Raw genomic sequence first — 72,089 nt, 5'->3', positions numbered from 1 at the left:
CCGCTCCAGTCTGTAACCATTCACCGGTCTCCTCCTCCATAATCCATCTCCTTCAATAAACTGCTGAGACTGAAGCTCTGTGTGTGGCTGAACTCGGGTTCTACAAATCAGTTTCATGACAGTTAGGACCACAAACTTACATGTGTTTTACTTTAAAAAAAAAATGTTTTCAAAAATGTACTTTTAATTAAGCCTCTTAGAAATGCATATTCTAATTTATTGAAAATGATTGTATGTGTTCTGTGTGGCCTGAGAGTACCTTTGGATCCCTCAGATTGAGTTGGAGGTAGGGCTGGACGATATTTGAATAACAACAAATATCGCTTTATAGACGTGTATCGGTGATAGGAAAAAAGGCACAATAAAAAAATTAATAGAATAACAATTTTCCTTCCATTTGCATTCTAGCCATGTAGGTTAATAATATATTACATACTCCCAACCAATCACAAATGCAGACCAAAGAAAAGCTCCGCCCCCTTTTTAAGAGTATAGAGATCACTTTTTTTTTTCTTTTTTAAAAACTTGCAGTTTTGGTAAAAAAGTTTGTTGAATAAAGGGTCGAGTTTGAACTCAGTGTTTTATGTGTTCTATGTCTAAAAATAGGTCGCTAAGCAACAGCATAAAAGGGTCAGGGCTGCACTTAAAATATATGTTTTGAATTTCCTGATAATTATCGATATCAACATTATTTCTATTTTATTGATATGCTTTTTTTTCTCTATATCGTCCAGCCCTAGCTGGAGGACGTAGTGAGGTTGCTCTCTGGACCTCTTGCTCCTGTAACACGATCTCAGATGGGTGGATAGACGGAGGGATAGATAATTGAACAGATAAATCATTTGGGGCCTAACTGCAATTCTGTGGATGGTGGCAAGATATACGTATTCTTGTCCTGCCTGGTGGCTAAAAGAAATGGCCCTTTGTGTCACATCATATTTTTGCCCCATGGAAAAAAAAGGGAAGTCAAGGGTTACCTATTTGAAGCTTTTAGATATTCCTTTACAAATTAAAGGGTACGAACAAAATAAAAAATAAATGTTTCAATTGTATTTGTTTCATAGCAAATACGACCGGTGCTAATAAGTGTGGTGGGCTCTGTATGACATTTAGCATTAATAATTATATCTTCTCCTCCTCTCTCAAGACACTATTCTACATATTTGCTTGACCTTTTGTCGGCTTTGGCTCATGTCTTTGTTGGCCTCTTATGCTGGACAACAAAATGCTTTTCCACCAGCAGGGCTAAGATGACGATTTATTTTTAAAGTGGTTTTTATATCCCACAATGCTCTTGCAGCCCAGGAGCAAAAACTGTCCAGATTCTGAAAGCTTGCTTTAATTTTAGTGGCTTAGGATGTCATCACATACTTAGGGAGAATATTAACAACACTTCACGGTGGATCAAGGACTTCTTCAAACAATTTTGAACATCAGAAGGGTTTTTGTAGCACCTTCTGGAGTTCAAAAGATCAAACGAGCTCAAGGGAGGTTGAGTCATAACTGAAAGCATATTTCTTCCTTTGTTTTTCATCTTTCCCCCCCCCAAAAAAAAGACTGCACGAGCAGCTTTTGCGTTGTTACTGCCTAAAACAGAAAAAGGTTTGTATGTTGGTTTTAGGTCTGTCATAATATCAAAGGGTGGAAATGCACTCATTATGGTTTTATATACAATATACGTACAAGACTAACACAAAGGATCCAAAAGTCTTCTTTTAAACATGAGGAGGAATGTAGCCGTTATTTGTTTGAAGGGCTCGCGTAGTAGTCATAGGAGTCAAACTGTATAAAAATATGTATATTTTATTTTCTCACAGTCATTACATCAGACTAATGTTGTCTAGCTTGTTTTACTTGGGTAAGATTGCCAGAGTTATACCTATTTGCTAAATGCACGAATAATCAAAAAGGCAATTTTTTTTTTACTTTATGTATAGTCAGATGTACATACCAAATTCTTAACGTTTGGCAATGTTGCTTTAAAACTTCAGAACTCTAGTCCAATTTATTATCCGTCCATAATCTTCTTAAATTGATTTGCTTGAATCCCATTCATCCTGACAGGAACTGATTCTGGATTTTTTTCTGTCCTTGCTGGGAAACCTTATGGGGACTAAGGTCAGGGCTTTTTCATGGCTTCTCCAAAACATTGACTTAATTGTCCTTAAACCACTTCTTAACTAATTTGATCATATAATTAGGATCTTTGTCCAGTTGTGATACCCATGTGTGCCCAAGCCTTAACTTCCTGGTTGATGTTTGCAAACGTTGCTTCGGGTTTGCTCCGCTGGTCTACGCCATAACTCTCGTACCTCAAAGCTGTGAAAGTGTTCTCATACCTACAAGTTTTTTAATTTTTTTCCTTCAAATATGATGATGACCAAACACAAAATAAATAGGTCTGAAATTTCTTATTTCAGACCATGGGACATGTCTCCAGAAAAATCTTGTCTCCGTTCTTGTGTGCATTTGTTAACTTTAATTCTGTGGTTGTTTTTGAAAAAGTGGACAACTAATATCAACATCTTCCTATTGACCAATTTCAAATTGATACTTGTATTAACAAATAGAAATACGTTTGGTAACCGTGACTGACCTAAAACAAAACATTCTGACTGAATGGCCATGAAGAAGCGAGAAAGAAAATAGCGTGTCCTTTAGTGTGTTTGTAAATGTCAGGTTTCAGCCATATATCACTGTATTCTGATTTTTATGACCACAACTTGACATTTTAAGTATAACTCACCCAACAAATTTTGAAAAATGCCACCAAAGTGGGCAGTGCCAGGAGACCCTGAGGGGTGGGGCTAAGTGTGGTGATGAGCAGTGGGGGTTAAGTGGGGCTGTGGTCCGGACGAGGGAAAGTGACATGTTGAAACATGTCACATGTTGAAAAGTGAGCAGGGCGACACTGGTGGTTTTGACACTGCCCAGCGGGTCAGAGCCTTATCATTTTGAGCCGCTGCCTCAAGGTGCTGACTCATTGAAACCACAAAGCCGGTGCTGCCGAGGCAGTGGAGGACAGAATGGGTGCAGTTTCTGAGTGGTAAAGTGATGCTAGCAGCATCACTCCTTTGGATATCATTCAAAGCAGCAATAAATGCTGGACACCGTCAAGCAATGCTCCCAAAGCTCTCGATTCCCACCCCTTAGTCAACTGCAATAGCCACCATTCAACCCTAAGAGGGCAGCACTAAGACAAAAAAACAAGTTCAGTTTATCTGTAAAAAAAAAAAAAAAAAAAAAAAAAAAAAAAAAAAGTTGATTTTGTTACACTTTAAATTACAAGGCAGATCCACAACGATGTGACTGAATCATTTTTATTATCTCAAAGGCACACAACTCAGCACCTGTTAATTTGGCCAAAGGATATTGTCACATATTGATTATGTTTTCTTTTTATCCAAATTAAAAGGTGACGCTTCCCCTATATTAGCAATGACTGTTTTCATGCTAAAGAATAACTAAAGAACAAGGAAAACATGAGTAATATGACTGCCTTTGAAATCGTGTCTATTATGAATTTTGTTATGCAGCTGGTTGCGTTCAGCTGTATTTCTTTAGACTTTTTTTAATAAATCAAAACAAAGGCTAGGGAACCTTATTGCTTTTTTACCTCATTCAAACTAACTAAATTATTATAACTTTAAAAATAATTAAATAATGTATTGGCAGATGTTCTCCTTTTCTGATGGGAACTCTCTGAGTGTTATCAGTACTGACTGTGTATGGTGTTGCTTGGGAAAGCCAAAAGATGGTTCTGTGATTAAAAGAGCGACTCTCTCTGATTCAAACACAGCTGGTTCACAGCCAGATGCCAGGGAGGGGTTGATGACACTGATCTGGAGACAAAACAAATCGGCAGCATCGGTTCAAGAGAGCAGATGTTAAGTCTTCTCATTTCATTTTCAAAGACTCCGTTAAATGGAGTAAATACATTTTATGAACAGATCAGGAACAGATTTTAAGCTCACGTTGCAGGTGTCAGTGGAGGTAAAAGCAGCCCAAGTTTGGACCGAAAAGCCTGGTGGATGAGCCTTGGCTGCCATCACTCTTTCTGTGACGTGAACAGAGGAGGGCAGAGTGGCAAGATCAGTCTCCGTGGGTCAGGAGCAGAAGACTGGATTCATGCAGGATTTGCCGGCAGATCTTAGTAGAGATAGGAGGAGATGAGGTACTAAACTGCTTACACGAAAGCCAGACATGTGGAATTTTCATCCAGCTGCCCGAAGGACTGTCTGTTCGATTCACATGAAGGTCTTAAAGCCAGGGTGCAAGTGGAGGCAGATAGGGGAGAAAATCCGCAGGAGGGAGGGATAAAGAGCACAGAAATGGATGTGAATGAACAGAAGGAGGGTAGAGAGTTGAGCCGAGGACAGCAGCAAGCAGGAGGAATGAGAAACAGAGGAAATGCTGTTCAGAAAAAGCTTGATAAAACAGCTGCTCAGGAATATGGAAAGGAGCAGGTAAAGCTAGAGCAGACAGACCCCTTCGGTCTGTTTTCTGACAAAAATGTCTGAATAATTCAGGAGGCCGGCAGAGGGGGTCACAGGGCTTGTCAGGGGTTATAGATGTGCACAGTTCCAAACCAGCTCTCCTAGCACCAAGAGTTTCTTTGTGGCCTGGCTGAAATCTATCTTTCATCAACAAAGCTTTACGTAACATTTCCAACATCTAAAAAGTCTGAAGTTGAAATATTTTCGTATGATATTCCCCAAATTCCCTGAATGTGCACTCACCAATGCTACTTAAATGCCATTTTCTCTCTAACAGTGCGCTGAATTTGTCACTATTATGAAAAAATCAAGAACAAATATGTCTATAAGAAGAAAAAGATCAAATGTGATTAATGACTGATATGAAGGTATTTTGATTTTGATATTTTGATGCCACTCCAATTCATTTATGAAAACATTATTTAGATTTTAAGCCACTTTAAAATCTGCTCGCTGCTCCAGTGGGTTGGGCACAGCATAAAAATAGAATGATAAAGGACTATCAGAGGGCAGCATCATTAAATTCTTCTCCAATGAATGTGGCGTGCTCCGGCTGCCTGATCCAGACACAAAGCAACCATTCTTCTGGTTTATAGTGTTGTTAAAAAAAAAAAAAACAGCCAACATCGAACAACAAACCTGTTACTGGAAAAACACACTGGAAACGTTGAGCCAGATCGCTAACTGTAATAATTACTTTATTCATGTGTAAAGAACAAAATGTATCTGCGTGGTACTTTATTTATTTGCGGATTTGAAAATAAATCTGAACATACAATGGACATTTTTTTAATGTTTTTCAAAGTTATGTCACGCAACCGATTATTCTGTTATGGTAACAAGGCTTACATTAACCACGTTTGAGTATTTTATGAATACTTCATTGTCTACACGCCATCATCTCGTGACAAAAACAGCAATGGAGTAAAATCCACTGCTTTGTGGACTTTACCCCTACCTCCTTTGAATTAATAAGCTGAAAACATCTATACTTCTTTTTTTTAGCATCCGTTTTGTAACCCTGTGGCTTTTGTAGTCGTCCCCAGCCGTGACCACATGATGGTCACAAGGCACAATTTCTGCAAAAAAATAAATAAATAAATAAAAATCTTGTACTCTTAGTTTCTCATCAGCGAGCTATCTTTATGTTCACCCCTCAGACAAATTCCCACTGTCTCTTGAATGAATCTCAGAAGAAACTCTTGTGACCTAAAAATGGTCTCGGCATATGAAAGTTGATCAGTTTAGCAACAGATGACACCTAAATCAAATGGTGACAAACCGCGATTAACTGGTTATTTTGGTGCAAGAGGTTTGTGGGGGTTTTTATTGTCTGCGCTGTCGGCTGCATGATGTAAACCATGTTTAACCATGAAAAGTATCACATGCGCGATAATAAAGAGCACCATGACAGTCACAAGTCTGAACTGTTAGATGGTTTGATCGAGGTATCCTATTTACAGCACCCTCCTTATTAGCACCCAGGGTAAACATGAGCAGAAAGTCTGCTTTCCTTTCCTCACGATCCTCCATAAATAAACTTGGGTTCTCATGCAACACAGCTTGTATCTGTTGCACGGTGGTGCAGTTCGTAGCACTGTTACCTTGCAATAAGAAGGTCCTGCATTCATATCCTGGCCTGGGGACTTTCTGCACGGAGTGGGTTTTTATCTCCAGGTACGCCGGCTTCCTCCCACAGTTCAAAAACAAAACCGTTAGTTTAACTGGGCTCTCTCAATTGCTTTTAAACACGTCTGTGCATGCATGGTTATTTGTATTCTGTTTCAGCGTTGCCCTGTGTTAGACTGGCACCCTGTCCAGGGTGTGCCCTACCTCTCTCCAAATGACTGCTGGAGATAGTGATCTTGAATCAATTTCCTGTCTTATGAGGACCTGCACACTGCAGTGCGGTGTCAATGTCCTTTTCTCTTTCCCATGTTGAAGAAAGGCTGTTGCTAATAAATTAAAAGTTTATCAGCTCTCTGATCAGGTTCAGGTGCAGTGCCTTGAAATAGTATTCCCCTTTTTCAAATTTTGTGATTTTACAGAAATAAACTCCAATGACATTTATTGGGACTTTGCTAGACTTACAGCAAATAGTGCATATTTATAAAGCTCAAGACAATTGTTTTACAAATCAAATGTGAAATAGGCACTCTGTCCCTGTGAGTCAATATTTTTCTGAAAAGCCATTCCCTGCAGTCACAGCAGCAAGTCTCTTAAAGTATGTTTTTACCGGCTTTGTAAATCTAGTGACTGAAATGTTTCCCTGTTGTTCATTAAAAAAAAATACCTCAATCTCATGCAGATTAGATGAGGAGCATCTGTGAACAGCAGTTCTAAAGCAATGCCACAGATTGTCGGCTAGATTTGAGCCTTGATTTCAACAGGGCCTGCCTTTCTAACTCATGAATATGCTTTATCAACACGATTTCATTGCAGCTGCAGCTGTTTGTTTACGGTGATCGATGCTGCTGGACTACTGTGAAGTGTTAGCTTTTCATAGCTTTTTGCACGTAGGCTAGAAAAATCTGTTGCAATCTAACCAGAGCTCCGGCTTCCACACGTTTGCAGTGTTACCTACTTGGCTTGTGGCAAACTGTAAATGGGACTTCTAATAGCTTTCTTTCAACAATAGCATTCTACTCGCCACTCTTCCATGAAGGTCATATTTGAGGAATGCACAACTAAAATTTATCCAGTCAACAGATGCTCCTATCCCCGTTGTAGATCTCTACAGATCTTTACGGCTGTCATATGGGTTGTAAGGGTGATGTAGCAACCGCACTGGATTGTGGGATACCTGGGCCTCCGGAAACCGGCTTCTGTTTGTTTACACCGCCTTCATCCACAGCACTATCTTTATTTTCTGTTATTTTGTTTGTTTGTTTTTTTACTTACCAACGTGGTGCAAACCAGCTGTGTCATTAACTGTCACACTCCTTCACAAACATAACTTACAGGGAGCTTTTTCAATTTTCCAACATGGAATTAATGCCAAGGAGCTCTCATCTCATAAATAACTAAGAGACACTGAATGGACCCTGAGAGTAGCAAACGTGGAGACCCTCTATTTCCTCCATGCATAGGAGATTACTTTTACATCATAAATTACCCTCAATCCTTGGAGGTTGTCTGTAATATTTCATCATAACTGAAGTAGTTCTAAAAGTGATAATGGGAATGCACGTGTGTTTCTCAAAGCTTGTTATGCTGTTTTACACCGGGCTAGCCATGCCAGCTAAGGGTAGCAAAGGAGAATTCCCCACTTTATAAATAAATTAACCAATAAGAAATTCCCAACATAAATGCAGAGTGGATGCCAGGCTCAAATTAATTTGATACAAATTTGCCCCAAGTACTGGAGCAAAGGAGGAGCACTGTGAGGGGAAGGCGTGTTGTTTACGTACCTCTCAAATGATGACAAGTTTTTTCTTTAAGACGTAAAATCCTGGACCCACCCAAAGTTGCTTTGTCCATGAGCCCTTAAAGACATAACAATTCTGAATTCATCGCTGGTATGAAAACTTACTCCATTAACTAGATAGAAAGCAAGCTCAGCTTCTGAGAATGATCTGTCCGGTTTTCATTATGGATTAATCCCACCGATCCTAGAGATGTTTTTGAGACGGTGAACCTTCGGAACAGGCTCTAGCTTGTCTCAGTACAGTCCATCGTTTTTCTCTTTAGTGCGGCCCATTTTTCAGTCACTTTGCGTCTCTACCTCTCACAGCACGGCATCCAAATCAGCAATGTAAACAAAAGCCATTGCCCTGGAAAATGCCGACTGCCGCCGACAAGGCATTGCAAAATCACGTGCCCTCTTCCGGCCTCACACTCCATCAAATTCCCGATGAACAGTGCTCCATCAGATGTTCAGAACATCTAATACTATTTTAAAACTTAACTTGTCCGCAACCTTTTCACTGACCTGTCTGCTGTGTTCGTCGCGTACTAAGAAACCCCTGAGACGTTCACAGAACACATGTTTCTTTAACAAGATCAAATTACACACAGGAAGACTCCATTTACTCGTTAGGTGATTTTTGTCATGCAACTTTCCTTCAAGTTGAGGATAATGCTCTACTTTGTGTTGCTCTGTGTTTAAATGTACCATGTTTTCGGTTTGTAACATGACCAAATGTGAAAAGAGGAAAGAGTTTTTATTATTTAATTATGTTATCAGGATTAGGGGGAAAAAGTAACTGGTGGCCTAGTGGCCACTGTGGTTCGACTGTGGTTTGAATCCCACTGACTGCCTCTTTAGGCCCCTGAGCAAGACACTATGGCCCAGAATGTTCTCCAGGCGCCACACAGTGGCAGCCAGCCGCTCCCTAAAGGATAGGTTAAACCCAGAGGACAAATTTTGTTGTGATGTACAAAGTTGCAATGACAAACATGATGATTCTTTTTTATGATCAATTTATGTGTATCATTCGTAATTCAGTAAAAAAACAACAACAACAATATTAACATTTTTCTCTTTGCTGAGTGAATGTATTCCCATTAACAGTTAGATTTTTTTATTCTAAGTAAAATTAAGTTGCTGCAATAAAAGAAGAATTTATTACAATTTTACATTTTACTCAAACAAATTGAGCGGTGCAGAGCTCTGTAGGTGTTCTTAACAAACTCTAATTTTTGTCTTGTGAGGTATAGTTCTTAGAAAAGGAGTCGTTAGCGGGAGACCTGTTGGGTCAGTGAGAGTTTACACACTAATTAGAGCTGAATCCTGTCATCCCACCACACAAAGGCCAAGTTCATTCAGGAGTGATTTAATTGCATACTTCATGCCCAAACGTTTCTTGGTCCAGTAGCTACATTGTAGCCCCACACCACCACCATCCCAGCCGTCCACCCACCACCACTCCAACCCCTACTCCCTTTTTCCAGGATGACTTTGGAAATTGTTTCTGTGCATAATTATAGTGAAACAAGACTTTCAGACAAAAACAAAATCACCCAAAAAACACATTCACTACAACATAAAAATTTGCATAAGTTGTTTTATTCATAGTTATCGTCCTTTTATATTTCGTTTCTCATTGGGTTTTTCTTTTTTGTTGTTGTTTGTTTTGTTTTTGATAAACATTTTGCTGAAGTGGACATCCTGTAAAGCCAAGCCCGAAAGCCCCTGGCTGAGTTGTTCTCCGAGCTGAAAAGATAGCGGGAAGAGCGAATCTTCCACTTCTTCCTCTCACTCTCTCTTTATGTCACCAACAGTACCCCAACGCAACCTTTATTTTCACTTGTTTGAACAAAGAGTGTACCTTACAGTATATTTACACATCATAGCGACTGACAATTTCCACTTAGATAACGTAAGGAAGATTGAACTTTCAAGATTTGTTTTATGATGTTTTAAATTCTTCTTCTTCTTCTTCTTTGATCCACTTAGTCCCCACACAATGACCTTAACAAGAGTGTTTTGTTGTCCTTACACCATTCTGATCTTCTTCATTAACACCATAACATTTTTCTCAGCGTTTTTATATTCATATATCTCTTTTTCAATAGATTCCTCTCTGAGAACTGTACAATCGTACACAGTGTTTGACTTTTATATATATTTTTTGGGAATATATTATTTAAAACTGAGGGAAAAAAAACAAACATAATCCCAAAGAAAATATATATTAGTATCCCAAAGTAACAAAATCATGCATGTTTTAATGTATTTTCCATAAAAACTAAACAGGAAAAAAAAAATGCATGGGATCTGGTTTTATTTACAAACTAATCTTGGCACGGTTTTGTTGTCTCTTGCTTGACTCTTGGAATGGTTATAAATACTTTTTTTTTTTTTACTCATCTGAGTGTAACATACATCTGCCATTTTAAGTCAGTGGCCGACTTAAAACAACAGGTTTGAAAGACTATTTTTCTTTTTAAAGCACGAAAGGATTAAAGAAACATGAGGGAGGTAAAAAAAAAAAAAAAAACATTAGTGGGTCAACCAGAGGGACGAACAGAGATACAGTGCCTTGCAAATGTGTTTTTACCTTCAGAATTTCTTTTTTTTTTCATTAACAACCACAATCATGCGTTCAATTGATTTTTCTTTTTTTTTTTCTTTTTTATTTGACAGACCAATACAAAGTAGTGCCTAATCTGTAAGTAACATTTTGGTGGTTCTCAAAAAATGCACAAAAATATATTTATATTCTATTACTTCACCTTGACATCATTAGTTCAAATTAGTTGCAACCAATTGCCTTCAGAAATCATCAAAGCCCCCTGAGCAATTACTTCTAGAAGCCATTTAAAACCACAAGTATTTAGGATATTTAGGCTCTACCAGCTTTTCACATCCAGAGAATGCTTCTTCTTTTTTTTTTTTTTTTTTGGCCAATTCCTCTTGGTAAAAAATGCTAAAGCTCAGGTTTGAGAGCATCTGTGTCTTTTATTTTTTACAAGCTATGGTAAAGATTTGGATTTGAGTCTGGACTTTGACTTTCTAAGAGAAAGCCCAGCTGTGCTCTGTGTTATCCAGAATTTATGCAGTTACTTTCACCTTGGGGCGATGTTCTCATAAGAGTTAGGGAGGTTGTCCTGTAACTGGCGGGTTGCTGGTTCGATCCCCTGCCCTGACCATCTCAGTCGTTGTGTCCTTGGGCAATTGCCTGCTGGTGGTGGTCTGGCGGCCCCGAGGTATGGCTGCCCTGCCCAGGGCAGCTGTGGCTACAAACATAGCTCACCACCGTCAGGGTGTGAATGATTAACTATAGTGTAAAGCGCTTCAAGGTCGTCAAACTTGATACAAGTACAAGCCGTTTACCATTATCCATCAACTCTGAACAGTACTATGTTGCAACCACCATGTGTCACTGTGGGGAAGGTGTCTCTGTAGGTTGGCACTTGTACCATACTCTTGTTTGTATTTTAAGAAAATACATTGAACTCCATAAGATATTGTTTTAAACATAAACACACCTTTATCCCTGACCTGTCAAGTCTTTGCCACACTTTCCTATTTTGCAATGCATGCTGGGTGTCAGCATTTATAAATTACTCGGTCTTAATGGAATATCAAATCACGTTTGTGTTGCTTTTGATTAATTCCTGTTTGGAATAGCGCATATGTCTTGGGATCAAGGATGGGTAATTCACAGTGTTTGGTCAGCGTACCTAATGTACTTTTTTGATTTAGAAATGTTTTCTATTTAAGAACCAGCTGACCATCTGGGCATGATTCATAGATGGTCACATATTTATTAAACAAATTGATCAGTAGTATAGCAAACCTCTGGGCCTATGCAGAACCTATGTCTTTTTACTGGGATTAAATGTCACACTGGTGTATTCTTTTCACTACTTGAGTGACTTCTGAAAGTAATTGATTGGACTAGAATTTAATTCAGGGGCATCAGAGAAAAGAGGGCTAAATACAAATGCACTACACACTTATTTATAATGAAATTGAAAGCCATTTATCATTTATTTTCTCTGTTTTTGGCTATGAGCTGCTTTGTGCTGATCTAGCAAATAAAACCCCAATGACATACTTGGAAGTTTGTGGTTGTAACATGACAAAAAAGATGAAAAGTTAAAGAGGCTGTTAACTTTTGCAAGGCACTGCAGTGTGCTAAAAACAAGTTTCTCCTTTTGTTTTTTGTTTTTTGTTTTTTGTTTTTGGGTTGTGGCAGTTTCCCTGTGACATCATATCCACTGACTTTCCCCCCTCAGAAACAGAGGCTAGCTTCATACCTCATCAGGTGCACTTGCTGTTTCCTACTAAATAGGGAGAGGAATCCCCCCCTCCCCCAAAAAAAGAAAAAGAAACAATTAAAAATAAAAAAACTGCATTGATTTGTCAAGATTATTTATCATGAAGCAGCAACTCAGGCAAATAATAGGTAGGGGGAAAAAACTGCCAGTGCACACCTGGATCCCACTCTTAGGTTTGACAAGGGTAGTCGTCTTGAATTTTCCAGTGTCCTTCTGTCAAACAAGAGTTGACCCAAATACCTTGTGTGTGGAACAAATCATAAAGATGTATGTGTGTGTGTTTGTGTGTGTGTTTATGTGTGGTGTCTCTGCATACTTAAATTCAGTGCAAACACATAGGGTAAAAATTTCCACCTTGACCACGGCCCGGCAGCTCTGTTGAATCTACAGTATTGTCCAACCTGACTGTCTTAATACAGATTTTATCTTCGGTTCTCTGCTGCACCTCCTCAAAAGCAGACAGACTAACATAGTGCCCGCTGATGGGGGGGGGGGGGGGGGGGGCAACTGCCTCTGAGCTGCCCACGTTTCTCCTTCTGCCCGGACCCACCTCCCACCCGGTGTCAGGTCCTAGCATAGCCCGATGTACTTGAGATTGTTCTGGATGATCACGTCCGTGACAGCGTCAAACACAAACTGGATGTTGCTGGTGTCGGTGGCACAGGTGAAGTGCGAATAGATCTCCTTGGTCTCCTTGTTGCGGTTGAGGTCCTCGAACTGGCGCTGCACGTAGACGGCCGCCTCCTCGTAGGTGTTCTGGCCTTTGTAGTCTGGGAAGCACACTGTCAAGGGAATGCGTTTAATCTTCTCGGCCAGCAAGTCCTTCTTGTTGAGGAAGAGGATGAGTGACGTGTTGGTGAACCAGTTGTTGTTGCAGATGGAGTCGAACAGACGCAAGCTCTCGGCCATGCGGCTCTGTGTGGGCACGGAAAGAGAAGACGTGAGAACAGGGGAAAAGCAGTGGCATGGCAAACGCATGGCAACGGTCAACACAGTTCATCGTCTTCAGCGGAGTTTGACATTCAGGTAGGAGAATCAGACACAAAAAGGTTTCAGCAAGGTGTTGAAAACAGAAGAGAAAACAGCCTCGCACGTCAGAGACACTGGCTTGACCAACCAGATGTACAAATCGCCTGTTGTGTCAACAGAGATTTAAAGCTTAGATAGACCAAGACCTCAGCGTGAACCCTTTTTTCTCTCCTGTGAAACAGACTGTTACATCTTCAGCCGTTTCCTACATGTCCGGTATTGTGAAATGATTAGCTAAAGAGGACGTGTTATTTACTATTTTTACACCTGATGCTGTGAAGCAGATAACCAAAGTGGACTGTGTGAGCAGAAGATAAATAGAGCAGTGCTCACTTTCACTGCCTGTCTGCAGTTGTTTTGCTCAAAGCTCGCTCAAGAGCACATGTTCATGGGAACTGCTAATATTATCGGGGGAACTTCAAACTTAACAAGGGTGTTACTTTAGCTGTGGAGCACCAACTGACCACAGCTCATTGTTGCGACACTAAACAACAAGCTTTTTTTTTTCTTATAAACTGCATGAAAACGTGGTTGAAAAGTGAAAGCTAAAAAAAATGTCCATGTAAACATGGTTAATGGTGTCTAAATGTGGTTGAAAAGTTGATTTATTAGGGATTTTTTTAAATTCAAAATAAAAAAATAAAAATTAGGAAGATTGTTGGTGTTAATGACTATAGGAAGAGGGCTATGACTATATAAGTTTCACTTTGTCATAACCCTATTTAGACATAATCACTAAATTATACATATAATATGATATGACAACGTGGACTGGGCGACCTGAGATAGCATGAAAACATTCAAGACATTTATGACATTTCCAGGATTTGGAGGAATGGAAAAAAAGTCACAATACTTTCTCAAATAGGGAAGGGATATTGTTGTCGGATGAGCTGCTGGTGCCAAATGGTTAGGCAGTTCTGCATTGACCCAAGTATGTGGCGTTCTGCAGTCGTTTTCATATTTGAAAAACCAACATCAAACATTAAAGCTGCAAGAAGAAGGAAGGAAGGAAGGAAGGAAGGAAGGATGAAGGAAGGAAGGAATGAAGGAGTTATATTGTGATTATCATGTTGAGCTAACATGGAAATAAGTGGAAAACAAAGTGAGTTAACTACAAGTAGGTAAAGAGCCCAAGATGACCTTGTTTTACTTTTTCTTTTCATAGCTTTACTGGTATGTAAATTGAAATGTATTTAACATTTATTTTATTTATTTAAATTTAGTACATTTTAATTTACACACTAGTCAATTTAATACATTGTTTTGTTGTAGGGTCCAGTTCCACCTCTATACTTAATGTTTTTTGCAGATGTGCTCAGATGGCCTAGTGGTTAGAGAATTGTCCTTCTGTCCTGGAGTTTCTGGGTTCAAATCCCACAGACTGCCACTCTGGTTCCCTGAGCAACACCCTTAACCCCACCTCTCTGGGTGCTGCACAGTGGCAGCCTACTGCTCCCCAAGAGGAGAACAAATTTCATTGGAATGTATGTTGCACTGACAATAAAAATATATTGTTATTATAACAGTGAACGGATCAGGTCCTGCTGCAACAAAGCATCCCCAAAGGACGGCACTTCCATTTCCATGTTTTACAGTTGCTGTGAAGTTCCTTTTTCTGGAATGATTTATGCCAAACATATCCTCTGTTTTGTTGCCCAAATATTTCAGTTCCAGACTCATCTGTCCAAACAATATTATTTCTAAGTCCTGGTCCGTATCTAATGTCTCTCTGGCATTTCTTTGGGACATTTTTACAGGAAAATAAAAGATGAATATCTTTTATGTTTCTTAGTTTTGACTTGTTTGGTTACATCACTTGAATTCTTAACTAATAAAACTAATATAGAACTTAAATATGTCGTACTATGTTATAAAAACAAACATTTTTTGCTTGTTAGGTTAACTGGCCATTCTAAACTGTACTTAGGTATGCGTGCATGGTTATCTGTATCTCTGCTGGCCCCATGATAGACTGGCAAATTGCCCAGGGTGCATCCACCCTCTTTCTCAAGACCCTGCAAGGATATTAAGGATGGATGGATAGGAAATATAATTTTCTGATATATGCACATAAAGTTTGTTTAACTTACTTAGTCCTCTGCATCTGTTAGTCATGCGTATGCTATATAAGCCATGTTATTAGTTATAAACAACTTCGATGCATAGCCACATAGTGTCTCTCATTTAAATCCACTATATCTAACAAAATGTTACAAAGTGTATACAGATGGGGTCTTTGAGTTTGAACGTGGAATATTTTGACCCCGTGAACATCCATTTGATTATGTGCTAGCGTGCATACCTAGATGCATGCCCTTGTGAGCCTCCGCGCATCCTCGCTCATGTGATGTCAAATGTATAAGAGAAAAAAGAATAAGAAAAAGTTGATCTGTTCATGGCAGCTGCTGGCATGTGGCGACCAGCCAGCAGCTTGTGACTGGGAAGATGTCAGATGGAGGACTGCTGTTTGAAAGGTTACAGAAACAACATGCTCTAAGCAAATCACAAGATCTGCACTGCTTGAAAAAAACAAATAAAAAAAAAGAGAGATGGTGGTTATTACATGGCGTAAGAGCAATATTTTGGACCGATGGAAAACGTTTCAGTTATGAGAAAAGGGAGTTAAATGAAACCTTTAGATACATCTCAGAAAACTGAATAAAAGAAGCTACTGAAGGCTGAAAAGACTGATGTAATGGAAAAAAAAAAACTTCATAGTGAATTATTGGAGCTTTACAAAGAAGCGGGGCTTTTTGTTATTAGGAATGTTTCTTATTTTTTAGGTGAGGTCCGGTTTAAAAGCTACGAGCATAATTTTACCTACAGTTGATAACTAGCACGGCATTTTAAATTAGTATAAATCCAGATTGGCTTGTCCCAGAGGCCGGATCTAACAGCCAATCTCACACATACCAAGACCAAAGTGGATTTCTACCACCTTAAAACAACCTCAGTCTCAAAATGTAATAGTGGTTTATGCAAATCATTTTTTGTGAGACTTTAAATTGCTGGCACTTTTAAAATTGGTGGTTATTTAAAGGATAAATGGACTGAATCTATGTGATGCGCATCTAGTCATGTCGACCAATCGAAATGCTTTTAAACTGGAGTTCAATTCAACAAGCTGTTCTTTCAACGTGCACACACTCCGACACTAAATTAAGTGCGACAACCTATACTGACATGGGGGGGGGGGGTGATTTGTTTTGCCCAAAACTTTCCAACTGCAAAAGAACTTCTCTTCCTACACTGAACCATAGTCGCAGAACAGCTGATCATTATCTACACAGAAAATAATCTTCCTGTGTGAAACGCATATGAAGAATCAAATATGAACAATTGGTGGTCCAAATAATTGTTTGTTATGAAAGTAAAGAGGTGTGGAAAGCCAAAAAATATAATATTTTTTCAGGTGTATATTATCGTATAGGTTATTATGTGGCCTTACAGTGCTATAAATTGCTATTCTATTTCCTGTGTAAATAATTACGAATCAGTTCAAAGGTTTATAAAATTAGCTTTGCATAAACCACTATGGCTTTTTTGACTCTGAAGTGGTTTTATCATAGTTGAAGTCTGTTTTGTTCTTGGCTTATTTCTGACTAGCTTCAGCCCGCAGAGTGAATCTGGATTTTACTAAATGAAGACACTTAGGTATCTTGAGTAAGATGTTAATCGTTCAAATTATCACGTCCTGATGCTCAATTGCAATTTTTTGCTGAAATCTGATATTTTTTTTGAGGTGGCTGTTCATACTACTAAGAAATGCAACAACCATCTGATTTCTGTCTGAACGGTTCTAGACCACAAAACGACCCGTGTGCTCAGATAACAGAGGGAGACATCCCACAGCAGAACACTGTTTACGGAACTAATGGTGAATGTAATTGTTTCTAAAAGTGTTCAATAAAGTTTTGTTAAAAAAAAAATCCAGAGAAATAAAAGCGGAGACCGAAAAAGATGCTTATAAGTCGCGTATGGGCAAAAAGATTGGATTTGGGTCTCATTTCCCTGCAGTGGGAACGTCTGCTGGAAATGGATCAGAGTTGCGTTCCTCATATAGTCAAAGCTCACCAGAACTCTGGTCTGACCAAACAAGCAGACTCTGATCTGCCTGAAAACTTAAGTCTCAGTTGGCTTGGAAGTGAACCGTGGTGTGTTCGCTTACAATTGTAAAACAAATGAACTATCCAGTGAACCAAAGATGTGTCTTATGCAAATGATTTATGGACATACTGTAAACGTGCTCTGAAATCTTCTAAATCCTCGTTTGCTTTCAGTGTAACCCATCTCCATATTTTTGTTCACTTTTGACAGAGCAACACGCTGATGGACTGTAGCCTCTCTTGTGGAAAGTCATTTAACATTTGATACATTTTAAACCAAATATCCATTCATTAATTCTTCCTAGTGAAACATTTCAGATATCCACAATGATATGCTTGTTGTCCACGAGGAACATTTTAATTTGTATTTTTCCTTGGAAAAAAATTCCCATTTTCCATCTTTATGTTGTAGGTCTGAGGCTGCACCCATCCACAAATGCAAAATGAACATTTTGGAGAACTTGAATTCTTAATTGGAGAGACCAATGTTACAGAAGTCTCAAATTCAAATGTAAATTATGTGCATTGTGTTTTTTTGATTAAATGTTAAATCGACTTGCCACACTTGCTAGCCATACCCCTGGAGAGCTTCTTATTAAAGTGTGACTTCATAGCATGGCCGTGGCAGATTAGTCTGCTTTCAAAGCTGCAGTGCGATAGTGAACCAAAACAAATGAAGATGGGATATTTTTTGACATTCCATCCCAATTGAAGCGAATCTCCCGGACAACCCCGGTGTGCAAACCCTCTTCGCAAACCTCCAATGATTCAGCAAGAACAACAGAAAACAATAATGTCTAAATCTGTTTTGATTTTGTTTACCTTGTCGGGTTTTCAGTAGCTGCTCTAACATTGTTCCTTGATATGTATCTGGGTCAAAATGCAGTGCGTGCAAAATCTGCTCAGCGTTATGAGATTAAAATGCCACAAGATCCTCCTTTCTCTGTGCTTCTCTCACAAAAAGGTTATCCAATCAGGCTAGGAGACAAGCTGCATCAGTGTGTAACCCCGGGGGGGGTAGAATGGGCCCTAAACATTGTATACAACACAAAATGCTGTCTGGCTATTTGACCTCGCTCTTCCTCTTTCCTGGGTGTCAAAACATGACTGCAACCGCTTTGAGAGTATAGCAGGAGACAGCCAGCTGAGCCCAGGGACGCTCTCCTTCCTTCAGCTGGCCACTTCACACTAGTGTAGAGAGATTTCTTAATGGGGAGTGCAAGGAGAAGGTTGACTGGGGGGACACGGGAGCTCCAACTCATGCAGCCCCTCCTTTCTTTGCTACAAACAACCAGCCGATTTGCAGATTTGCTCATGCACACACTCGCACACATTGAAGCACAGGCTTCAATTAAGCTCAAGTATTAATGAGGAAGTTGTTCATCCCAGTTTCTGCCTTGTTTCCATACATACAAATCATTTGAGTATGCCGCCACACCTGCGTGATTCATTGATGCTCATCTGAAATGCTTCTGATTTACAAGACCAGGGCTCTTTGCATTTTGCATCAAACTCATTGTTTGTGAGAGCTTCATTGTTTAGGCTTCACTATCTTTGTTCTTTTTTTATTTTTTTAATTAGTCATCTCGACATGGGACAGCCACACTGCAGGAGGTATAGCTGAAAAACGCATCAATTCTGAAATCAAAATGAAAACATTTTCTATGTATTTATTAAATGTATTTAATGCAATATACCTTGATTAAATGTAATCTGTTTTTGTTTGACATCTGTATGTTTATGGTTCCACGGAGACTTGCAGATTGTGATCCTCTGAGCTGTGCGTGTGCCTTATCTTGATTTGGTATTACATAAGAAGACGGTTATGACCCACCCTCTGAAGGACAAACGTAAACTAATAAAAGATTATGGAGGATGAAAGACAAAATGTACTGAGATAGCTTTGTAGGAGAAACCAGTGAAATGTATGTAACCTGTAAAGCCATGGTAGCTGCTGTGCATAGATAGATAGACAGATAGATAGATAGATAGATAGACAGATAGACAGATAGACAGATAGATAGATAGATAGATAGATAGATAGATAGATAGATAGATAGATAGATAGATAGATAGATAGATAGATAGATAGATAGATAGATAGATAGATATGTAATAATTACATGGGAAATGCAAAGCTAGGTGAGGATTGAACAAACATCAGTTTTTTTTTACCTAGAAAAATGAAAGCTTTATAAATTATATTAATGATGGTAAAATGAACCAAACATAAGCAACAGAGAGCTGACGCTGCGGTCAGAGGCAATATTTACCCAACAGAAGCTCAAATAACTACAAAAATCCCATCGCTGCCTCTTCGTTTTCATCTCGCAGACGCTGCGTTCACTGCAGTTTTGCAGACTCAACTGTTGCATATAAAACCTGCGCCCCACATTCATCGCAACACACCCATTAAACACTTTCACAGATGTAAGCACATGCAGTCTTCGTCGACTTTTCTCTTTTTTTCCCCCCCTTTCTCATCCTCCCCTTCCTCGTCGCAGCTCACTGTCAACAGCGCTAGGATTAGGAGCATTTGACTAGCCTGTTTCTTAGCAACAGTAACCATGACACCCGATTCATTATGAAGACAGGGATGGGACAGGGGAAATGCATCAGGGAATGAGCTGATGGGTAAATGTACTATAATTATTATGGAGCGTTTTCTTTCTTGTGTGACTTTGTGCGTTTGAACTGAACTGGTGTCATTTTCCGATGGATGGACGTTGTTTTGCTGTTTGTGTCTCCAGCTTTGAAGAACGGGGTCATTAAGATGATTACTGGACAAAACAAGGCAATGATGTGAAATGACAAAAGGGTTTTTCCATCAAAGCTCTTCCTGTGCTCGTCCCGAGCCCATTTCAATACTAGGTTTTAAATGGTTCTTTGAACTTTGAATTTCAAGTATTTAACAAGTCATTTAGTCAAATGTGACATTTTACCACAAAGCAATAATTGTTTTTCTGATTTACAAGTTCATTTGTTATTCATTTTTTAATTATAAATTAATTTGTAATCATGAATTAATTAATCTATAAGTAGGAACTGGACTCGATGGGTCGATGATAATCAATGGTAATATAGTAAATGTTAACCCAAACAGTTGAAATAGTCAGTTAATTGAGAAGAAGTAAGCAAATTGACCCATGAGATAAAGAAAAGATTTCTGTACAAAATAAAAATGATCCCCAAGTTTACCGACTGTAACTGTACAAACCTGCTTATGCAATCTCACGCGATCATAAGAATAAAACCCTGTATTATTCATATAACTGTATAAAAAGCTAACTTTCTGTTTAAAATTATCTTATTAGATGGTAATAGCTTTATTGGTCTGGCTTTGTTTAGGTTCAGGTTGAAAGCACAGCGACTTGCCATCCACACATAATAATCAGAGTAAATCATTACATTTCTTTAAGGGAAATATTGTTAATGTTACGATGGAACTTTATTAATGTGACATTAGTAGATTGCAGAACTAAACATTTTTATTTAAAAGCCAATCTGTAATCTTTTTGGGTTTACAGCCGAGTTGGAACCTGTGACTTTCCAGGCTTCACTATGAAATTGGGGGGAAAAAACAATAATTCATTATTTTCACAGTTTTTAATTTCTCAGGAGGTGTTGTTCAGTACATTTAACTTGAGCATTTGATTTTGTTATCTGAATATGCCTTATAACCTATTAACAGTTGCACAGTGTTTCCCCCTTCTGATAAATCTTTCTCTTCTGCTGTCTTTTTGCATTTTTTGAGGGTCTTCTCTATGAATGCTCATTCTTGAGTTTTGTCTGTGTGAATTCTGAGTCAGTGTCTCACCAAATGTTCATCGTTGTTACATAATGACAATAAAGACTTTTGTTTCTTGGTCTAGTTGTTAAGCTAACGTTAACCATGCATTAGTAGCTTTTCTACATTATTATTTACATTGAGGGAAGCTACATGTCTTGTCCTGTCTACTGTAGTTTTTATGCCAACCTGTTCTGCAAGCAGAAATTTAATTATTTCAGGTCATCTGTTCAAACAGATTATATATGTCATTTGTCTTTGTTGTTTAGGATCTGAGTATTATGAGAAATTACTATCAACTGGCAGGGAAAGAATAAAGTTAACTGGACCAGATTAAAAAAAGTTATTTATTTTTGTATCTTACAAACTTCCCAATGTAAACAATTTTTATGCCTATTTAACCCTCCCACCCCACTCATACACCACCACCACCACCACAACCACCAAAACGTACTAATTTACATTTGTAGCATTAGTGTCTTTAAACTGAAACTACAGCGTTGCTAGAAGCACGGTGTTTATGACATATTAATGAAATACATTTTTTGTTGGTGACCGACCTGTTTGACATGATGCAGAGGTGGAGACATACTTTTTTTGTTGTTTATGTATTCATTTATTTATTTATGCTTAGGTAAAAACACTACCGTTGTGACTACAGGGAAGTCATAAAAGGGTGTGCTCTACCTTAGAGTGCTGGGTGCTGGGTCTGCCAACAACACAATGCCCACACGTCTGTGGCCGACCCGCTTTCATGTACAACAGTCGATGCAACTGCAGCAAAATTAGCAACCTGCACCACTGTCTGCATGCTTTTGTGTGTTTAAAACGTAACTGACACTGCCTTAACATTTCTGTTCAGAGTTGTTCCGCAGACCAACCACTGCACTGTTTGGTTTTTTACAACAAACAGCTCTCCCCCCCCCCCCTTTTTTTTATCTTTATCTGACTTTGTGCACATTCCATATTAGGGCCTGTGCTTCCTGTACACTTCAGCAGAACCACAGGCTAAACGCCTCCATGCCACACCGCATTAATGCAGTAATTGATGAAAAAGGATTCCCAACCATGTATTGAGTGCACAGAAATGAACATATTTCTCTGTACCCTGATATTTCTGTTTAAAATATCCTTTTTTTATTGATCTCATGTCATATTTGCATTTCTGAGACACTGTATTTGGAGTTTTCCTTATCTGAAGGCCAATATTATCCAAGATGAAAGAAGAAAAGGCTTGAAATGTTTTACTTTATGTGTAATGATTCTGTATAATATATGGGTTCAACTTTCTAAATAGAGTGACAAAAAATACACCATTTTTTTCACAATACTAACATTTTTTTGAGCCATAGTGAAAAAAAGCTGAACAACAAAACAGAAGCACCATGCATGTTGCAGCAACAGATCAATACAGATTTGCAAATGGCCAGGAACAAACAGCGGGCTGGTTTGTGCGGCAGCAACGGTTTTATGGTTGCGCTCCAGGAATGGCTCCATTGTAACGGACCTACAGCTTGGTGGAAGATATCAAGTAAAGAGACATTTGTGTGAAAGTCCAAGTCAAGTCCTGAATCTTTTTGCGATTTTATCGAGTCTGAGGTTATTCAATCTGTGACTCCAGTTTGACTCGATTCCAGGTCACATGATTCGAGTCTACACCTCTGAGAGAGCCAGACCGATGCCATTTCACCCTTTGACCTAAAAAGCCCTTCCAGTAAATGTTTGATCCTCCCTTCTTTCCCATAAACAGAATCTCTGCAGGAGAGCAGCGTGCAGAAAGATTTACTTTTATTGCACAAATCTGATTATTTGTAAAACACAAGTTTCCAGGCAAAACGTAAATTTACTCTTATCAGATCAGTGGTGTCCAAACTTTATATCACATAGGCCAAAATTGTCAGGTCACAAGCACTCCAGGGAGAAAGAATATACTAACAATTTAAAAGAAATTACCTAAATATTATATTGCAAATTGTTTAAATTGTTTTACCTGCTCCAAAAAGTATGAGCATGCAATATTTCAATTACACCATTTAGTCAGAATTTCTGCAGGAACGGGACACATGAATCATTGTAGATCCAATACTTCAAAGGGTTTTGCACGTCCTCCTTTTTTAAAAGATGGTTCTCAGGTTTGCAAATTCTTTTGGGCTCTATTGGAAAAATAAAAGTATATCCTAAGAAAAGAATTCGGGTCCGTCTTTTTTTTCTTTTTCTTTTTTTGAAGATGCTTGCTATATTTTGTAAATTAAAAAAAAATTAGTTAAATAATATTAGTTATTAGGTGCACCAAAATCTGAATTTGAGTAAAAGTTATTGGAGAGATGGCGTTTACTATGAAATTAAACTGAATGTAAAAAGCGTGGTTATTAAAAGACGAATACGTTGCGTTGTACCTAACTTTTTCAACAGTAAGAAGATTTTAACTTGTCTCTAATAACTTTGGCCGAATTAAAAACAAAAGCCTCTATCCGGTATCAACGCGACGCAGCCATGTTCTGTGGATCCCCGGAAAGTCTCGCGTGGAAAACACGGCGGACGAACAACTGGCACCTTTTGGCAGAGGTTCGTAAATATAGACATCTTTATGATTTTTGCGCAAAAACTTCACCGTGATTAACAAATCCTTCTTGACTTGCATTTGGGGGCACCACAAAATCAGTTCATGGGCTGCATCTACGATCCCCTTTAAAATAATAATGGGGGGTTATTTATAATATTATAATATTTAATCATTATAATATTATAATAATTGCTATTTTATAGAAGGACAATTAATCTTTCTAAATCAATCCTCTTGTTTTACTTTCTATTAGATTCACCATATTTCAGTTTTTCTTCATAACTATTAAGTTCAGAGCTTGTCCGGTTCAAAGACTTACTTTTCTTGAAAGAAGGAAGGAAGTTCGTCAGAGTGTCATTTCCAGTAAAACCGATGAGTCACCTCTGATCTGGAAAGAGGCATCTTGTGATCTTTATACACTTTTTTAAAAAACAAAAAGTTAATCTTACAAGAATTGAAGGGGGAATTCACAATGTTGTTTGTGCTCCTCTGTTTTTATACTTCAGTTATTTATTTCCACTGTTTTGCTCCAGTTATTTGCTCTCATTCTGCACTGGTTTCACAGATTTTTCTGAAATACATATAGGTGCAAACCGACCCATCAAGTCCAGCTCATGAGAGACAACTTGCACCTGTCTTTAGGTCGGGTCGCAGTTGTTCTTTCTTCAGCTACAAAAAACAATAAATGCAGCAGTAAAAGAGAGAAATGTTTTAATTAACTCTCCTGTAAACCTTTACATCTTGTGGTGTTGTTTAAACGCAAAGAGTTCTGTTCCAGGCTACAAGCTTATTCGTTCTGGTTCTAATTTACATAAATGAACATAAATATGGGTAAGTTTCCCCTGAAGGCATGCCCAATGCCACATATAGATTTGAACAAACTATGTCAGCACAGTGTGAAGAAACCTTTAGCGCTTTTGCGTCTACAGGCTCAGAATTAGATGCACATGCAGATTGAGGTTTGCAAACATCTTTCACCCGGTAATAGTCTTACGCATCCGCCCTTTAATGTTTATATATGTACATTTTTTTTATAAAATGCATGGTGTTGTTCTTCCTGCATACCTTAAAGATAATTATTGATCATCTGGTGTTTGCATTTTGACAGTTAAAGGTTGCATATTAAAGAAAGAAATAACTGGCTAGTGTTGCATTATGATTAAAGTTTTTAATAAATATATAGATGAACTTTTCAGAATTATTTATTTTTTATGGTTGCAGCTGTTAACAATAATTTTTTGACTGTAATAAAATCGCTCAAAAAGCTCAGCAGGACTCTATGAGCTTTGGATTATGCAGCTGACGCTATGGTTTATTTAAAATTATCTAACGAAAGAGCAAAGAAAGGATGTGGGTATATCTTTGGTCCAGATCTACAAATCTGGTGGGTGTTCCTCTCTGTCTGTCGGTCGGTCTGTCTGTCTGTCTCGTTCTTGAATGAGTTGATAGAAAATATGGGTATTTTTTTTTTTTAGAAATCTGTTTCTCTGAATAAATGTTTAACTTGAGACACTAACACTAACTCTGCTAATCCCCCATTGTATCCATGACAGTTAACCGTCTTGGAAACATAGTCAACCAATAAGTAGATTCTCTCTGGTAGATCCAGACTTCAGCTCATAAACCTGCATCATCTGCTAGATGAAGCTTAGCTCACTCACCAAAATACATTTGATTATCAGGGTAATGCTTAATCCAGCTGAATCACACAGTCTGAGCTAAGTGATACTGTAAGTCTCTTCCCTGCACTCAGAAGCTCCTTTTTGTCATTCACCTTTGTGTGAAATATACAAGTTGTGTTTTTTTTTTTTTTTTGTCTCGCACCAGTTAACTCCCGTTTCTACACGGCGCCTGTACAATCTGCTAATTCTCACAGGTACAACCTCACACTTTGTTCTGTGAACTCAATTAACACCATACTGCATTTTCTCCTCAGACTTTATTTTTAACCTATAAAACTAATTGATTTCATGTTCCAGCCTGGCACAGCCAGCGTACACCTTGTTTTATCCGAGTGGCCTGTAAATTATCAGGCCAGTTTGGTGTTCAGCGAGGGCAAAGATCTAGCTGCACTAGAGCTATTTCCAGAGTCAAGTCATTGACATCAGAGTAAAACATGGATACTGAAGCTGCTTAAAGGGACAGTATGTAACTTGTTTGGTTTCATATTAGCAAAAATCAAGTATTCCTTGCATAAATGCATATCCTGCTAAGGTCTAATAGCAATCGTATCAAAAATGAAAGCGTTCTCATAGTAGTTTATAAATACATAGGTGGCGGTGCACCTAAGGGAAGACACCATGTTGAGTCGCCATGTTGAGTAGCAAAAAAAGGGACACACTTGTTAGCTATGCGCGTTTTCCCTGTCTGTTTAAAGATAGGAGTATAAAACAAGCAAAGACAACCGTAGATCATTCTGTTTGCTGTTTTCTGCTGAAATGGAGGACCATCCATGATATTTGCCTAGCGAGGGAGGGAAGAGAAAGTAACCAAGAAAAGAAAAAGAAGTAATAACCGGGAGAAAACAAGAGTCTATATCAGATTAGCTATTACTAGGTGGAGACAATTCATGAGGGAGTTGAGATTCAAAACAGATTGCAGGCTTTCTGCTGGACAGCAGGTAACTTAATTACCTATAACAGTGAAGTTTATTTTGTCGTTATATTAGAAACAGGGCTGTGTAGTCCAGCAACTACTCTGTCCTCCCAATAAGACGACTAGTTTGTTCGTCTTGTCTCGCTCTCCCTTACACTTCATCAGATGATCTCTGAGTCTGCAGATCACCAAAAAACATTAACAGCACAAAAACAAACAAACAAACAAACAAAAACACTTCAAATGATGACCGTAGCTATTACCTATTAGCAGTAGTTTCTAACAAATATGTGGAGTACATCATTTACGACACTCATTTATGACACTTCTGTAGTAGTTATTACAGCTTAACGGCTAGGTCGTTTGTGGTTCATTTGGCGCACCACTAGATGGATGTAAATCTTACTCACTGGGGAATGGTTTGATGAATTGCGATTGCACTAAACAATGCATTAGATCTACTTAATTCAATAGTGAACACTGGTTGCACACCACCCATTTGCTTCCACAGCAAGCTACGATGTTGTTAATTCAAGACGTATTGGTCACTTCACTTCAACACAACTTCCCTCCAAAACTATTTGATCAATTAAAACTGAGGGGTGGGGTTTTAAGTAATAGGAGACTAAAGGTGTCTCCTTACTCCGTGATCTATCTAATAATTGCACCAGAAAAAGGCATCGCTGGGCGTCTGTTCCTCTTACTTCTTTAGGTTCACATGTTGTGATGTTAAATTTAGAGGATAGCAGACGGGTGGGGAGAATACGCTTGTGTGCGGCCAGAACACGACCCACGTGAACCAACAGCGCAGTCTGTGCGACCAAGCTAACAGATTATTTCAGGGAAATTAATTTCTCTTATCTAGTTTTGATTAGTTCTTAAGCATCTTCTTGAACAGGAAGTCACATCTGTCTCTCAGTACACAAGATAACATGATGATGGTGCGTTTTTGTTAATTGATTTTTGTGACCTCATGCCTTATTTTGAGTTTTGGGGTACCTGCTGTTGCGAGTAAACTTAAATGGATTCACTCAGTTCCAATCAAGTTAAACTGAACATGCAAACATGCACTTTTTTCACATCATTAGTATCTACACAATATTATTACATTCTTTAAGTACATGAAACAGTAATCTTAAAGTAACTAAAGATGCTTAAATAGAACCAACAGATGTCAGATTTTTTCAGTTTAGTGTGTGGCATTTTTAAATGACAAAAAAAAGGTGCATTTCATATGACTTGTCAATAAAAAAAAAATCTCATGTTGGTCTTTCACTTTCAGTGAGACGCAATATCTGTCCAACTATTTTTAAACACTAAGATAAGGAAAATGGGAAAGCTATGAATGAGAAATCGTTCAGATTCCAGAACTGTTTGAAAATACCATTCGCCGTTAAGATAACAAGCTAAAGTAAAAGCATTTAAAAACTTACATTTATCTTATAATCATACAAAAGCCCAGATACATCCCCACTAAAAGAAAACTTTGGATAAGAACAATAACGTTGTAAAAAGGCATTTAAATTGTTTATAGAACCACACTGGACCTCCTGAATGTATCGTACAGGAGTTACAGAGTGTATTTTTAAGGAAAAGAATGACATGTTTCTGTATACTCTGCAGGCCAGGTCTGTTTTTAGAGTATGTAAAGACTGCAGACTGTAAACTGTAGAAGCGTGAACCAGAACTGCCAGCTCTCGGACTTCCTAAGAGTTTTGCCTTTTCTGGAGTGCAATGTTGTGTGTTTGCCTGACTAACACACTTGAATGAAGCAGCAGCTTTGCTGATCTACTGGGATTTTTACACACAGCCACTCTCCTGGGTTTACGAAGAATGGTTAGAAAAAGAATAAATTCCCAGCGAGCGGCAGTGGTGTGGATGAAAATGCTTTATTGATTTCTGAGGAGAACGGGCAAAGCGGCCATTCAACAGCATCCCAAATTACCAATTGTCACAACCGATGTTTGGACAAGCTCATCTTAATGAGGCAATATCAAATTTGGAAAAATGTTCCCTGGACTGATTAGTCCTAATTTGAGCTGCAACATGCAGATGATAGTGTCAGAGTTTGATGTAAACGACATGAAAGCGTGGATCCAACCTGTATTTATCGAGTGGTGGATAAATGGCGAGCCATTGCATCTTAGATTCTCACACTTTGCAATAGCTGGAACAGTCTAGTATTGCACTTAAATACGTCTGCAGGGATTCATGCTGCATTCGATTTATTCTGGATATACATCACATCAAACCCAAATTGAGTGTGTACTAATTGCAAGTCAGAAAAAGCAGTGGTATTATTATTTATTTTTCTATTCTAAATGGTATTACAGATATAAGCCAATAGCGATGCATTTTCCTGCATCTTTGGGTCCAAACAGTAAAAGATTATCACAATTTGATGTGGACGGTACTATGTGTACCCCCTGGCTGAATGAGGCACAGACTGTCCGACGCGTTCAGAAAAAAAACGTGTATCTGCAACTTCTACCACATCTGTGTGTTGAGAATTTAATTTGGGCTGGTTGGAGGCCAGTGGCAGTTCCTGTACGAATGGCAGGCTTTTCCTTCTGACCGGTCTGATTATTTCAGACGGTGAACTAGAGATAATCAAATAATCGAGATTCCTTCACCAAAACATCCTTCTAAATCACTTTTTTTTTCATCAGTATCCAAATATGGTGTCCAGTAATATTGTTTTACAGCACTTGTACTTGGCACAACACGTGGTGTTGTAAGCTCCCTATTAGATGAACATGGAAATAAGCGATAGGAAATTTGTTCACCAACTGATAGATGACTTTTATAACTTACATTACCCCCTCCCCAGGCTTTAATGTCATACTGCCCATATCTAGAGGTGTTTCCAGATTCAGGGGACGTTCTTGTTGTATTTCCAAATGGGAATTTAGAAAACCGGACTCCCAAGTATTAATAATCCTACAAGACATAAAACGTCACCAGGCGCTTGGTTGACCACCTGATGGTGCTCCCTAAACTGAGTGGTAAGTTTAAACATTTAAATATTTGAGAGAAGAAAATTACCTGTCAGCATATATATCCTGAGGGTATTCTTGATTCAAATTGGTCAAAATGATAAGAATGTTTTCTCTTAAAGTGGAGTTATGAGTACACAAATTCTCATACAAAACCAACTCCATTAAAGAGTTCTTCTCTCTGTTTCTGTTTAAAAATAAGCTTAAAAATTAGTTTCTACAGGTGTTGTTTCTGTTGTGCCCCACCTGTAAAGAACTGTGACCTCATAGCTGAACGTCTCTAGTTTTGACGTGCATGTTTAAGTCTCGAATGTCTGATAGAGATGGGCTGTCTCATCTTCATCCTGAAGCCACAGCTAACGTTATTTGCTCTTTTCCAGTACCACCCAGTTTCACAGGGCAGGGGATTTTCTTCTGGGAAATGTGCTGCTGCCTATTGATACTGAGGGACAATGCTCCAAGTGTTTTTCTTCACATGATCGCAGTATGTAAAAGAGCTTGATAGTCATGCTTTTTGTTGTTGCTCTAATTTGCACGTTCATACTTTATTGAGTCGGGTGTACTGTTTATGTGACAACTTATCATAGTAAAGCAAGTAAAAAGCTTGAAACTCAGGAACTTTAATGTCCATTATGTTTATTGTGGTAGCGTGCACTAAATATCCCCTAACGCCACTTCAATGAGGCTGCAGGGCAGGTTTGTTGGAACTTGGTGGGCCTTCATGATTTATTGAGGTTCGAGTATTTTTTCTAGAAACAAATTGTTCGTTCTGTACAAAATGTTACGCTCATTTGTTTCTAAAGACTTGTCTGAATTGATTTCCTGCTGAGTTGTAGCCCCTAACAATGCAACTTTAAGCACAGATAATCTTTAAGTTTTGTGCAAAATAATCTAACACAATATTTAATGATAAATCTGCAAGTCATATTGGAAAGTAAAGTAAATTAACTTTAAATACCAAAATATAAACTATTAATAAAAACCCTACATGAGACAGAAATTTGCACCGGGGGACAAAACCATGTCTTTGTGCACCGTGTATCAGCGTGACCACAGCAGGGTTATTTGTACTGTGGAAGGGGATCTACAGAGAGGAAATGACACACCGACATGTGTGCTCTTCTTTCTTCTTAGAAATACGTAAGAAATCTTTGGTTTCAGATATGAGCTGTTTGGTACTGAGAAGTTCAGCTGTGTTCATAACAATGACAACAATTTTCTAAACACTTGCAGTTCAGGCGGGGATTTAAGCACATTAGAGGAAGAAGAAACTAAATTAACAAGCATATCAACACAGTTCTGCTGAAACGTTTACATACACTCACCATGAGCACAAATGCAATTCTGTTTTAGCCTCTGAATATGAACCTATAAGGGTGACTCTGAACCACTCCGCATCAATGAATTTTGTAAGCAAGAATTGAATTCACAAGGTTGAATTTTTTTGTGAATATCCTCTAATCACCAATGATAAAAAAAGATAAATACAGGCTGAAATATAGTAAAACATCCCTCCTTATGTTTGGCCAAATGTTGTATTGCACCTGCTTTTTTTTTTTTGTTGCCTGGAATAATTCTGGCTGAGTTAATATATATATATATATATATATATATATATATATATATATATATATATATATATATATATATATATATATATATATATACACATACATTCAATACAAATGGGTTTGCTGTCTTGAGAATACCGTAGCAAAAGGTTTCTGTTAGGCTGCTATAATCACTGCACAATCAGTTCCGTTCCGATCATTGTCTTGTTGGAACACCTGTTTTTATCAAAGTTTCAACCATCTGCGCCAAACTGTTTCCTTTTGACGGAAAATAAATGATAAGGGTGTCCAGTAAAATCCAAGAAACACTGAGGCTAAAGCTTGCCCCAGACTAGGAAGTGTTGGACCATTCCTGTCCACAGTGAAGTGTCGATGTCCTCAAAGACTGAGAGGGAGTCGACCAAGAGAGCAGACTCTGTTCCAAAATGAACATATTCAATGACAATTTGCAGCTGCCCAAAGAGAAAACCAAAATTCTTGTGGCAGAAAAGCATTATAGTCACAATAACAATGCCACTTTATGAACTATCAGGCCTGTTTGCTGTGGCATCTTAGTTTGAGGTTGTTTCGCTACTAGAGATACTGACAAAGTAGATGGAGTTATAAACTCGACTGGTTGGCAGCAATTGAATGTTTCATCAAGACAACGATCTCAAACAAACACCAAATCTGGTTTACGAATGGATAAAGCAAGCTATGATTAAGTTTTTCCATTAAAACTTCAGAAAATCTGTGGACTATACTGAAATGCATTGCTTGTGTGCCAGAAACCGACCCATTTAGATTGACTTTACCAATCTTGCCAGGAACAGTGGTCATAAATCCAACCAGACTGCGCCCAGATGCTTATTGATGACAACAAAACCATGTCATCTCAGTGTAACTTGCTAAGAGACATTTAACCAAACAGTGTGTAGAGAACATGTTTATGTTTCACCCTTTATGTTTAATTCTGACTAAGTATGGACGAGAGAAAATCTCCAATAGATTCAAACTTGTGTCATGATGAGCGTTTGTAAACGTCGCTGTTCTAGAAAGTGTAAAAATTGATCCCTAACAGGGATTTTTTTCTCACCGTCTGGTTGTCCTCGTAGAGTTTGAGGTCATAGCCACTCAGCTCAACACAGAATATGATTGCAGTCACGCCCTCAAAACAGTGAATCCACTTCTTTCTCTCCGAACGCTGTCCACCCACGTCCACCATCTTAAAGGTGAGCTCCTTGAAGGTGAACTTGTTCTCCACGATGCCTGTGGTCATGTCACGGGAGCGCAAGATGTCCTCCACGGTGGGGATGTACTCAAGTGCAGAGATGCGGTCCAGGTCGTTCAGGTAGTAGGCAGTGTTGTCCTCTAAGTGGTATTCGTTGGAGCGCTGGAAGCACTCCTGGACCCCGGCGTCGGACCACAGACGTTTCATTACCCCCTGCAGCTCTGGAGTGATCTCCCCTTTGCTCTCAGCCGGCCCCGTGAGGGCGAAGAGCTGAACGGCGTCGTAGGCGCGGTCGGGATTGTGAAAGTCTATCTTGAGGGTAGTGAGGGCCCGGATGATGCGGGTGAGAGAGTCGATGGCGTTGTAGAGGATTAGAGGCTTGTACTCCTTGCAGGCCTCCAGGTTGAAGCCACCGCTGTGAATGATTTTCATCTGCTTAACAATGGTGCTCTTCCCGGAGTTGCTGGTGCCCAGCAAGAGGAGCTTGATCTCGCGCCGTTGCCGCTGACTCTCTGAACGCAGGTGGCGGTCGATCCGCCTTGAGCGCCGAGCCGCCTCCTTCTCCTCCGAGCTCTGACGGCATCCCATGGTCCTCCACCACGTCGTTAGCACAAAGGAACTCGTGCTGCTGCTGGATGGGAAAGCAAATTACGATGAAGAGGTGGATCTAAAGGAGGCGGTGACGGAAGAGGAGCTCGAGATTATTTCTGTGGAGCACAGGGATGCGGGGAAGGATGTTGACGAAAATTTGCTACAGATTAATCTTCACACGAGACAGCAAAGCGACCGAGCAGAGGAGTGACTCGGCGATATTTTATTCTTTCTCTTCGGGGTTGATCGGTGAGTTCTGTGTAGGCAGAACCCAGACTTGTGGGATGCCCACACAGTGCCTGGCACTGAGGTTGGACTGCCTGCTGAAGCCAACAGAGCTGAGGTTCATAGCAGGGGCTCCCCCTGAGGAAAAGCACAGGCGAAAGGCAGAGGAAATGCTACTGTATATCAGCAGAGAAAGGACTTGGACGTGGTGCTTGCGAAGGTGAAATCCCAATCACTCTCCTCCCACATGGCTCTTGTGCTGTGTTGTAGCCATGCACCTCTGCTCGATATTCGGTCTGTTTTTTTTTTTGGTCCAGGTGACACAAAGTTTTCTTCCTCTGGTTAATTTTCTCCCCGACGACAGGACGCCTGCCGAACACAGAACACAGAGGAGAAGATTTTATACATTCAGTTTCAAACACTTGGCTCATCAGCAAATTAGGCGCAGAAGAAATTTAGAGAGGAGGAAAAGTTTCACCCGGTTCTAATGCTTGACTCTTAATTGGCATTAACCATATTTAGCATACCTTATACTGATTTGATTCCAACATTGGATAGGTGATGCAATGATATTAGAGCATAAAGTGTGTTGATGATCTGACAAAGCAGAGAAATTATAGCAAAACATGCAAGGCACTTCCTATGCATTGCTGTTTAATGTTCATGATCAGACACACCCGTTTCATTTCCTCTTTTTCCTTCAGCTGCATAAACCACATTTACTTGGATGGTGGGCATCACTTCCTTTTCTTACAAAAAGACACACTTCCGTTGAGGAGAAAGTAGATCCTATGCAAATTTTGCGGTTTTCAGCACAATAAAAGTTCAAAATAAATAAAGTGCTCAGAAATAATACTAGAGAAGGAAGACAATTATATGACATCGCTGTCAATCATTGATGTCACAAATTAAAACTTAAAGGAAAGTAACCTTCCACAGGCACAGGCTAAAGTGACAGATATTTTATCCATTAATTCAATGCTTTTAAGGATATATTTAAAAATCAAAAAACAGAAGTGAAATCATATCATTGTGTACATTATCTGTCATGAGATGCGAGCACCTAAAAAGCAGAAAACACATTGATTATCTTTGCTATGCATCTTTGCACCAAACTCTCCAGATTTTGTATTGACTCCTATGTATCCTACAGAATCCCACATAAGAAAAACAGGCCAAGTAGGTTTAATTATTTGATTATTTTTTTGTAATAAGGATAAAACAGATGCTGGTTTTAATGATCACTGTGGATAGGAGTATTGTATTTGTATTATGAGGTTAACATTTTTGACATTAAAACCATAATGCTATGAAGAAAACTCCACATTTTTATGTTGGCCCATGAAATCAATATCAAAATCAGACATGAGCAGAAGGCTGGAAACGTAAAGCAATCATCCTTCAACCTCCAAAGATCACACCACATTAAAAGTAGCCGCACACTGGACTTTAAGCCTGCACAAGGAAGGCTATTGAAGATGGGTTATCGTCACTGCAAGCAGAAAGAAAAAAGCACAAGCACTCCTCTCCTCCAGCTGGCTACCTAGCGTTAAAAACCGAGCAAGTAGGAGTTCAGCCAGATGTTTGCACTCTTGGTGTGGTTTGTCTGTTTACCTTAGTAACCAGCTTGACACATTCTTTGGACTCCCAGCATTTTGTCTGAGAACCTACTTATAGGACAGGAGAGCCTAAAAATAAAATCACATTTTTCTCTGTCTGAAACTGGTGGATGAGAGTCTATTTTATGGCAACAACCCTTCACAATAAGAGCCTTAAACTAATGCCAAGGCCTGTCAAGAGGTGGTTTCATGCCCTAAGTAGCCACGAACTCACTTGTACCGTTTTAACACTTGTTTACTTACAACATCAACATCTCTTAAAATGAGCTGTGTGTAACTCCAGGCAGATGTTGCACAAAAATAACAAACAAAATGAATTGACAAAAACCTACTTCCCTAAAATAAAAACACTAGTGCCCCCCCCACCCCCCTCAAAAAAAGGGTTTCAAACCTGCATCAAAAAGGTACAGCTCTGATATTGACAAAAGATATTCCACATATAAGGTGTGGCTGGTTGGGATGAGCAGAGGATGAATGACTGGTGGTCTGCAGCAGCATCATTTTATATGTCATCTCTTAGGTGACCAATCGGCAGTGGGTAGCCGTGCACACAAAAAATGCAGAAATTAATAAAAGCACCTTACAGCAGCAGTCCAACAAAACACCACCTTTTCCCAGGAATTAAACGCTCCCCCTAAAGAGGCAGTTCCACAGAGTTAGACAGGGAATCAGCTAAAACTGTATCTATGTAATTAATCTGAAAATTAAAGTCAACAAAGATCAGTCCACATTGTGCATCTGGGAAAGAAACGTTTATGGCTTCTAATCTGTAAACATTTTGCAGGTTACTCACTCGGTCCACTGTAAACTTCACATTCTGAAACAAAGTAACAAAGCATTTATTATCTAATGTTCTGTAATGAGTATAATGTCTGATAAACCTTCCTGAAAAAGAACAGACATTAATCAATCAATTTTGTTTATCTTCCTCCATAAGAACGGCTCCTGCGCCAACTTCAAGTTTGAAGGGACATTCAAAGTTTAGCACAGCCAGCACTGGTGCACCGTCCAAAAATGCTTTGGCTGACTCGCCTGCAGCGTGACAAGATTGAGACCAAATGAAAGATTCCAATGAACTAACCAAGTTTAATTAGAGGACTGACCACATCTGAAAAAAACAGCCATGATAAAAAAAAAAAAAATAACAGGCTGTGGAGGCAAATTACTTCTGCTGAGATTCACTCCTTCTTCTCCAGGAGCGTTGGTGCTTTGGAGACCTGACGATACTAACCAGTGTCTCGTTCAGCTACAGGGTATGTGGGAGAGAGTCTCCTTCTGGAAAAACAGCAGCCGTGATTTACAGGAACAGAACTATATTCAAACACCTTGTCACAGCTGTAACACAGAATGACTCAAAACCCCATAAGGAGGTGTAACCGTGACAAAGTTCCCCAGTGCAGATGTCCTCGTTTCATCCCTCACAGCAACGAAGAGAAAGCTTAAACTAAATTAATATCGCTGAGAAGGTTTGTAAATACATAGATTTTTGTCTCACTCTTTCTTTATTTTTGTCTCTTGGTTTAAAAAAATAACAAACAATAAAACAAAACAGATTTCCAATCATTAAATCCTGTGTGATGTGTTCTGTAAGAGCATGAACCACAAAAACGTATGCAGCAGCATCAGCAACAGTAGCAGTTTAATTTCTTTAAAAGTAGAAATCTGGCAATGATACACAGTCCTAGTGGGTTGTGATTATTTTTGATTTGTATATTGGAACAAAAATGCTTTTCATGCACTAACATCACTGGCTTAAACGCCTAAAACTGTCTTAGATCAGTGCCTTTGCACGCTCCGCCTTCAAAGACCCTGAAAACAGAGGTCTGTGTTTTGTTTATTTTTATTATTTTTTCAAATAATATTTATACTGAGGATAGATTATGTTATTAGATAGAGTTGTATGTTTTTGAAGATTTGAAGTTCTGTAAATAACTGTGTTATTAAAAACCAGGTTTAAATGTTGTTTGCACACAAAATACTATGAGTCTTGTTGCATAATTTATAGTGAACAGAACATTGGCACCTCTTGGGGAGTTTAAACTGGAAGAAAATGCTATTAATTTTTAACCAGCACCTTCCCAAAAAAATAAATAAATAAAAAAACTCTTGGTTTGAGGTCCATCCAAGCACTAATCTGTATCAGGGGTACATTTCCTGGGCTAAAGTTCTACCCAGAGCCTGCTGACCCTGCTTCCTGCATTGGAAATGACAGGGTTAAAAAAAAAGCCCTTCCTGGAAAACTTCCTCTAGTGGAAACACACCTGTAGTTTCAGAATTGCCTTCATGGAAAGCCTGAACTAGTCTTGTCTCATCTCCAGCTGCTTTGCTAAGTTTGATTTTTTTTTTATATATAAATCAGCATGCAGCCATAAATCCCACTTTCATTTAGTCACCTTTCTGTTTTGCTGTCACACATTATTGCTGGTTTTACACAGATTAAAGAGAGAACATGCAATGTGTCTCTTAAGCTCTTTTTGCACATTAGGTGAATAACATTAATGTGTTTTTTTTTTCCAGAGCATTTAACCATCAAGAATGAGGGAACATCTACAATAATGTTCCTTACCAGATTGTCCAAATCATACTTACAGAGTGCCACTGTGCACACCTAACAACCGCCAAGGTCAATTAAAACACAAATTTACATATAACGCTAAGGTCTTTCCACAATCAGTGTTCATCCTGAATCTTTTATTGGCAAAACATTCTGTGGATTTACATACCAGGGATTAAATAATGAGATAATATTATTGTGGTGCGTATTTAATCCTATTGAATAACAACATCTTTTTACATATATACAGTGCAGGATTTATACTCTGAATGCTGAGGTGAACGTTATCTTTTGTTGTCCTCCATGTTTTGCTGCAAGGTGCCTACACCTCTGCAAAACATTCTATCTTAAATACTAATCAGCAGTTTGGCCGACACGTTGAGACAGAAGTCGCATGGTTGCCGTGTTTTTTTCGTTTGTTTGTTTTTAGAAATAAGTGAGCTGCAATCTGATTTCTGAAATTGACTGCGTGGTTAAATGTGCAGATTACTAATGGGCGTAAACTCGCCACCACAGGAACAGCGGTTGCATAGCTGAATATGCGCGCTAAACCCAAAGTGTACTTGCACGCAGTTACTCTGAAATTGCTTTACCGGCGTCTAAAAATGTGAATGCCACATCTTACTTTAACGTCTTGTTTCGCAACATACAGTCGTGCTTTTGGTGAACGAAGTGCTTTTCCTAACAGCATTGTATTCATTTTGAGAACATTATAGTAAAAGATTTGCTGTGGATAAAAAGTTTTAACTTAGCATAAATAACGTTATCAATCAAATTCATCTTGCAAGAGTAAGAGTGACGCATGCGGCACAAAGACAACAAGTGCAACGATTCATTATTTCCTATTACCAAGGTTATACTAATTAGACCTATCTACTCAGTCTTCAGAAAAATAGACCAGACCTGCAAGGATGCTTCATAGCAAACAGCCATAAACAGAAAACACAAACCTTTTACAAGTAGACTGTTAATAAAAACATGTCGTTGACCGTGTGTTAATGCTTCTTTTGTCCTGTTCAACTCAGTTCAAAGACTTCGACATAAACCGTTCTTTATTGTCAGTTTTTGAAAGTGCTTCTCTTTAAAAACCTTCATTACAGATGATAAACGTTCCCCACCCTGCTCTATTATTCACATTTATGGAGACTTGGTGACCCCAAGATGTCCCTCTTTGCTGCAGTTTTCTGACATTAAACTTTAAAGAGAGTTTTTGTCGCCCTCCCCACCATTTTGCAGCTGCAAAACTAAATTTGGATCTACATTTGTCCCTGTTTTTCACGGCTCCAGTTGTTTAAAATGTTTTCACATTCTGATTTGCCTCTAGATTTTTGCAGGTTCAGACTAGGTAGCATTTATTATTTCCATTTAAGAAGCTTGGCACAAATCAGCTTTCAAGGTTGTTGTGTTTTATTAAATACTACTATGTTTACATCTTTTATTTTTTAATATAATAATGGTGCCAATATCTATGGGTCCTAGGTCTTATGTTCAGGCTTGCTAATACTGGTAATGTATTGAGAACCTTGTGATAGTATATCGATATATTCATGAATGTGTATATACCAACATTTTAGTTTGTTATTCATGTTGTCATAGGTGAAATTTTACTACTAAATTGACAAATTCCTCAACAAAGTAGGCAACATTATTAAAAAAAATAAAGAATTTAAATGAGAAATGAACAAAATTAGCTAGAGCAAATATGTGAAATACAAACCTATAAAACCACGAGTGACTTTGATGTCTATATCCAGAGTGAGACTCATTTTCAGCCCTGCAGTTTCGTGCCACAGACCGGCCCACTTAAGGTTATGATTCAAAAATATAATCAAATGCAATAAATCAAAATCATCCCAAAAGCTCACATTCATGTATGCAAATTTTCTTTTTTGGGGCTAGTAAACTGTGTACGTGGGTGTCTTACAATTCTGTCTACATGTCCCCATCATTATTTTGACAATTTACTGCACATTTGTTGTGTGGCGCCCTCCTTGTGTTTAACAAGTGTACTGCATTTGGATTTTGAGTTGGAATAGTGAGCTTCGCAATTTTTCCATAGATTTTCATGTTAGTGATATATTAGCACAGCTTTTAATTAGTTTATTTAGCATTTATGTACTTTGTTCTGGTAGCTCAGACCATACCAGCCCTCACTCCCACACATGTTCACTGGTCTGCCAGGCACCACCCTCTTTAAGCAGATTTTACAGATATTAGATGTAAGGGAATAAGGCCCTGGTACATTTGTCATAAATTCTACCCTGTACCACCAAGATGAACAAAAATATTTGGGTAAATGTGACAACTACAAAGCTGAATCATCTATAGACATTCAGTGGCCTGATATTTTCCTGTGATCAGAGCTGGCTCAAAGCACAAATGAACTGAGCAACCAGTAGGTTCGGAGGCTTTGATAAGCACTTGAATTTGAACACTTACCATAGATCTAAAATTTGCAGGATAAGAATATTATTTATTGAGTTGATGGTTTCAGCAGAGATATATTAAGAGTGTTTGCTTTGTAATTAGATTTAATATTTTAAGGAATTGGCATAATCCCCATTGTTTGATGGTTGTTTTACCACAGCAACAATCTGATGCTACGAGTTTTTTCTTTTCTTATCTGCTTAATTTAAAGCTCAGCTCATTAAACTTTGCCCCCTTCTCCCGGATTTCCACCAAATCCTTGTTTAAATGCTGTTTCAGGGGCCCCAAATCTAATTCTGCTTAAGGCCCTATACAGCGTTGGGCCAGCCCTGTCTGTGATATTGTGTGATATTATTGTGACATTATTCATCAGCCAAGATATTACAATTTTTTTCCAATGGTGAAGTTCTATTTTCTAATTTCACGGAACAATGTGATTGGGCCCTTCTCAGTAAAAAGCTTTCCGTAGCTTCAGGCACCTGATCACCCTTTCAAAATGACATACCCAGCCAAACAAGTTAACGCCTGTCATTGATTCTGGGAGCTTTGGAAATAAGCTGCACATTTATTATTCCGTGCTACAGTTTCTAAACTTTGCAGCAGTTGTGGTTCCGTCAAGATTGGTAATCATCACAATGCATTCAGATGATTATTGCTGCAAGCTCTTTGTTACACAAGGAGAAAAATAATGAGATGAAACCTCAGTGGAAGAAATATTATTGCTCCCTTAATATTTTCGCACAAAAATAAAAGCATTCACTCTCTGGCCACTTTATTTGGTACAATTATTCCGTTCCTTGTAGACTAAAATTGTGAATTTGCCTATCTGAGGGCAGTAACTCACTGCATTTAAGCATCTAGACTTGGGTCAAACTGAGCACTGCGCGTGGTATGATTGTTGGTGTCTGAGTATAACAAAAAATGCTGATCTGCTAAAATTTTCAAGAACAAAAAAGCCTACATAGATTGTTCAGAGAAGGGGAAAACATCCAGATTTGTGTGGATGAATGTATCTTGTTGATGTCAGCGGTCAGGGAATAATTGGTAGACTGTTTTGAGATGACAAACAACATAGCCTAATTTACGTATCCTTAGAACCAAGGTACGCCGAGTACCACTTCTAAAGGCAAAGCATGGTGATCCCTACAGCAAATGGGCTGCAGCAGCAGAAGACCACTCAACTCCAGTCCACCAAGATCTGGAAACTGAGACACAGGCTCCCAAAAACTTTATTATTCAGAATAGATAAACATTTTCTGGTCTTATACGTCCTGATTTCAATCTCATAGATTCTGGGCAAGCTCTTGACACCATGTTGATTTTTTGCCACACAGAATAGCAGCAGTTCTTCAAAAGGCAATACTACAACATAAGCAATGTGAACCTAGCCTCTAAAATGCAATGAAACTCATGTAATGTAACCCTTGATGAAGGGAGTTATACATGTATATTGTAAAAACTTGTGTTTGGATTACATGAAGAACAATGATTTTCTGAGAGACAAACAACATAAATTACCTAAAAACATTAGAGATTTGAAAAGCACACTTTCTTTTAAAAGAGCATTGAAATCTTAAAAATTTAAAATGTAAGTTTAAATTCAAGTTTGTGTTTAATGTGTGTTAAAATTTGATGTCAGATTAATTATGTGCATATCATATGTTAATGTCAAATTGTCCTATATGTTGTTTTTCAATTGGAATCCAGGAAGATTAGTAACCACCTCGGTGCAAACTAATGGGGATCCTAATAAATAAGCAAATAAACAAATAAAAAGAGAGCTATTCCTGCACCCCAAGTCACACATTCATTGTCAGAGCAATTTTTATTATGGTAGTTCTTAATTGCCAAAATTAACACTGGTTCTAAAACCAATCGCCTCTGCAGTAATATTTTCCACATGGCAAAAATCAAAAGTGGAAACAATTTTACTAATTTTGAAGCAAAAGCTTAAAACAGGTATAATGATGCAAATTTAGCTTCAGCTATGTTATTCACTCCTGCTATCCTCCCGTGTAGAAAGGCTATGGACAACATTTTTGCTTTCATCTCTGAATTAACATGATGTTATTTGTTTCTTCTTGTGTGAAATTACTGTTGGGTAACATTTAATGTCTGTGCTGGCTTTCATCCACTTTCCATTATGTTTCCCACTGCTAGTTTAATAGCATGACAACTGTTTCGTGATCCGCCACTACTTTAGTTAATTGGGGTGGGGCATTCTTCTCAGATCTGGGTACTGACTTCAGAGCTAATTAAAAAAAATCTTAAATTGTAAGTCACTGTCCGGAGATTAAATTAATCAAATGGCTTAGTGGTTATCCGCTCTTCGCTTGCAATCAGTCACGTCATATTAATACTGCTTTGATGCTCATTATATACATGTAAGGCCAAGGAACATTTTACTTGAAATGGAGAAGGTTAAAATCACCACTAATAAATTAAGAAGAAAAAAATTGTAGCGGTCATGAGCATTACATCAGTAATGCTTTTTAACTCAGTGGGTGCAGTTTTTTTGGTGTAATTATTCTAGCTACACACCCAAATTGTTTAATTAATAGCCAAGGGTTCAGGCTGTCTAATCCAGTATTTACAATATTTTGACACACATCTACATACAAGAACTTACATCACAGTAATAAATTGTCTAACTAACCAAAAGCAGTTAATTAAAGGTTTGCAAGCAAAAACAGCCCCAGTGCTTCATGACATAAAAACCTATTCAGCAATAAAAATCTACATGGAAATTATATCAGCATAATGTGTGAGATTAGTTTAGTTTACTTTAAGGGAGTTATTTCAAACACGTAAAGAACAGAAAAGAAAACAAATTAATTAGTCAATCAAAATCATAGCAGTTTTATTGTAATTTCCATATTAGTGGGAAGAAGTACAATTTATTTAATCCCACCCTTTCTCCAAAACTTAATAATAGTCTATTCCACTGTTTCCTTATCTTGAAATTAAACAATAATACATTTAATAAGAGTTAAACTATAATCAATCTTCTTACTCAGTTTTTCTTTATCAATAACAAATAAACTCTAAAATTCCATTGATATTTTACTATTATAAAGAATAATAATTTTTCCTGATTATTTGAAGACTCTTACATGCTAAAGGCAAATTCTTCAGTACTATTTTGGGAGATGGTTTTTAGTACATAATGTTTTGTAAACATTCAAAACAGAAGTTCATTTAATCTATATATATATATCTTTTTTTTTTGTTGGGGAGTTCAAATTCTTCAGCTGATTTCTCACTGATTATTTTGCCACGTAGATTGGCATATTTAAAAGCACCACTTTTTATGTCCAAACGTAAATAAATAAAGTATGTTTTGTGAGAAATCAAGTCCTGTAATGTCATTTATGATGCATCCGTGTTTTGTACATCTGCATTCGGGTTGAAGGGATGATTTATTATTATTATTATTATTGGAAAGTTGTCATTTTTAACCCTTTTCTGTTCTTTTTGATCGGCTGACCATCTGGAGCTGAAAGTTCAATTCTCTACACATTGTTCATTAGTGCCCCCAAATGGTCATAAACTGTCCATACTGTCGCTTCATGCTTGCTCAGTATGAGGGATTGCTGCAAAGCCATGGACAATGCAGACGACTCTCCCCGTGGCTCTACGCTTCTCCAGGAGTGAATGCTATGGGGTAAAAGCGGTTCCATAATAAACTTGTACATAAAAGGATAGTTGTGTCCATATTAGTCAGAAGTTGTGCATAACAAACATTTGTAAACTCATAATAATTTAAATCGCATTCAAAAGATACAACATACAGTTTAAATAGTTACAACTTCAATAACTAATAAATACAAATTTCAAGTTTAAATTTGTGCTTTACTCTTTATGAACACAAACAGCAGCGGCTGCTTGAGAATACGGATTTTTTCTTTGAGAATACGAATTCACAACAGTGGTCTGACGTCACGGTTTCCAAGGCTGGTTAATGGAGCACAGAGTGCGAAGATAGGAGCCGCGCATGCGCTCTTCAGACTGACCGTCTCTGAATGCACCGCGGCTGCAGCTTCATTCCAGACAGCGCAGAGCTCACAGTGGTAAGTTAAACACTCCCTTTTCTGCTGCTGTTGTTCAAAAGTACGTTTTCAGATCATTTGAGGCGAGAACATTATACTTTTAAGCTTCCCTATGTGGCCTGTTTACAGAGTTAGTGCGTAATTTAAAAAAAAAAGAGTGATTTATTTGTTTTGTGTTTATCAGGCTGACGCGTGTTGCTTTATTAACTCAATAATTGCTGGAATAAATTGTAAATGTCTCCAAAGAATGACAGCAGCATATAAAATGGAGCTGGACCATAATTTAATAACAATATATATCAGTCGAAAGACGTGTGGCACAATAAGGGGGAAAAGGGTCGATGAAAGTTGGTTATAGAGACAGTGTCCCTTCCTTCCTCTTAGCCTATATTAGTTGATGCTGCAGTCACTGCTTCCTCTCGACCAATCGTAATCGCGGACCCAGGCACGCCGTCACAAGCGCCGCCCTCTCAAACCACAACACAGAGCACGTGAATATGTCGCAGCAAGGAGCGGCGGAGGAAATTGTCCCAAAACGGGGTTTTACTTGTTCGCCAGCCTGACTGAAATAAACCACAGTGAACTGTAACATTTGCAAGGAACCGGTAAAAACAAAGTCTGGTAACGCAACCAACTTTTTTCATCACGTAAGCCGCTCACTACCGCAGCAGCGCGAGCTGTGTCAGCCCCGCGCTGCTGCGCGTCATCTTCTTAGGAATCTTATGGAAGTTCTTCCAAAACAAAGCAGGTATAGCAGCTACTGGGCTCCGTTCTTTGTGATAAAATGACAAAGCGTCCTGGCGGCGTAAGGACATCACGCATGTAACGTGTTTCATAGTGATGGACATGAAAAACCTGGCTTCAGACAATTACTCGCCACTCATGATCCGTGATAAAAACCTCCGGGCTGCAAGTTTTTCTCTAACAGCGCCGGTCACTTTAGTTTATTCTTTGTCAGTATTTAATAACATCACCCAGGTCTCATAAGTTAAGTCATTTTTCATTAAAAAAAATCAGTTATAATTAAAAATGTTGGTTAAATAAGAATTAAATTGGGATTGAGTGTTTGTGTGTGATATATTAAAAGTAAGTCATTTAGCAATATTATAAGAGCCAGGTTTTAAATCTTCTTGATAATTATCTATCGATCAATATGCATTTTTTTATCAATATGCTTTTTTTCTATATCGTCCAGCCCTAATATAAAATCTATAAATAAATCTATAAATAAATTCTATAAATGTTTTTCCTATCTAAGTGAGTTTCCTCTGAGTGAGGACACGAAGAATCGAGAGAAGAAAGAGGGAAAGAAAACAATAGTAACAATATATGAAAAAATACAGATATTTATTTTAGACAAATGTTTTAACTTTGGAACAGAATGAAGGTGTAACATATTCAACAAATTAACAGTTACTAACGTGGTTTAAAACAAAGAAATAACTTCTATTCACATCTTATACAAATAGACAACACCTACAAACATACAATTAAAAATAGTTGGAATGGAAATTAATTTACTGATTATTTTATGTATTTTTACAGGTAGTGAAAAAAATGAAATGAAGCAGCACGTGTACATGACTAGAACTGATCTACATTAGGTCAGGTGTAGTCATGTTCACTTAAACATGCAGCCAGCTGGAGCAGCTCCCTTTCTTCAGCTGCTGGATGGTCATCCTCCTGTGGGTCAACCTCCTCGTCCTCCTCTGGGTCCACCTCCTCATCCTCCTCTGGGTCCACCTCCTCATCCTCCACGTCCAGCTGGTCACCTGCTGCTATACAAATACTGTGGAGGATGCAGCAGGCGGCGATTACTTTTGGGGCAAACGTCAGGCGGACCTCCAGCGCCCTAAAGAAGATGGAACGCCACCGTGTCTTCAGACCACCAAAGACACGCTCAATGATGTTTATCAGCCTTGTCGTGGTGCCTGTTGTAGCGTGCCTCCACTAGACCTGTACCAAATATAAAATTAACTTGTAATTTAGGTAATATGCTGATCTGTCTTAATCTTCTATCCAATTAATATAATCTATGTATCAATTGTGTGTCATTGTTGGCTCTATTTAAGGACAAGAAGGTAAGAGATCTTACTGGCAAGCTGTTTCCTATAGGATGCACCGCAGGCCAGCCAGCAGAGGGTCACCAGCACCTCTATCTCCTGTGGCCATCCATGGACCTTCTGATGGGCAGCAGCTGATGGAGGAGGACGACAGTGGCCCTGTTTAGCCTGAAGGCTGGTTTCAGGTCCCCTTCATTAAAAAATATTTGGAGGATTGGCACAGAAGTGTTTATCCTCGCATATTTTGTTGTTCCTTCAAACCACCTCTTAAAAGGAAGAGACATAGTTGTGTAAGATGGTGCATGCCAGGAAGGAGGTAGGGTGATGAGTGAAGACGGAGGAATGGAGGTCATCACGCAAGGATGCCAACATCCCAATCCATTACAGGAGTAGTGGAAATGTGAGAGGCACATGATGCAGAGGCTGGTCACTTTTTACTTCGCACCTCCGGCTCCACACATCCTATCAGCTTTTCTTTCCATCACTCTCTCTCTCTCTCTATTTCTCTCTCTCTAGTGCTTACTCGCTGTTATTAATTTACCGTGCTGCATATAATTACAATCACACCCTCCGTTAGAGCTCAGTACAAGCAGTGTGCCTGTGTTGTGTAACCTCCTCTTTCATGCTGCTGTTGTTTGGTCGACGTAAAATTTATTAATATCAGGGTCAATCACATTAGATTGAAGGGTGCTTTTAATCCATTAGAGGTGAAATGTTGTGACGGAAATGCTAGATTTTACTGTGAACAGGTAAAATCCAATATACATTGCCTGTGGATGCCAAGCAGGAACAGTACTTCCCTGATTATCAAATATTAAAATGTTCCACACTTACATCGGCATTAAAAATGTAAAACAATGTGTCAAAAAAATCTTGAAATTATTTTACTTTTTGTTATCTATTTTGCAGTAGAATTATCTAAAAATATTTTGCAGCTCTCTAACACTGAGGTTTGGAGATCTGATTTTACCTCATTTATACCCCTGTTACATGAATGTGTATCTTTATTAATATCTTTCTATAGGTGCCTTAACCAAGTAACGTTCATATAACGTTCTTATATGATTTGATCTCAAGCTAAATTCTTGTTAATACTGTGGCATTAGGCTTGCAACAAAGAGATCCCATATATGTGCACAAATGCTGTGGAACCTATGCAAATGCTGTGCAAATGGTGATGACCCACTAAAAATATTTTTTGATCTCATGCAACCCCATGCTGACACTCTGTCTACACTGATGAAGGTTCGGTTGCCTCACTATTGCTTTTTTTCGAAAGAATTCAGCTAACAATTATCTAACCATAAACAATGAACATTCAGCTCTAAATGGTCAGGTGATGAAAAAGCATTGAAAATTAAAGATAAATCAGGACAGGGACTTCACAGCAAAAGTAAGTTACTCAGTAGTAACAAAATATGTGCCGTTTGTCTTAATACACGCACAATATACGTGATGTGGATACATCTTACACAAATCACAAGCAGTGGAGACATAACAGGACGTTGATGTTTTGAAAATATCTCTCATTGCTTTGCATTTAGCCCCAGATAAAAGGTGTTTTTAGATACAGCAACATATGAAGCAAGATTAGAGACAGAGTGACAGCAGTTTAAACATCCTTTCCACTATGACAAGACGACTGAGTCTCCTCGTCACACAAACGTTGTGGCAATGACCCAATTCCTCAATCTCATGCAACGATACACAGTCACCATATCTGCACTGAAGGAGATTTGCTTACTGCACTTGAAGTAGCTGACATGCAGTGCAGTAAATTAGCTATTTCTTTCAGTTAACAAATATGTAACCACAAAAGCGCATCAAGCATTTAACTTTCAGCCCAAGATGGTCAGAGGAGTGTGGAAAAGGAAAATTTACAGATAAAAAAAAAAATATGTCCTTCATTACAATTCACAGAGAATATAAAGCGATATTTCATGCATTATATGATTATTGAAAAGTTAATCTATATCACTGAGACACAAAAGATTAAATAAATGCAGACTGGTGTTTCCAAGTCTGAGTTGATTATGAGAATTTCCTGCTTACAACTAATGGAAACAAGATGTCAAAGATTAGAATCTTAAATCAGTCATTGCAGAAATGTGATGATGTTTCACACTGTTTGTTAAACTTTTCAATAATTGCTCTGACTATAGATTTTTGCAAGTTTAGGCCAATAGCTATTTTCATCAATGCACATCTGCTATTTTTTCCCCATTGTCTTTCCCACTTTGAACAGTAGGTAAGAGTAAACAAGGAATTCATAAATTACAAATTAAATCGTCCTGGACACCATGAAAACTCAAAGTGGTAATGTTGTGTTTAAAATTATTTCAGATTTTTTTTACCCACAAATAAATGCTCTCAAATTAAAGGTTGGGTATTTAACAAAGGTTTGTGTTAGAATATTTGACCACAATAATTGGGCTTTACAGCGTGTATATCAGATTAGAAAATGTGTTCAACTGTTTCCGTGTTAGGAGAACAGAAAATACTATACTATTATCTTTACACATAAAAGGCAAACGTGTCTAATTTTGTAAGAAAGGACAATGTTAATATATTTTGATGGTTAATAAATGAGGTGTGCAGGTGCGTCTGAGAGCCTTTTTCAGCATTTTAACAAACAGTTCGCATTTCAGAAGGATTCAGATGAGGAGCTGGAGAAAGAATAACGGGCTCTGCAACATCTGCCTGTCAACACCAACTGCAGTGTCATGTAATTTACCAGAATGTAATCACGTTTCCCACTTATGAAACACTTAACCAGTGTCCATTTACACTGATCGGCCATGGCTTCATAACAGGAAAAGTGACTAATTCCACTCTTCTTGTTGTTTTTCTGCTAGCTCCCACCCGTCTTAACATTTTCAACCGATAACACACCCTGCAATGACAATAGCAAGAGATGGTCATAATGTTTTGGCTGATGTTCTCTACATCCCAACTAACCGAGGGAGAAAAACGCCTGCTCGTCTCAGATAAGCACACAGGATGTTAGAGTAAGCAACATGGAGGCTGGCACCTGTGTTGGAAATAAAAACCGGACCACAGCCACCATCATGCTCATTGTTCACATAAATTCACACTCAAAGGCACGTGTGCGGCCATTTTAATCTCCTCAGAACAGCTTGGTGCTGAGGAAATGTGACTCTTTGATAAAAGCAAAGAAGTGAGGCCCCAAGGGTTGCAGCCGGTTTGTCATCATCACTTATTTTTCCTCCTCTGTCGGCCTTGGAGGGTGTCAGAAACATAATAAATGATGGAAGACACTATTTCACATCTGTCGTATTGATAGATGTTGGCATTATTTTTAAGAAGCATTCGACTGGATAGAGTGCCTCCAGCAAATTAAGTATAAAATATTTGCATGCGCGAGGAAAAGCTGACCGGCCTTATGATCAGCTCCACAAATGAAAACAGGATGCTGTAATACATCGGTGCCTCATCTTACTGACATCTGGCACAACAGTATCAGAATCCCCAGGAGTGAAACAGTAGCTAATCCCCAGGTCTGCTGTTTGTGTTAAGTTGAAGCTGTGATTGAGTGAGACTGTAATCCAGCTTTTTACCAGTACCATATTTTGGGATATTTTTGGCTGTGGCTCTCAGACACATCTACAGTCATTAAAGCGCTGAACGAAAAAAAAAAAAAAAAGTGTCTAGAAATCGTTTCAAGGGAAGAAGACAGCCTTGTAAAACACCAGGGATAGCAGCTGAAGAAAAAGAGAGAAGGCCTCCAAGCGAGACAAGAAGCTTTTAATGGAGTAAAGTTGTTAATTTATGGGCTCCCTCAGAGGAGGTAAATAAGCATTGCATTAGTAAAAAAACAGAAAAAGTCCTTGGAGATCAATACAGATACAATCCCAACCTTTCATTTTATTTAATGTTTACGGAACAGCCACAAGGTCAAGCAAAGTCACGTTTAACTTGGTTAACGGTTGGATTTTAGAGTAAATATTTCATTAGGGTTCTTGTTTAAAATTATTCGACATACAAACCCACCTAAATTTCTCGCCAACACTGGCAAAGACTTGCCTAAAAGACTTAAAATAAATGGTTGTTATGGAAACTTGATGGCCCCTTGATGCTAATCCTTGCTGCTGTTCACTAACAGTGAGCTCTACAGATGCTTTCCCTACCACCCTCATCCCTGTATATGTAGTGGCAAAAAAACAAACTTTTTGAGTTGTTAACCTACAATTAACAACTAAAAATATTGCTCTGACTGTGGATATTAGCAAAATTGGGTAAGTTGGTGTTTTTTTTGGGGGGGGGGGGGTGGCAGGGGTTTGTAATTTCCTGACTTGACAAGATCAATAAGAAATGTTCATGCATTTTCTATTTTGAAGAGTGGCTGGGAGAAATGGGCCTTTGCGTAAAGACATATTTATACCCCAGGGGAAAATTATGTCTCAGGATACTATCTAAAAGTTCCTACACACCTTGATTAATTTGAACAAACAATTAAGAATACATTGAAAAAGGGTTTCAGTTTTATATTATGGATATAAACAGATAGCTCATTAACTGTGATGCCAATTATCGGGTTGAAAACGGTTTTGTAAATGAGGTTTTTTGCCCAACAAATTTAAATTAAAGGTTGGAAATGTTTAGTGGAAGATTATGTTGCTGCCACAGTTAAAATCCTACCTCTAATTATGCAGCAGTCTGTTTCAATTCTGTTTTTACTGATCTCTATCTCATTTGTGGTAAAGGAAAGAACATTGTGTGTTAATAGTGAAGGGACATCTGGAGACATTTGTCAGAAGGTTAAAGCGTTGATGCCACTCGGTCTTCTAAATGTAAAATGATAGTAAGCATACTCCCACAATGGTTTCAAAGTGGAGTGAAAACAACATAGTTGGTGTTTCAGAGCGGCCATCATAAACCCCAATCTTAGTCCCAGAGAAGATTTGTGGACAGTTTACATTTTAATTTAAGCAATTCTACAAAATATTAAATGTCTAAACCTCTGACAAACTGCCATTCTGTCAATTTGTCAGTTTCTGTCATCGAAACAGTTTTGGTAACCCTGACTGATGTAAAAAAAAAAAATTATTTGTTTTAATAAAAGGTAATGTTTCTTTTTACAAGGTGTATCTAAATATCTGGTTGAAGCTTTAAATGCTTTTTGTATTTGAACATTTAAATAAATACAAAAATTCAAGAAGCACTCATCTGTTTCCAAACAAATAAAGACACAAGTTCATTAATGGTGACTAATTGGTAAAAAGAATATTTGTTGAGGAAAAAGGAAGGGCTTTAATTAAGGAAATAGGCACAGATTTATCACAGTACTGCATCCATTGTAATTTTGATTTGGAGTAATTTTGCATATAGCTGTTTTTAGGAGTCACTTTGTTTAATTAGCACCTGAGAGGTGTTGACACAGCGATCTTCACACCAGATTATGTATGCAGATGTACTCTAAGGAGCTACCATTTCAGGCCACTAACTTTAGAGAGTTGAGGAACACAACTCTAAAAAAATGTTGATTACACAACTGGCCGGTAGTTTTCTCAGTTTTCTTTAAAAATAACTCAGGTTTTTGCTTGTGTTGGTCAGGGGGGGGGACTAGTTGGATGGAAATTTTAAAAAATGCATAGGGATGAACACATTTTATAATTGTATAAGAGGATACTAGACCACTTTAAAAATGACCCAACAATTAAAACAATTACCAGATCAAAACCTTTTTTCTCCTTTTACTGTTTCTTTTCCCTTGTACATTTAATTTCAAATAACATGCTCAGATCCTCTACTGGGATAATTATAATTTTCATCTAAACTGTGTCCATGTATACAACCCATATATAGTATTACACAACGGTGAGGAAGTAGTGATGGATGGAGGGTTTTTTTTCTGAAATAAAATCTGTCCCAGGGGGCGATGGTGCACATAATTATTTACAGGCTGTGAAATAAGCCGGATGAGACTTTTTAAAGAGTCTCCTTTACTTGTGTGAGCATTTCAATCCAGAACTGCTCTGGGAACCTGCTGACCCCAAAGATGCCGCTCTTTGCTGCCGTCTAGTAAACTTTGGAGATTTGTTTTTACCTGTCTTACTATCAAATCTTTCTGTGTATATCAGCAAAATGAACTTGAAAACTTGTGAAGCCTTGTTCATCACGTCCTGCCTTGTTATAAATATTTTAATTATTGCTTGACTTTAAATAAAGACAAGTTTACATAGGTAGCTCTTTTCATATGGACATTCCCTTAAGAGGATCAGCAACCAATCTGCTTGTCTTGAATAGCATGTTTCCTTGCCTTTTGCATTTTGAAGAGCGGCTGAGTAAATTTGTCTCAAATTTTATTCACACCCCAAAGAAACAGGATTTCATAGAGTTTCAACCAAATGTTCCTTGCCATTTATATAAATTTGAAAAACTAACATACAAATTAAAAAATATATAATAATTTTTACATGATGTGTTAAGGGTGCATAAAAGACTGGCCCAGTAATTTTGGTTACTTTGGGAATAGACTAACTAAATATAATATATTGGTTAAATCTTAACCAAAGTATGTACAGGTTGTTGTATTAAAGAAGACATTGTAATGTAGATCAGCTAAAGAGTGATAATTTGTGAGATACATTGGAAAACGATGGGTCAGGATTTCTGCCTCATGAGGTCTCAGACTTCCCAAAACTATGATAAATACTTTGTACCGCCGCAGCATCCTCGGCACAAGACTGAAATCAAATCCTCTTTAGGGTCAAACTGCTGTTCAGCTAGTCTGCATTCAGAGGCCAGAGAGCCACATAAAACCTCTTTCTGAGGAGAATAAAAGAGCTGCAACCTGAAAGTCTAAGCAGTCAATAGAAGTCAAAGCACAAGCTTTGAATGCCTTGGAAGGTTTGTTGAGGCAATGCATGTTAGATTACACTGATTAATTATAGATGTTTAGATTGTCTTTCATTATTAACATGGCCCATCTTCAGTAGTTATTAGAAAATAAAAAAAACAAATATTTTATTCATCATGACAATTTCTTAAGGCTGAAAAGCAGCATCTTAAGGAAGGTCAGGAAGGCTGACAGTGTACTGAAAGTTACTAAAACGGGGCTTGTGAACAAATTTAAGATCTTTCAGGCAAAAGTAGAAAATAATTTGCTTGGAGGGTTACAGGCAGTTACATAAACCTATCTAAATTTTACTTTTTTTTTGTTTGTTATTCAATTACTTTGTTTGCTGGCATTCATTCCAGCAGCATTCTTGTAATGCCTAGAGCCCTAGAGCGGTGTTGAGGGGAATTTTATATCCATTTTGCAAGAGCTATCAGAAAGAGTGCTGTAGATGCGGATGTTGTGGAAAGTTACATCCTGCTGCTTTCGTGCTTTAAGACTTTCTGTTAAGATGGAAGTACTGCTTTCCAGCAAGCAAATATAGATATCTCAAAGACCTTTTGAAACCCTTAATTGGTAAACCAACATATTTGCACCGGGCCTGAAAAATCTGCTTTACCATATTTACTCTTCAATATCAGTTTGCCTCTAAATGCCACAAGCAGACACAGAGAGTCTGGAACTGACAGCTGACCCTTTCCTGTGATAAGCAGAGTCATGTGAAGCAAAGTACACGCAAGGCAGAAATGGACGAGATAACACAAATCATGAGCATCGAAGGGTTCACTGAGTTTTGCAATGAAAACGAAGGAAGCTGTAAATTACGAGATAGGCGATCAGCAGGCTAAAATGCAGTTTGTAGACCGGACCTTCTTAAACTGTAGCGCGGTGGAATGTGGGACAAAGTGCAGTCTGTCAATTTCATGCTGGGAGCCTCGGACCAATAGATCAATCTCACCTCAGCGCCAATTAACAGAGGTCTGACAGACAGAGCCACGTCACGTGAAGCTCCCTGAAAGCTCGAACTGATCGCATTGCTGCTGAAAAATCCCCCAAAAACAACTCCTTGCTGTGCATATCTGGGTTTAATGGAGCAAACTGTCCAACCCAGAAGGCCTGTATCTGAGTGATGAGTCAGAGCTTTGTGGTCGCTCCACTTTACGTCAGAATTATATGAGATATAGGTCACAGGAAGAGAGATCTTCAGCTCCATTCAGAGGCTTAATATTTTTTCATTTGATCCAATGAAAGCTGACTCTGGATTAGCAATTGGTTGACTATACGTCGAACTGAAAATACCTATTTTCCCATTGCAGTTAAAATAAGCATTAGGTTCTGTCAACTGTAGAGTGAATCTAGCCATAATATGAAATCGAAACATCTGTTTAGAAAATGATTACATTCACATTTCTTCTAACACACATGCAAACTATTTATTGGAGATATTTGAGACAGTTAAAAAAACATCTATTAATGTGATATGCAAAATATTCCAGATAACTAAGTTAGATAACCGGTGATATTTAACCTTAATTGTCCACCATGCAAGATGTAAGCCTATACTGATGGATTTAGCAAGTGTGCGTTTTCTTGTTTGTTTTTGTTTTTTTGCTTTAGAATGCTAAGAGGGCCTACTACAAGGGTGTCCATTCAGCTAGCCAAAACCGCTAGCTTATATTATCAATTAACAGTCCCACTTCTGTTAAGTTATTTGCAGCCAAACTTTGGGGACCCAGGAGGAAAGATGCAATATAACGAGTAAAAGTCAAGACATAAAGGATTTGTAAACACTGTGAAAATATCTGTACTGACTAACCTTTAGCCCTTGACGATGTCAAAGTTAGCATTGGTGTTTTGTTTCCAATCAATGCCCAACATGATGGCAGTTGGACTGAGCGACCATAAAAAATAAATAAATGTATCGCAAAGAATTAAAGGGAACATATCATGCTTTTTGATGTCTTCCTTTCCCGTTTCTAAATAATTCAGTTGTGGTTAATATGAAGTGGAAATGCAATACTTTGGTCTTAATTCCTTGTTATTGTTGCCCCGCTGGACCCTTTTTTTCCCCTGTTTTCAGGTTGTTCTGATAGCAACTCGTTTTGTGTGGTGTCTTTAAATGCAACGGAGGCACTTCAAACCCCACCCAGGTTGCAGAGCGTTCCACTCCACCCCATTTGGCCATTTTTATAGTATGCTGGGGAATGGTTTAGTGAATTGTGCAAGTTAATACACCCAACAACCAAACATTTTCCACCTGTAGCTGTGGCATCCTTGCGCTTGGACTACAAAATCATGGGAAAAAAAACAAAAATGGCATATTCGCAAAATTGGTTAGCCGGAAGGCCACGATCTTGTTTAGTAGCTCTGTAGAAAATACTGACATAATTGTTCAACGAACGTAATAAAAAACAGAGAAAACTGAACGGCTTAAAAAACATGACCCAGGCAGCATATAACTATATCTACACAGCACCTGGACACACTACATCCAACTTTTCTGCACTCCCAGAAACTATGCACAGGAAAATATATTTAAGAGTTCAAAAAGTGGATTTTTGCATGATATGTCTCTTTTAAAGCATTTTTCAGGGAAAAAAGTGGGTCCAGCAATATAACATTGTTTTTGTCTCATCTCGTTCTCGTTCAATCAGAATTGTGTTTTGTTACGTCCTGTGTGAGGATGTATTGTTGCACCAATAGTTTGTTCAACATTTTGTGCAAGCGCTTCCCTGTGTGGGGACTTTAGAGGACGATACTGTACACATGCAAGGACACTCGTTCACAATGTCAAACAATGACAGGCTGTGTTCTGCTCCCCCTACTCCCCCTAAAAACAGAGGGCTGTTTACTGGGTGGGAATGGGTTAGGGGTGTGGGGGGGTTCCTAGTATGCTAGATGCTTTTCGTGATAAAGCTCCATTTAACGCTCCTGATCTCAATGGCTGTGTTCGCTTTTCTACAATCCAGTGGGTCACACTGAGTCACAAGGCCGGCCAGCGATGACAATGGCATGCTTGTGCACAGGCTGAGCTATGGGCATCCCGTATGATGTGAAGACATGAGATGGCTCATGGTAGACAAATGAATACATATACTGTATCAGTTTTCCCACTGCAAACTGCATCGTGTAGATCAGAAAAGCTCACATTACAAGTTCCTAATCTTGAGTCAAACGCTCTCTTCAGCGAGTTAGTAATTTGTGTCTTGAAAGATAAGATAAATGCTTCAGCTGCAGCAGAAGGAAACTGTGGCAGATTCCTACGAGCAACAAACATTATCTGTTTTTGTGATTTTATAAGTGGACCAGAAAAAAAAAAAGCACAAACTTCAAACGCTCAGGCAGATGCAGCAATATGACGGTCATTAACCCGTTCAGTGAGCTCCATTAGATTTGGGATGTAACGACAAAATGAGAAATACTGTTTAAAATATAAAAGTAGGCGCGTCTTTAAAAAGCCTCAGGAAAAAATGAGGTGAAAAAGCATGGTCTCTTGCACGGTTCTTCTGTTTTTGCTTTTTTGCCACACTTAAATGTCTCACACTGCTGAACAAATTTTAAGATCAGACATAGATAACCTGAGTATAAATCAAACAACTTGCAAACAATGATCTCATGCATCAAAGGCACCAAGCTATTCGACTCAACCTGGCCCTTTTTCAAACAGCAGTTGTCCCATCTTGTTAAATCATGAATAAACTTAGTTTTACCACATTTATTGACGTCAATTTCACAAGGAACACCCAGACCTGATTACTGTAAGACCTGCATTGAGAAATAGACCTATTTGAGAAATATTAGGTACAACATGAAGTAGGTTAAATATTTCTAATAGTAATACACTATGCTCAGATATAAGGGAGTATAAGAACAAAGAAGAAACAAAGTCACTGATATCTTTCAGAAGGGTTAGAGTTACAAAGCAATTTCTAAAAGTTCAAGACTTTGAACCATGAGAGCCATTATCTAGAAATGGGGAAAACATAAAACAGCAGTGAACTTTCCCAGGAGTGACCAGACTGCCAAAATTACTCCAAGAGTGCATCAACAACTAGTACAGAAAGCCAAAAGGAATCCAGAACAAAGTCCAAAACTCTGCACTCTTTACTTGTCCCAATTAAGCTACATTTTAAATATTAAACAATTAAAACAAAAACTGGACCCAAAGGGCATCCATAGGATTATTCCAAGGCCAAACTCACTACTGCAGAAAAAGCACACTAAAACCTATTTCACTTTTTCCAAGAACTTCTTCATGACTTTGGGGGTAATGTTGTGTGGACTGATGAGACAACAGTGGACCTTTCAGGAAGGTGTGTGCTCCTTCTGGTGTAAAATAAACATTTAAACAAATCAAAGACAAACACAATGGTGGTAGTCTGGTGCTCTGGAGCTACTTTGAGAAATTCTGGCTATCAGTTCATGACCTTAAGTTAAAGAGCATGTGGCCGCACCATGATCTGAAGCCCATGAACATGTCTAACTCAAATGGCTTGAAAAAAGTGAACATTTCAGAGTGGCCTACATAAAGGCTGGGTTTAAATCTGATTGAGATGCTGTGGCATGACATTAAAGTGACCCCTTCAGACTCAAAATCCCTCCAGTGAGGCAGAATTAAAACAATTTAGCAAAACAGTACAGGCCAAAATGATTCTACATGGATGTAAAATACCTATTTTCACTTGATAGGAGTAATTATTAGGTTTAGGGTACAAATACTAGACATAAGGTGAAATTGTTCAGTTTTTAAATAAATAATTTGAATATTATGTTTGCATTTAGTGTAGCTATATGAGTGTAGCTCATATACAAATTTGTTGGATGATCTGAACCATGTTATAGTGAAAAATCAAAAGCACAATAATGCTGCCCTGCAACTACATAACTTCTAATTATGCAAGAACAGTTAGAGTTAAACATTTAGCTTTTCACAGTCGAAGTTAGCGTGATGAGGTGACGGAGATATGAGAAAACGTTAAGGCACAGCACTGAATAATAGTAAATGCATTACATTTTGTTACTATTTTGTATTTTTCTGTACAAGAACTCCCAGCTGGAAGGATCCCAGCGTACTGTTAAGGTCACTGACGTACACCAGCAGCCTAATGCCGTCCCTAGGTGTTTTCCTGGAAAAGATCACACCTGCATGCCCTGATGAACATAAGCGTTTTTTTATTTTTTTATTGTATGCGCTGCTTTTTTATTGCAAAGTAATCTTAAAATGTACCACAAATTGCCTAGAGTAGGCACATGCAGGACTCTATCCGCAAAGATGTAAACATGTACCCATATCTTCTTTGATTTTTTTTTTTTTTTTTTTTTGCAGTCCAACACTTGTCAGTATGGATAACCACAACTCACCCTCATCGTCTCCCCATCGCTCTCCACCACCTCCTTGTTGTCATATGACCGCTGTTATGTGTGTGCGATGGAACACAAAGTTTCTCTGTTAGTCCCCTCTGCTCTGCCCTCTCATCACTCAGATTTGAGAGCTGGAAGTAAGGCTCTCCTGCTCTCCAGCCACAGAAAAAACAGACAGGCCCCTGTGTGCAACTACCAGCGACGATTAGAAAGGAGGGCAAAGAGACAGGGAGGGATGAATTGAGCCCGTGTTGTTTTTATGTAACACCAAACGATAACCAAATCCTTGCTCGTTAACACAGCCCCCGCCCACCGCCCGTCCTAAGATTTAGTTTGTTGAACAGATGGCCCTTCTTGTGGATGCTTAGCTGCTATACTGCCTTGTAAAAGTGTTTTTGCCTCTTGAACATTTTTCAGATTTCTTTCAAACCGGGGTTCGATTATGATTTACAAATGAAAATCTGAAAGGTATACCTGTCATATGTCTTGCTCAAGTCAGTACTTTGTAGAACCTCCTTTTATTGCAGTTACAGTCCTTTGTCATACTTCTCTAGGAGACTTTGGCCTAGAATTTGAAAGGAAATGTACTCGTCTTCTTTGCAAAACAGCTCAAGCTAAGTCAGAATGCATAGTAACTGTCTGTGGGAACAGATTCTGCAACCAAAAAAAAATCTAAACTTAGATTTAGATCCAGGCTTTGACTAGGCCATTCTAATCCGTCTATAAGCTTCCATCCATACTCTTGCATTGTAATTCTGACTGTACGTTTAGGTTTGTCGTGATGTGGAGAGTTTAACATCCACTTCAGTCTCAGGGTTTGTTTGTTTTTTTGCAGACAGTAACGGGTCTTCCCCTAACTTTGACCTGCTTTGCTGTCCCTGAAAAAGAATGCCATTGTAATCATGATGCTGCCACCACCATGTTTTCCTCATAGGGATGATGTGTCCAGGATGGGTCTCAGCTTTTCAAACATAGCATTTTGTATTAAGGACAAAAACTTACATTTTCATCTCACTTGACCTAAGCACACCCTCTTCCACATGACCCCTGAATGTCTCATCGCACAGCTTGAAAGGAACTTCCTTTCAGCAATGCAACTGTAGCTCAGTGCATCGAGTAGCCATTTTGCAATTGGAAGGTTGTGGGTTCGGTTTCAGCTTCCTCTTGTCACATGTCGATGTGAAACAGAGCAAGGCACTTAAGTTGCCTACCGATCTGCATATTGGTGTATGAACGTCTACATGTTAGTGAGTGCACTTGATTGATTAATGATTCTCTCATTAATATACTCCTTAGTATATTACTTAATGTCTTAGTGCCTTTGCAGTTAGTGTCTATTTCCCTTTTTCAGATGACGAATTAAACAGTTTATGTTAAAATGTTTAAAGTTTTGGTTCTTGTTTTATAATCCAACCCTGATTTAAACTGGTTCACCTAAACCCCAACACCTTTTCACTAACCGATCTGTTCCTTACATTTCTCCAACAAATCTCATTGGGTTTCCCAGAACAGCTGTATTTATAGAGAGACTAATTTAAACTCGGGTGGACCCTATTTATTACTTAGGTGACTTCTGAAATGAATTACTTGCAGCAGATTTGATTTAAGGGGGGCGGTTAGAAATCCATGGGATTTTGCTTTTGTAACTTGATGGTAAATCTTCAAGGGGCATGAATACGTTTGTCAATATCTAAAGGAAATGGCAAAATGCATCTTTGTAAGAATGACAGTTTTTCCTAGTACCTGGCTGGGATTAAAGACCCGAAACAAAGACAGAAGCTGAGCCAGCTGAATCAGAGCAAGCAGCTATCGTGGCACTCTGAGTAATAGCAAATCTCTTTGTGATTTGACGTTTGACTGACTCTTTGTGTTCTTAAAAATCAACTTTAACATAACTTTATTTTTTTTATTTTTTTTGCAAAAATGTCAAAGATTTCTTAGATAATTCTGCCACCCTCTCTTGAGAAAATAAATGACATCTCAGATTAATCATTTTATTAAGTAGGTTGCAGAGGGAACTAAGCCAGGGCCCCTTGGAACTTAACTGTAATAGAGCTGAGTTTAATTGTCCAAGCTTCTGGTTTGCTCACCTGCGAGGTTAAAAAAAAAAAACGGCCTAAAGCCCACTGGTCTGTGACATTAAACTCCTCTGTGCAAGAATTGCTTCCTCAACAAGCTATTGCCTGTTGGGAAAAAAAAAGTCTGTCTCTTGCAATTATGTCAGGCAGTTTATTGGAGGTTGCAAGCAGCAAAAGAGGTGAAAGGAGGTCAACTCAGCATATGGTTTGCAACACCAGAAAATTCTTAAATGCAAAATGCTGTCTAGTACCAGTGTAACAAAAAAAAAAACAGCAGAATGTTGCTGCTTTCGACGTTGTTGGAGGAACGGCTGATTTATGTGTTGGGCTGTGTGTTCTTTTCAAGCTGGTTGCAGGGGCGGTTCGATTTATGTCATCAAGTCAGATCAACTTCTGCTTCCAAGCACTTTAGACAGAAACTATCAGGGTGTGGTGACACATTTCATAAACCCTCATGAAGTGCCATCATTTACACACTGGGTTGAATTATGTGATCAATTTAAACCCAGTGTCACTCAGGACCACTGATGTAAACTCATCATAGCAAGTAAGGAAATTTGAGTTCGGTCGGTTAGTCCTTTTTTTGCAGTAATGCTTCTAAGCAGTAAATCTTTTACTGCTGAATAGTCTGTGTATCTCCCTTTGAACTGTGTCACTTTTGTAAGGGAAATGTTTTTTTAGTATATGTGTTGCACTCGTGAAAAACTTGCCAAAATCTCTCTGTTGATCCCACACACCTGAATGACTCTAGTCAAGTGTTGTTTATTTGATAGAATAATTAACGTTTGAAAAACAGACATTTAACAATTTATTCCTTTAAAACACAGGTGCCTCGGTAGTGCTTGGGAGAAGTATACACAACCAACGGCATGGCGCCTCCTCCTGATAGATCTGTTCTATGGGGATGAACGGTAAGATTTTATAAGATAGGGTTTGGTCTGAACAAAAAGGAGATGTTGGATTGCCACTGGTTGCCAAATCTCATTTCAATGTCTCTGCACTAAGATTGTCTCTGCTGATGACAAACCTTGGTTTTTCCAGCGAGGGAGATGTCATCCCACACCATCACACTATCTCCACCAAAACCTGTGTGTCATTGGCAGAGATGATTTAGCAAGATTTTCACAGGCACCACCTGCATACTCAACTCTGCTGCTCAGACTTCAAGTGCACTTTCCTCACAAATCCTCCGTTTAGGGGGGTTTCCGGCTGTGATTTATTTCCATGTAAAGCAGTGTAACAACAAAGAAAAAAAGTTGCCACAGATAAATTTTCCTCTATTTTGTGTGAAGGTAATGTTTTTATCTTTATTTATCCATCCATTTTACAATACATGTGAAGCTGTCAAGGTGTTTTTCTTTTAAAGGGATAGTTTGCCTCTTCCTTGAAGTTATTATTTTAAATAGTTCCTTGATATGTCGTAGAAAGATGTGTCACTGCGAGGTTGTAGAAAAGTAAACACATCCTTAGATATGGGAAAGGCTAGGAGTTAGTCAGACAGACACGATTTTAGAAGATTCTAGCAAGGTAACAACCCAAACTGGAAATGTCAATAACTGTGGCAAACGATGCAATGTTAGCACATATAAGCTTCTAGACTTTCACAAGAGAGAATTTCCAAGAGTTTTGCTATTTTCCTTTTCAAACTATGTGCACAAACCTATGTTGAATCAGAGCAATGCCAACATCAGTTTGCCTGAATTTCCAGACACCTATGAGAACGGGAAACGCACAGGAAAGTACCTTATTCCATGCTGTTTCACAAGTGACACCGTACAACAAAAATGAAAAGGCTACGGGTAGAGTGAGACCTCAGAAATAAAACAGAGTGGGAACACGGACATACCATAATAACATAATATAACGTACCATAATAACAGCTGCTGACGGAGGAATTTGTTCTTTGTTTGTTTTTTACATGTCCTTTCTGGCAGTGTAGCACTTAGAATTGCTTTCTTAGTGCCAAAGTGAGCCCAACAGATCTACTTTCACAAGTGGAGCAATACTGCTTTCACTATAGCGCTCTGCTACATACTAATTGAAAAAACTTTATTGGACATTATTTTGGGATTACTTTACATTCAATGGACACAAAACATTAAAAGGGAGAGAAGGTGACAAAAATAGAGCAGAGGAAAAAGATCACAAGATAACCTCCTTGCCGTCTGCGTCTACACCTGCAGAAAGACATAGAAAGACCAACAGAAGAAACAGAAGAAGCATCACAGGTACAGGCAACCAACGCCTATGATAACATCACTGAAAAATAAACATTATTATTTAATAAAAGATGAATTTAGTGGCAGCCAAAGTTAGGGTCTATCTGTATAGAGGTGCATCTGTAAGTACCTGGATCCAAACATCCGTGAGTGTTTATGAGAATGTGCTTGAAGGAGGTATTTGAACTGAGAAAGTCAGAATTCAACATTCAGAATCCAACATGGCCATGACGTATATAAAATATAGTCAAAGTTGCAGCTATAAACTCATCTTTGAAGGTTTATATCTCATTAAACAAATAGCACACATAAAGCTCCCTTTGTGAACATGCTTCAAGTTATCTGAACTATCTCTTTAAAGATATGACCTTGTTCTACCCTCGCATGGCTACCAACACATCCCTGAAACAGCATCTGGGACATACAGTAGTTGACTGCAAGATCTCCACCAGATAAAGATACCAAACCCACAAAAGGTTGTTTGCATGCTAAACAGCCACTGTTGTGCTACCTGTTTATATTCTGGCTGCTGTGTTTCAGACCCACAGACTTTGCGTTTATTCCAGTAACTGATGTGGCCACAACATCTTTTACATGATGGCACTTGGAAGGATCTGCAGAATTAACTACACAAATATTTCCAAGAAGGTGCTAACATTTAATGCACTTGACCTCAGTTGTGTTTCTTTGAAAACTATTGTGTTTATATTACTGTATTTAATAAATAGTTAAGGTGAAAGCGGTCTTTAGCATGTCTTCTGGCAGGTTAAGCAAGCAGTATATTGGGTCTTGTATGCTTTGCATTGTTTGAAGCACATTTCCACTACAAAAGGGTTTAAATAAACAACTTCTAAGGTATTAGCTGGTATGAGATTCTTATGCTTTGATAATTTTGAGTAAAAATTACATGTTTTTTAAATAGTAAATAACACAAAGATTTCAAACAAAAAGTGTATACTAAGACCTAATTGTGGACTGCACAGTGGTTCAGTTGTTTGCATTGTTGACTTGCACAATGAAGGTAATGGAGTCATATCCCGGTCAGATCATTTCTGCATGTTTTCCCAGACCATGCACAAGTTATCTGTGGTAATCTCAGTGTCCTCCCAGAGTCCAAAGGGATGCATGTTAGGTCAAAGCAGCACCACGTAACGTCTAGCCACTAGGGGCGCTAGAACAGTAACTTCTAGGTTTCGCAACCCTAAAGGCTACTGTCTGGCAACACTGCACTGTCGTATCCATCTGTGTTTTTGAACGTGATAGCAGACCACTCTGGACCAGCGGATTAAGAAGTCATCAAGTTACTTGTGAAGATAAGGCGACATTCACCCCTCTAGATTAAATCCTATATCAGAGAACCAAAACTGTGTCTGATCAGGTAAGTATCATATCTGTTTTGTTGCCTAACAACAACTTTTACCGTGGTAGCTTAGCATTTAGGTCCTACAAAACTGAAACACATTGATGTGGACATATTTTATATACAACAGGCAAAAAAATAACTTAACAGTCTAATGATGCGAAAAGAGAATGGGTCCTGCATTATAACTGCTCTTTCAGCAAACACCGAGTATTTTTTATTTATTTTTTTTGCAAGATCCACTCTTGTTTTTCCTCTGGAGTGATCCCTGTTTCGCTTTTTTTGGTCTCCTCAGACAAAGTTTTCCTCTTTTTGCTTCCCTCAGTCATAACAAACTTTGACAAGGATGAGAAAAGTAGAAGAAGATAAAGTTAGCTCTCCTGTGGGAGCTCAGACGTCTGTAAATCAACGCTCTAGGTCACATGACCTCTAGATCACATGACACATTCAGTGACAGGTCTGACGCTCTCAAGTTAAATAGGTGAGTTTTACAGAAGGGGCGCCTGCATGGAGCATCGATACATGCCAAGTTCTTTATATTTACTAGGGGTGTCCCGATACCAGTTTTTTCCAGACCGAGTACAAGTACGAGTACTTTAGTTTAGATACTTGCCAATTCCAAATACCGATACTGAGTACTTAATATATTCATACTTATAGATCACAAATAACTTAGCAATATAGCTGACCACTGAAAACGACTGACCATCAAGGGCGATGAACTCGGTTACAGATTCAGTTATCTTCTCTCCTTCTTCTTCTTTTGGAGGGTCATCACATAACCTCTTGGTGTATAGCGCCACTACCTGGTATAGAGTGGTATCTAGCCTTTGAGATCCAGTGTACCCTAGCCCAAGAGGAAAATTGGTATCGGTCCAGAGTATTGGGTTGCTTTTACAAGTACGAGTACAAGTACTTGACACTGGTATCGGCCCCGATACCAGTATCTGCATTGGGACGCCACTATTATTTACCTGAAAAATTATTTACTATATCTCATATTGAGCTAATACTTTGGTCAAAATATACAGGGTATTGCTTTAAATGGTCTCTGTAACGTGCTCCTAGGGGTGAGTGTGTGTGCATGTTTGTTTGTTCTGTGTGTCTCTGTGTTGCCCTGTGATGGACTGGTGACCTGTACAGGGTGTACCTGCATCTTGCCCAATGATTGCTGGAGATTGTCACCAGCCCCTCTGCAACCCTGACAAGAAATAATCAGCTGTAGACACAAGATGAATTGTTGTTTTAAGTGTTTTTGTCAAACACAACTCTCCAACAAGCTCACTGGTTACTGAATGTAGTTGTACAGCATTACCTTGGTAGGAATGATAGGTGAGGCTCCTTTAGTTTCCAAATCTAATCTCTCCAAGTTGTACTGGCCGACAATATCTCCAAAAAGCCAAATAGTTTTAGTCTGTAGTAAGTCTATAATATTTCAGGTGGACATTTAATTGAGATGCTGTTGCTGAATATTGCCAGGATGATGTTATTAAGAATAACAAAAACATTTCTGACATTTTCCTTTTTTTATTTTCCTTCATCATAATGTCCCCACCCCTCTGTGAGTTTTAGAATCACGGCTGCTATAAATATTTACCAATTGTTGGAACTGAGGGCAGTGAAAGTTCATTGCACAGGCCCAAAAGACTATTGGCATGCAGAATCTGCATGCATTGCACTTGTAATATGATCGGCTAACAAATATTGCATCCAAAGAGTCCTTTGTCGATCAAATATTGCACACAATAACACTACGACAACTATTGCAATTTGAGATATTGTGGAGTTGCAGCTTGTAAGGGGCAACACTACATTAGTTTATTGTTCTATAAAGCTGCAGAAAACTGGTAACTCTCTTTTGAAAGTCATCAATGAAAGAACTTGACAGAAGATCTTTGCAGATGATCTACCTTTTCTTAAACCTTGAAATACTTTGGTGCCAGTAGCCATCCCCTTCTAATCAGAGCTATACATTTGGTCCAGAAGATTAATATTCCTGTCAAGTCCCAGTTTTCCCTAATCACCAATATCCCAAAAAACTCAGTAAAGGTATCCAGTATCTCAGATTTGATGTACTCATTGAATGAGGTTGTGCTTTCCTCCATCTTTGTCTTGATCCTGGGATGTCTCAGGGCCTCGGTGTGTCTTGGTTGGACGGAGCTTTCGCCAACTCATCTAGCACTCTTTCTGTGTCACATGCTCAGCAACGCGCTGTCTCTCCACCTCCATGAAATTATCACCACCAACCCAACCCCCTCCACCTTTATCCCCCTCTCCACACCCTGCGACCCTGCCTGTTCATCCATCCAATCTGTGCCAAATCTTCATTTTCTTTCTTTTCTCCCTCTTGCTCTCTGCTGCATCAACCTCCGCCCCTCTGCCCCATCTGCCTCCCTACTGTTAACCCCCCTCCTCTCCAGCCCCTCAACCGCTCCCTTTCACAAGCTCTCTCTCTTTTTTTCTCTCTCTCTCTCTCTCTCTCTCTCTCGAGTGTGTAACGCAAACACACACGCACACACAGAGTGTACACAAACACACATGTTCTTCTGGTGCCACACAATAAATCCCAACCCTCGCTGAAAATAAAATACAGTAAAGCTCTTGGAAAGCTTGAGGTTTCCAGTAGATCTATGAACAGCTGGACACGAGTAAACCACACAGATTCTGGCTCTGGAAGGAGACTATTATTCATCCGTGCTATGTTACTCCCTGCAAAAGCAAACAGCAAGCTCCCGTCGCAAAATCCTGCAGCGACTCCGCGGCCTCGATTTCGATGTCTTATCCAAAACTCCAAAATTTGTGTTGCCTTTGCAATCTTGTAAAGCCCAGTTGTGCTGAGCACCTGATTGTGTGATGGCGGGTTTACCCTCCTACCCCACACCACCACCACCACCACTCCCCCCCTCCCCTGTTTGTACAGCTTATGGCCTGGGCTGATCACATCCACGCACACACATGCACACATCTTTGCTGCATCCTCCACTTGTCCTACATACAATATTATGTAAACTAAGCACTGGATCCACATAAAAGCATTCTATAAGAATCAAAGATGCTCCAGGGAGATTATGAGTCAAATTTGCAAGCATAAGATAGCAACGTCTATTGGCAGTGAGCTAAGAGGGTGGAGGAGGGGATTGGACAGCCTGCCTGCCTGCCTTGGTGCCATCTCTGAACATCTCTCTCCCCATTTTATTATTCGGCTTGAGCAGAATGGCCACGGTGAGATCCCACTGTCCAGACAAGAGGAAAAAGGGGCAGAGTGAGAGTAGCTTACCGTGATCTCAAGTCAGCATCCGTTTTCAGAAGGATACTGCAGACAAGCCCTTGCAGGGAGAGAAACGGCTCAGTGCAATCCACCTTCAGTGCCTCTGCTTCATCTTCACGTCGCCCTCATATCCACTGCACACACACAAAGTACACCTCTCAGTGCGGGAGCGTGCGTGTCTTTCGGCGGCCCTCTTCCTCTGTCTTATAACCGTCTGTGTTCTGTATCCTCTCTTGCTCGCTCCAAGGCAGTTGAGACACTGCAGCGATGGGGGTGGAGGGTGTGTGTTTGAGTGTGCCGTAGACGGAGAGAGGCAGAGAGAGGGAGTGCAGGGCAGAAACGGAGGGAGGAGTCAGTCGAGATAGAGAAAAAGAGACAGAGGGAGAGAGAAGGGGTCAGGATTAAATCATGAGAGTGACAGAGACAAGGGGGAAAACACACGCTGATGGCTCCAGCATCTTTGTTTCAGTTCTGATTCTGCTCGTTGGGGAGTCTGTGGACTCCTGGCGGCTTTGGTTGAACACAATTCATTATCTGTTCCTCGAGGGTGCATGATTCCTCCTGACGGGGCCAGCAGCAGGTTTGGTTGTGATTTCATTGATGAGTGAAGAACAAAAATACATGCAGGACAGGGAGAGAAGGGAGGACACAGGAAGGGAGGGCAAGCATGACGACAGAGGAATGGGAGGGGGATTGGATGGTGGTGTAATGTGCTGTTTCCGTGCCAACTGTTTCTGTGACAGTGGGACCGCTTCCTTTATTGCTATTGGCTACAACCAGGAAATGATAGAGGCTCGGGCAAATAAGGCAGCACGGCGCGGGGTGGTTCCCTCGCCAGTGTGCCTGGCCGTTGTAGTTCATGTCAAATTAAATACATCTACCCAAGTGAAGTATCTCAGGGAACATAACGAGCAGTTCCTCTTTCCCTTCACATACCACCAGTGTGTAAAGAGTCTCCTCCTTTATTTATTTTGCACACATGCTCAAACATAGACTGTCCAGCAGGAACAAATCCCCAGAGTGTGTGGTGTAATGCAGTTGCCTGAACACCGACCCTGGTGTCATAAACTACGAGATAATTAATCGGCTAAAGGCCAGAGCAAGTACACATCTGGTGGGGGGTGAGCAACTTGCCTCACACTGACCTTTCATCTGGACCTTTTTTACATGCACACACACACACACACACACACACACACACACTAAATTGTATATATATATATATATATATATATATATATATATATATATATATATATATATATATATATATATATATATATAGATAGATAGATAGATAGATAGATAGATAGATAGATAGATATAGATATATATATGGCAAACAGGTGGTGAGTTGTACCTTTTGTTTTCTCCCTGCTACATGCTTGTTTAGCTCTTACTCCTTTCTGCTGGTAACAGTCCTATCGTTTCTCCTTTAGGGACAATTTGATACTGTAGGTCACCATTTTTTGTTTGTGTGAATGAAGCCGGAACAACAAAAAATAGATGACTGAAAGTACAGCACACATGCAGAGCTTTCACATCCCCAAAAACTTTAAACAAGGCAACAAAATTACATGAATTACATTTGACAGTGTAGCAAAAACAGTTACTTTAATCATGCTCGGAGCAGAATGTACAAATGAGATAACATTTTCAGTAGCCTTGACCCTATTTAACTAGGTTTCGTCAACTTAGTTATATAGTTTCGTATTTAATTGTTGAACTTTAGCTTTAAAATATTAGACTTCTGATAAGGTGCTTTAAAGCAAAAAAAAAAATCATTAGGTGGGAATTTGAATTTAGGTGTAAGATGTAGACTCTCCTTGCTGTAAAGCTTCTGGTTTGTGAGTATGGTAACATTTTATTTATAGTCTACATATGTTTGTGTGTATATCACTGCAAATGGATGGGGGTGTGTGCTGCCTTTTTGTTCAGCCAGTTTATATTTAAGTTTAGGCAGTTAGGAGTAGTTCAGTTCAATTCAACCTGTTTATGCAGCACCAAATGTCGTCTTAAGGCTCTTAATAAGACGAACAGATACAATTTAAAAGCGTGTGACGTCCAGCAGATTTGAATTCTGTTAAATACATTTTCAATGTAATCCCATCTGCTGAGCTGTAAGAAAATAAAAGTAGATAAATAATGACGGACAAAAAAAGGTACTTCATGAGCACACCTGGAGACAATATGCCTGTTTTTGTTTTTGAAGGACAGCTATCATTATATTTAAGAGCAAAAAATACCACACATCTTGAAACTATGAAACAAATAAATCTCATCCAGTATTTCTATTGTTTTTCACAGAACATATGTGATTTTAAAACGCAGTTTTCTGACACCAAATGAGCCTTTTTGAGCTGCACCTCTCTAAAATAAAAAGACATTACCATACAAGGTTGATGATTTATCCAAAACACCCAAATGGTGACTGTCGGTTGTGGCAAAAAAAGTTATTTTTTGTGACAAAGAATAACTTTATTACTTAACATAAAGGATAGTGGCTGCTTATTGGCATCACTGAAAACAATGGACTTTGAGGAAATAAATAACGAGAATGCATTTACAAACCAGATGCAGCCTCTCTGTAGGAAACACGTTTTGCCCCTGGACCATAAAATAATTGGCAAGTCAGCTCTGAGGTGAAGAACAACATGAGGCTGAGGGATGACAACACAATATAATTCATGCCAAAGCTGTGGCTTTGAACATTTTTTCAGATGAGAAAATGTGTTATTTTACTGTGATTATATGTTTTAGTAAAACAACATATTTTTGTCATGTTTACAGATCTCCTAAATAAACACAACAACCACTCTCTCCAAATGTTCCTCTTGAATTTTACTTAAAGTGTAACTTACCCTAAAATCAACTTTTCTTGCAGATAAAAGGTATAAACGGGCCCTATGGGTGCTATTTTAATGTTTCTGTGCATTTTAATGTGAACTTTAATGCTGCAATATTTGTCTTAAAAACATCTTAGTACTGCCCTCTTAGGGTTGAACGGTGGCTATTGCAGTCAAATGTTCCTGTTGGTTCAAACGGCACATGCTTTCATCATAATAGCTCCCTGTTTGGGTGTAAAAGCGTCTTAGTGGGACAGACGACTGTCGTACCCATGGTGAGTCCGACTCAGGAGTTGGAATCACGAGCAATGGGAGCCTTGATCGATAGTGTTTAGCATTTGTTGCTTCTTTGAATGTTAGCCCATGTTAGCGATGATGCTGCGAACATCCCTTTACAACTCATAAACTTCACCCATTCCATCCTCCACTGCCTCGACAGCTCTGACGTCAACGTCTGGTGCCTTAAAAGACCAATCCGGGGCGAAGCCATCAGTTTTGCCCTGGTCACTCGACATGGTTCAACTTTTCACCCCTAAGACTGCACGGTGGGGAAGTGGTTAGCACTCTTGCGTCATCTACAATTGCAACGACAAATAAAGATTTCTTTCTTTTTCTCTTGACCGCCAACGCTCAGGCCCACACTTACCCCCTCACCTCAGCGTCGCCTGGCACTGCCTGCTTTGATGGCATATTTAAAAATTTGTCTAGGGGCGGGGTTATGCTTTGCATCAGGGTGAGTTACACTTTTAGATAATTAGCTGCAGAAGCAGGTGATTCTTTTCCTCAGTGTCTGGGCCAAATGAATGAGGTTTGTGATTGTGTTCCCTTCAAGCAACTTTTGTTTCTTCAGCAACATGATATTGTTGTGAGAGAACCAACTGCAGAAAGATTAATTGGTGTCCTTTGAAAAATATTTTCACAGCTATATTAGTGAAGTGAAGTTAAACCCTAACAAACAAAAAAAAAACATTGACCTCCTTTCACTAGAGTTAGACTTTCAGCTGCTTCTGTTTTATATATACAGGAGTATGCAGTTCTGGTGAGACAATGGTTTGGAGAAAGAAAAGTTTTGGCACATACTGGTGGTCATCTGAATATTAATGATGGCTTTTGTTCTGTTTCACCAGATCCAGATGACTGGTTGTCAATGCTGCCAGAAGTTTATTTTTTTGCAAGAGACATTTTTTGTCACAAAGAGACATTCAACACTTTGGTTAATTACAGAAAGACCGAGCTCGCCATGGAACGCTGTTAAATCCCTGGGCACTATGCTGGTTTGTTAGCTCTCCAAGCTCTGCTCTCAGACTTTTCTCCTGAGTTGTCACTGGATAAATCACTATAAAAAATATTCACCTTAGGAACACACGTTTAAGCAGGAGCCCTGGCTATCCCTGCTTTCAACCTGGATGGCCCTTATGGTATACACTGAGTTTGTAAGACTTAGGATATATGCCCTTTAAAAACCTGTTTTCCTCTTAAAGGGTTCTCAAAACTCCTAATGTTTGGTAAACAGGCCTCTGACTTTTATTTTTGGCCTCCTTAAGCTAAAGGTCACTATCCACCAATCGCTGAACAACTCCTAAGACTTTGAAAAGAACGTGAAAACCACTGACAATTGCACAACCTCTCACATATCTTATTTCAAAGGAAACACGGGCCCCACTCAAATTACCTTGTTGTTCAGCAGTTCCTCTCCGCAAAACTAAAGCAGCTTGTGAATGAAGAACAAAATCGACTCCATTAAGCTATTAAACACTAAGTACCTGTGAGTTGCTGAATTTATTTCATTATTTAAGCACAGCAGGGGGGTTTCCTCTAGCTATGTGTCAGATGTTAGCAGCAGCACAGGCCTGTCTGCTAAATAATAAGGATAAGGGTAGGATTAAGCCGCATTTATTTTGGCCTCAGCTTCTTTCTCAAAACGCCCTCTGTGAGTCTCTTTTGACCCCTGCGTCCTCCTAAGCGTCTCTCCATCCCTTTCTAACTCCTCCGTAACCTTCATCGTCCCTTTTTTGTCTCTTCAGGGTTTGCTTCTGTGTCTCTCCCAGCTTCCCGGCTCCCTAATCCTTAATCCTGTAGAAATCGGTCAGGCAGAATGAGCCCGCTTTGATCAGACTCTCAGATCACGCGTGCTAATATTGTCAGCGCACACGGATCCCACAGACAGAACCCGGGAGCCCAGAGGGAGAGCTTCAAACAGTCGTTCCCCTCCCACGGACTCTGCTTGAGAGCGAGGGGGGGGAAACGAGAGGCTGAATCGTTCTTGCCGCAACTGACAGCTACAGGCTCTTAAATCTGCTTTTTTTTTTTTAAACAGAGCAAACAACTGTATTATGACCCAACACTATATGGCAGGGTTGACACCTGTCATTCTTGGGGAACTAAGCCAGAAGTGGGAAACTAGATCAGCAAATTGCAGCTTCGAACCGAGTTGTGAAAGGATCTTTTGCTGTTCCCATAAGATCGAGCTCCGGGTTGCCGATTCT

The 72,089-nt window shown here is 38.9% G+C and overlaps 1 protein-coding gene across 1 annotated transcript; it reads right to left on the bottom strand.

The window, feature by feature from the left end:
• Window positions 1-12,118: 12,118 nt before the first annotated feature.
• Window positions 12,119-67,328, bottom strand: gnaz (guanine nucleotide binding protein (G protein), alpha z polypeptide). Its single transcript, XM_012876416.3, has 3 exons — window positions 66,767-67,328; window positions 31,950-33,269; window positions 12,119-13,139 (listed from the first exon to the last, which is right to left on the bottom strand). The coding sequence occupies exons 2-3, from the start codon at window positions 32,670-32,672 to the stop codon at window positions 12,795-12,797; spliced, it is 1,068 nt and encodes a 355-aa protein (XP_012731870.1). The 5' UTR covers window positions 32,673-33,269; window positions 66,767-67,328; the 3' UTR covers window positions 12,119-12,794.
• Between the last annotated feature and the right edge of the window lie 4,761 nt (window positions 67,329-72,089).

The sequence above is a fragment of the Fundulus heteroclitus genome, unplaced genomic scaffold, assembly GCF_011125445.2.
Source record: "Fundulus heteroclitus isolate FHET01 unplaced genomic scaffold, MU-UCD_Fhet_4.1 scaffold_70, whole genome shotgun sequence".
Taxonomy (NCBI): domain Eukaryota; kingdom Metazoa; phylum Chordata; class Actinopteri; order Cyprinodontiformes; family Fundulidae; genus Fundulus; species Fundulus heteroclitus.
Note: the sequence above shows the minus strand (reverse complement) of the source record. Positions and strands in the feature narration are given on the sequence as shown.

Bases quoted from the DNA above. Each gene is read 5' to 3' on its own strand.
- gnaz (XM_012876416.3), bottom strand. From the start codon at position 32,672: ATGGGATGCCGTCAGAGCTCGGAGGAGAAGGAGGCGGCTCGGCGCTCA. The intron at 13,140-31,949 runs GTGAGAAAAAAA...GTGCCCACACAG, and splicing joins TCTACGAGGACAACCAGACG to AGCCGCATGGCCGAGAGCTT.